At 43.9% G+C, this 72,089-nt stretch overlaps 2 protein-coding genes across 2 annotated transcripts; both read right to left on the bottom strand.

The window, feature by feature from the left end:
* Positions 1–11,227: 11,227 nt before the first annotated feature.
* Positions 11,228–32,458, bottom strand: NMD3 (NMD3 ribosome export adaptor). The gene is made up of 16 exons (XM_060242432.1): positions 32,291–32,458; positions 30,923–31,014; positions 28,919–29,053; positions 28,291–28,387; positions 26,614–26,694; positions 25,907–26,035; positions 24,842–24,932; positions 23,827–23,905; positions 22,184–22,280; positions 21,360–21,477; positions 19,042–19,187; positions 17,716–17,828; positions 14,821–14,893; positions 13,616–13,722; positions 12,514–12,584; positions 11,228–11,525 (listed from the first exon to the last, which is right to left on the bottom strand). The coding sequence occupies exons 2-16, from the start codon at positions 30,964–30,966 to the stop codon at positions 11,392–11,394; spliced, it is 1,515 nt and encodes a 504-aa protein (XP_060098415.1). The 5' UTR covers positions 30,967–31,014; positions 32,291–32,458; the 3' UTR covers positions 11,228–11,391.
* Positions 32,459–66,320: 33,862 nt separating this feature from the next.
* Positions 66,321–67,118, bottom strand: SPTSSB (serine palmitoyltransferase small subunit B). The gene has a single exon (XM_060240905.1). The coding sequence runs from the start codon at positions 67,098–67,100 to the stop codon at positions 66,858–66,860; it is 243 nt and encodes an 80-aa protein (XP_060096888.1). The 5' UTR covers positions 67,101–67,118; the 3' UTR covers positions 66,321–66,857.
* Between the last annotated feature and the right edge of the window lie 4,971 nt (positions 67,119–72,089).

Genomic DNA, 72,089 nt, shown 5'->3' on the forward strand with positions numbered 1-72,089 from the left:
CATGGATTGTTCGTGCCATCCGTCTCGACGGAGCCCGGCAGTCAGTGACACTGGCGGCCAGATGACAGGCCAAGAAGTGCCATCTTCTTTCAGGTGGGGCCAACATGCCTTCGTGGCTTGTTTGTGCTATCCATCTCAACAGCAGTCAGCGGCAGCCGAATGACAGGCCGAGAAGTGCTGCTTGCTGGTAGAGCATGCCAGTCCTTCAGGGCTGTCAGTAGCTGGTGGTGGCCATTTTGGAGTCTGCATCTACTCCATTCCCTCCACATCAGCTGGCCCTGGCAATGGCTGACAGTGACAGAGGTGCCTGTTCAGCATACCAGACGGAGCAGGGTCCTCAAAGAGCCGCCTTCCTCCTGGCAGTTTCCACAGAGATGGCCTCCTGACCTCCGAGGAGAAGGACCCTTCACGGTAAGTACCAATGGCCAGTCTATGGATTTGCATGCATATACATGTGCTTTTCAGTTCTCAGAACCTGGCAACTGCAGCCAGCCACCACACCACATTTTGGGAAATGCCGTGCATGCCACACACCCTACATTTTGCCAGTTTTCCTTCTGGCAAAAAGAAACTAACAGAAAATTAAGGAAGGAAGGGAGGGATGATGATCATCTCTTCTTCAAGTTTTATGACTAAGTGTTTAGACTTTAATGACCTAATACATTTTACACAACAAACGGATTTTCAAAAACACACTGCAGATACTACATAAAAAAACAGCCAAGGCAGCAAGAAGCATAGCACTTGTTCTGCTGTGTATAAAAAGACAGGTTGCTTACCTGTAACTGTAGATCTTCGAGTGGTCATCTGTGCATTCACACTCATGGGATAGTGCGCCTGCGCCGATCCCCGAATCGGTATCTGCAAAAGCCCGGGATTTTTTCGCGCTCGGCGCCACCAGGCATGCGCAGGCGACCCACTGCGCATGCCCACCGGCGCCCGCGCGGCAATCCCGCCAGTTCCTCCCTGACCGCTGAAAGCCCCTTTCTGGAGAGAGAGAGACCGTCAGCAGCGGGGAAGGAGGGCGGGTAGTGTGAATGCACAGATGACCACTCGAAGATCTACAGTTACAGGTAAGCAACCTGTCTATCTTCTTCGTGGTCTCTGTGCTTCACACTCATGGGAGATTAGCAAGCAAAGCATACCTGGAGGCGGGAAGACGGTCAGCCTGAAGACACAGCCTGTAGCACCGCAGCTCCCAACCGAGTCCTCTGCTGAGCATGCACGTCCAGCGCGTAGTGCTTCATGAAGGCATGCGGAGAAGACCAGGTAGCCGCCTTGCAGACATCAGAAAGGGACACACCTTTCAGGAATGCCACCGACGTGGCCATCGCCCTAGTGGAGTGTCCACGCACAGGTCCAGGTAACGGCTTTTTAGCCAACAGATAACAAAGTTTGATCGTCTCAGTAAGCCACTTGGAAAGTCTTTGAGACGAAATCTTGGACCCTAACTTGGGGGCAGAGTAGGAGACAAAAAGCTGGTTATCCTTACGAAAACCCCTTGAACGGTTTAAATAAAATAGGAGGGCACGCTTAACATCCAGTGCATGTAGCCTCCGTTCCTCGTCCGAGGAAGGACTAGGGTAAAAAGTGGGTAACCAAACTTCTAAGTTAAGGTGAAACTGGGAAACCACTTTCGGGAGAAAAGTAATGTCCGGGGCCAAAGAAACTCCGGCCTCCCTAAAGGCAAGGTATGGGTAGTCACACCGCATCGCTGTGAGCTCCCCCGCACGACGTGCTGACGTGATGGCAACTAAAAATGCAGTCTTCCAGGACAAGAGCTGCAGGGAACATGTTGCCATGGGTTCAAAGGGACGGCGAGTTAACTTGTCCAAAACCAAAGTCAGGTCCCACAACTGTGGAGGGGATCTAGAGGGGGGATGAAGCCGGAACAGGCCCTTTAAAAATCTTTTGGAATGCGGGTGTGCAAAAACAGAGTAACCCTCGACCGAAACATGGAAGGCAGAAATAGCTGCCAAATAAACCTTGATGGAGGAAAAAACTAACCCCTCATCGATCAAAGACAAAAGAAACTCAAAAATTGCCGGGAGTCCAACCGAGTTGGGTGGCACAAGAGAGTCAGCCATGAAGTCACTGAACTTCTTCCACTTCCTCTCATAAGAGGCACGGGTGGAAGGTTTCCTGCTACTCTGGAGCACCTGCTGAACCCTGGTGGAAAAGTCTAGTGGTCGATGAACCACGCTGTCAGCTTCAGGTGCGGCACGTTGTGATGGAGCACGTGTCCGCCCTGGGCCGACAACAGGTCCGGTTCCGCCGGGAACTGGTAAAAGATCCCCTTCGACTGCTGGAGCAGAATCGGGAACCAGCTCTGACGGGGCCACCACGGGGTCACCAGAATGCATCGTGGTCTCTCCTGCACTAACTTGTGGACCACTCTCGTCAGCAGAGGTAAGGGTGGGAACATGTACAGGAACCAACCCTCCCACTGAAAAAGGAGTCCGTCTCCCAGGGAAGTCGGGTCCGCACCCCCCCTGGCACAGAACAAGGGGCACTTCTTGTTCCACGCTGTGGCGAAAACATCTAGCTGCGGATAGCCCCAAAGTTGGAATACTGGTTCCAGGAACTTCCACTGCAGTTCCCATTCGTGTGGGGATGCTGCACCCCTGCTGAGAGAGTCCGCCTGTACGTTGAGGACCCCAGGCAGATGCGTAGCCTTCACAAAAATGTCCCACTGGAGGCACTCCCTCCAGAGATCTAATGCCAGTGAGCATAGCCTGCGAGACACTGTCCCTCCCTGCCTGTTTATATAACACATGGCAGTGGTGTTGTCCGTCAGTAATGCCACGGTCTTCCCCGCTAACAGAGGGCGGAAGGATCGAAGGGCAAAGTGGACCGCCAGCAGTTCCAGGTAATTTATGTGGTACTGGCCGAGTTTTAGTGGCCACTTGCCCCCCACACATAAGTCCTCCAGATGAGCTCCCCACCCCCACATGGAAGCATCGGTGGCGATGGTCACGGAAGGGGTTGGTAGATGAAAGGGAGCCCCTTGGCAGATGTTGCTCTCCGACCCCCACCATTGCAGGGATTGAAGAGCCTCGGATGGGATGGTGAACCTCTTCCGAGGTGAGTCTCTGAGGGGGCGAAAATGGCGCAAGAACCATAGCTGTAGGCCCCTCATGTGCAGCCTTGCAAAGCGCAGCACGCTCGTCGTCGCAGCCATCAGTCCCAGCATCCGCTGGATCTGTTGTGCTGTGCCCCATTGTCGCCTTTGGAGAAGCTGTACCAGAGTCATGATGTCCCTTGCTCTCTGAGCGGGAAGAAACGCTCTGTGCTGATCCGTGTCCAACAGAGCCCCTATGAATTGAACTGTCTTTGACGGGGTGAGATGAGACTTCTCCACGTTGACCTGCAACCCCAGGGTGCCGAGAAGACGCAGAGTAATGGCGATGTGAGAAGTTAAACTCTCCCTCGACTTCGCTACAAGAAGCCAGTCGTCGATGTACGGAAAAACAACGACTCCCTGAAGGCGAAGATGAGCAGCCACCACACTCATCAGCTTCGTGAACACCCGAGGAGCAGTAGACAGTCCAAACGGCAGGGCCCTGAATTGGAAGTGACGAGCACCCACTGCAAATCGTAGGAAACGCCTGAACGCGGGATGGATGCTGACATGAAAGTAAGCATCCCTGAGGTCCAGGGTCGCCATCCAATCCCCCTGATTGATGAGGGGCAGGATCGTTTGCAGTGTAGCCATTCTGAACTTCTGGTATAGAATGAATTTGTTCAGACCCCGCAAGTCCATGATAGGCCGTAGACCCCCGTCCCTTTTGGGAACCAGAAAGTAGCGGGAGTAGAAACCTCCCACCCTGGTCTCCGGTGGAACAACCTCTATGGCTTGTTTCTGTAGGAGGTTGCTCACCTCCGCCAGCAGAGGTGGGGAAGGGGGAGTGGTAACTACCACGGACTGGTTTGGGGTCTGGATAAACTCTATCTTGTAGCCCTCTTGAATAATGGACAGAGCCCACCTGTCTGTGGAGATCAACTCCCAGGCAGGCAGGAAAGGGCGTAGGCGAATGGAATGGTCGACAGTGGGGGCGATGACGCGTGCTTGCGGGAAGTCAAACCCCCTGCTTCTGTGGCCGAGCCCCCTTAGATTTATTAGAAGGCTGGCCCCCATAACGGTTTCTGCCGTTGCCGGAGTAGGGTGGCCGTTCAGGTTGCTGCGAGCGAGGACGCCACTGCTCAGGGGAGAACTTCTGATAGGGCTTCTTGGTCCAAGGTTTGGACCATTGTTTTGACTTCGGAGACTTGGAGGAAGGTTGGACCCCCAAGTTTCTGGATGTCTTGACACTCTTGTCAAACTCTTGCAGCGCCGTGTCGGTCGTAGTGCTGAAGAGCCCGTCACCCTCGAAGGGTAAGTCCTCGATAAAGGTCTTGGTGTCTTGGTGCAGTGCCGTCGACCTGAGCCAGGAGTGTCGCCTGATGCAAACTGCCGATGTAATGGCTTTGGCTGAGGCTTCCACCATATGTTTCGCTGCAGCCAGTTGCTGTCTGGCTACAGCGAGACCTTCCTTTTGCAATTTCATTGCCGCCGTCTTCTTGTCCTCACTTAGTGAAGAGAGGAAGGGGGAAAGCTGTTCCCACACGGCATACTGGTACCTAGCCATGCAGGCTGCATAGTTAGATACCTTGATGCCGAGTGCCCCCGCTGAATAGACCTTGCGGCCCATCCCGTCGATTTTCCTACCCTCCTTGTCCGGTGGGGAGGAGTGCACCTTCCTTGCCTTCGAGGAGGAGGAGACCACCACAGAATTCGGACGTGGGTGGGTGAACAGAAATTCAGCACCTGCCTCCTGAACCCTGTACATATGGTCCAGGCGTTTGGAGGAAACGGGTGTCGAGGAAGGCTTCTTCCAAGATTCTTTGATGGCCTGAAGAATCACCTTGGTGACTGGAAGGGCCACCGCAGTGGACGTGTTCCTCTGCATTATATCGAACACGTTGTCATCCACTACGGGTTCCGGTTGGGTCACAGGCAGTCTGAGGGTGGAAGCGATGCGCCTCACGAGGTCGCCATAGGATTTTAGGTCTTCCGACGGCGAGATCGGAAGATCCTCCGCCGTGTTGGAACCAGGTGAGGGTTCCAGATCAGGGATCTCACTGTCCGACTCCGATGACGAGGAGTCACGCTGAGTGGAATGCTCGGAGAGCCTCGGTGTCGACGCTCGCGGTTGAAGTTGTACCGACGATAGTCTTGGAGGAGCTTCGACCGGGACTAGCTGTCGATCCGGGGGGACCGACGCCGACGCCTTTCGGGAGTGATGCGAGACCCTCGACATCGCAGAAAACTCCGAAGCTTGCTCCCAGTCTTGGTAGTCCTCCGGGTACCACCGACAGGATTCGTATCTGGAGTAGGGAGGCTGCCACCGCCGTTGCTCCCATGGTGGTATTGGGAAGCGTTGCGGGGTGTAGGATAGGTCCCGTCTGGGTCGGGGCTTGAAGGGCGGGTCTACGACCGGTGCCGAAGCGTCTACCCCCGACGTCGATCCGCTGCTCGACCGACGCCGTGAGCCTGAGGATGAAGACCGTTGGGTGAGGTCAATTTCCGGCTCCTGCTCCGACGCCGACAGGCGTTGTTGGGCTGTTGGGCTCCTGCGCGGAGAGACCCGAATCGATTTCGGCGGTTTTGCCGACGTCGATGCGCCTTCCGACGGAGAAGGAGTGCGGGGTCGCTTGCGCTTCTCCTTCGATTTCGCCTTTTTCGGAGCTCGGGTCCCCGAGTCCTCTCGGCGTTTTGTAGCGGGCGCATCCACCGAACCCTCGTGGGGACGCTTCGTGGAGCCACGCTCTTCCGGCAATTCCAAAGTCAGAATCGGAGCAGCATCGGCCGATGCAAGCTCCTGTGCCGGGGTGTCGGTCGACTTCGGTGCCGAAACCTCCATCGGTCGATGAGGTCGAAGCGCCGATTCGGTGAGCGCTGCCGATAATCGAGCTGCACGGTTCTTCCTGGTCTGTTTCGAGAACCGAAGGCAGTGCGGGCACGACTCAACTCTGTGCGCCTCCCCCAAACACAGCAGGCACAGGGAATGTCCGTCGGGAGGGGCAATCTTCCTCCCACAAGCCCGGCAGCGCTTAAAAAACCCCCAGCGACTTTCCATAAGCGGTCGCGCGGGAAAATTTTTTCCTTCTGCTCAGAAACGCCTGAGAGAAAGGGGGGTAAAAACGGAAACGGACCACCCCAAAGGGCGATCCGCCGGACAACAAAGAAAACGCTTCTTCTTCTTTTTTTTTCTTTTTTTTTTTACTAACTATCACTAACTAACACTAATAACTAGCTAACTAACTATTTACAAGACCAAACGGGCTGGAACGAGAGAAAAAATCGCTCTCACCGACCGGAGAATCAGAAAGGGAACCTCTCTAGCGCAGCGGTCAGAAAGGAACTGGCGGGATTGCCGCGCGGGCGCCGGTGGGCATGCGCAGTGGGTCGCCTGCGCATGCCTGGTGGCGCCGAGCGCGAAAAAATCCCGGGCTTTTGCAGATACCGATTCGGGGATCGGCGCAGGCGCACTATCCCATGAGTGTGAAGCACAGAGACCACGAAGAAGATCTGCAGCACTGTTCACCACCACCTTCATGCCTCAATTAATCTTCAGTATGCATAAGAGATTTAAACCAGTCCTCAGCTCTTATTGGGGAAAAAAACACACATTTATTTAACCAGATAATTGTCATTTTCCAGCTTCTGTAGCACCACATATGGACCTTCCCAGGCAGCAGTCAACTTAGATCCATGATCTGGTCTTAACATTGGCATTTTATCTTTGACAGCTAGCCTCCCCTAGGTTTGGCTTGATGGTCATAATACGTCTTTCGCTGCTCTTGTGCCCACCTGAGAAATTCCCCCGCCAACTCCCAGAACTGTTCCATGGTCTATTTCAGTCTGGCCAGGTACTCAGCGATGTTGGGAGGGCGGTCAGCAGCCTGAGGGCCTTCTCAAAAGACTTTAAGCAGGCTTAGTGGCCAAGATTTCCTCCTGGAAATTATCTCATTTGGGGAGTACCATCCTAGACTAGCTGAAGGTGTTTCTAACAGCAAAAATAAGGTATGGCACTGCCCCATTCCAGTTGCCTGGGTGTTCCATTGCATACACCGTTAACATCTTGCCCAAAGTCTGAACATACCTTTGCACAAGGTCATTAGTGTTTTGATGATGAGTCACCCCAGATGAGTAATTGATTTCTGCCAGTTCATATTTCTTCTGCATTAACTTGAAGGTAAAGTTTGTCCCTTGAGCAGAAATGATCACTTCAGGCCATCCAAAATTTGAACTAAATTTCAGCAAAACCCTGACGTAAGACACAGTGATGGAACTCAAATCAAATGTTGGTTAATGAAAGGAAGGGTCCATGATGAAGAGGATAAACTGCTTGCCTGACTTAGATTGAAGCAGGGGGCCCATGATGTCAATAGAAATCCACTGAAAAACTTGGCTGACAACTGGGAATGGTCACAAAGACACCGCGGGGTTATCCTGCAGTAACCCTACTCTCTGCCTGGCTTCACAAGTGTTACAGTAAGCCTGAATACTCGTGTCTGTCAGGCCAATAAAAGAACTGGGTGACTTTAGCCAATGTCTTCTTTATGCCCAAATGTCCAGCAAAGGGAATGTCACGGGCCACCTTTGGAACAAGCTGCCAGACTGGCTCAGTCCCTTCTGGATGGGCCTTTGGCAGGTATAGAGTATACAACAGTCCCCTGTTCCACATAAATCGGGCAATTACAACCCCATTAAGCTCAGATGACACATCATCCTGCAAACAGCATTCCTTCAAGCTTTCACAATTACATTGCACCTCCTTAAAAGCCTTCCAAGGTGGAAGATCCACTGCCACCTCTGTCTGCAGCCTTTCCAAATTAAGCTGAGTTTCCTTAAGAATGCTCCGTGGCACACAGTGGTAAAGCTGCAGTACTGCAGTCTGAGCTCTCAGCTCACGACCTGAGTTCAATCCCGGCAGAAGCTGGGTTCAGGTAGCCAGCTTGAGGTTGATTCAGCCTTCCATCCTTCTGAGGTCGGTAAAATGAGTACCCAGCTTGCTGGGGGGAAAGTGTAGATGACTGGGGAAGGCAATGGCAAACCACCCTGTAAAAAGTCTGCCATGAAAACGTCATGATGTCACCCCAGAGTCGGAAACGACTGGTGCTTGCACAGGGAACTACCTTTACCTTCCCCCCCTTACGAATAGGGGAGGGAGTTGGGCTTATCATACCTTTTGCTTGGGGGGGGGGGGGGTCGCATCTGCTGGCTGTATTCCTGAGGAAGCCTGTCTCATTAGCAGAATTCTCTTGCTTGGCTGGTTCTTCTCCTTTGCCCCTTTCCTGACTGCAGGTGACAACTCTGCAGAGGCAGAGACCCAGTGTTTTTGCATTTTTATTTATTTATGATTTATATCCCGCCCTTCCCACAAAGGTGGCTCAGGGCGGCTCACAACAGATAATAAGACATAAAATTAAATTAGCATTTAAATATATAAGCAGTTAAAACATTCAAAACATTTAAAACCTTAAAAACATCAAACCTTATAACAGTATGTATAGCAAGAATCTGGTAAAGCTACATTAGTTTCCCATATCAGTTAGGTATAAGCTAGCCGGAAGAGGGTTGTCTTACAGGCCCTGCGAAACTGAATAAGGTCCCGCAGGGCCCTCACCTCCTCTGGCAGCTGGTTCCACCATGTAGGGGCCATAACAGAGAAGGCCCTGTCCCTAGTAGATTTAAGGCGGGCTTCTTTTGGCCCAGGGATAGCGAGAAGATTTTGGGTTCCCGATCTCAGTACTCTCTGGGGAACATGTGGGGAGAGACGATCCGTCAGGTAGGCAGGTCCCAGGCCATATAGGGCTTTAAAGGCGATAACCAGCACCTTGTACCAAACTCGGTATATTATTGGAAGCAAGTGCAGAGCTTCGCCTCCGCTGGCCTCTGGAGGCCCTCCAGGGACCAGCGGCGGCCTCTCCGCGGCCCTCTGGAGGCCCTCCAGGGACCAGCGGCGGCCTCTCCGCGGGCCTCTGGAGGGCCTCCAGGGACCAGCGGCCAGGGCGAATCTCAGCGCCCAGCAACCAGGGCGAATCTCAGCATCCAGTCTCCTCTCCCTCTGACTCCCAACTCTCAAGAGCCTTCTCAGCAATTCAGTGTGCTCTAGTACTGTCACAACTTCTTTTGTGGAAACTTTGGCAGTGTGTCTTGATGTGCCCCCCTTCATGACTAAAGCAGCTCTCCATCCTTGGTGCAGAGGCCACTCCAGGCTTGCCCTCCATCTTAGATACAGGGCACTGCCTGTCAAGAGTGGTTTGAAAAACTTGATTGGCCACTCAGCTCAGGCCCTCTTGGCCACTGCCCTTCCCTTCTCTCAGTTGTTGGCTTCCAAGATTTAAGTCCCACCAGCTCAGAGCGAGACTGTGCCGCAAGCTGGTCTGCAAAGTGCCGTATCAGTTAGGCTGGATCGCTAGCCTGCACAAGGGCAGCAATGTCAGATTGTAAAGCCTGAAAAACTGCTCTGTGATTAGGGTGCCTCTCAGCTGGGCATAAGTAAGGGCTTGAGTGGCTCCAACCCACAAGCCCCAACAGCCTGGTTAATTGTGACATGAACGCTGCATGTCTCATTGGGCTTGGGAGTTGCTTTTCTATACTGCAGCCTCAGTTGATCTGACAGCCCAAACGCTTGCCTGACCAGTCTCTTCAACAGTTGATAGCCCTGAGCCCGTCAGGAACTCCCCTATTAGATCACTTAACATCCTCCTGTATTCCCATTATGGCACCTGGAAATCTGCACATGAAGCTTCAAAAAAGGGCCGAGTATAATGTCAGATCCCGCCTATCCTGGAACATGGGGACTTCAGCTTCTCCCAATCCATCTCATGATTGTGGAGCAGCAAGTCCATCTGTTGTGTCTGCAAATTCATGAAGACCATAACCATGCCCTGCAGTCTCCAGGCTCGTTCCCTCCTGTGGTGCCATTGTTTCTCACACTGGTGTGCTGCACAGAGCTCTTGCCTCCTGCAGGTCTCTTGTGTTGTCTCTTCCTCTCTCTCCTGGGTGTTGCTCCACAGCTGAGCCCTGAGGTAGCCCTAATCAGTTTTTGACCCCAGTTCCCTGTACCCCAATGGTTTCTGAGATTTTTTGGGAAAACTGAAAAAATCCCAGATGTATTAGAGAATTGCTGGGTAGATCTGAAAAATAGTGGCAAATCAGCTGTTTGTCAGGCTTCTACTGCAGTTCCTTTAAAATTTAAAAGGGGCTGCAGAAGCCAGCCTAAGGATTATCTGTGCCAGTGGAGAGTAGACTGTTCCCTGCCGGGACAGCTTAGGGTGTACAATCCCCACCCCGCCTTCTTAGATTTATTGAACCCCCAAACAATTTTCCCAAAAAGTTTCAGATACAAATACTGTACTGGTATAGGGATCCAGGATTTTTCAGGAATCCTGAATTTTTTCCAGGTCCAAGAGACTCAAACCATGAAAAACAGGGCAGGGGGGGGGAATACTGCATGCCCCTAGTGATGACCACAGGCATTGATGATTTGCCTACAAGCCACAGGGACTAAAGGGAATCTCCATGGTTAGAGGCAGTCAGCCTCTGAATCCCGGTGTCAAGAGGCAACATCTGGGGAGGGCCTGTTGCTGGGCCCCCAGAGGAACTGGCTGGCTACTATGTGAGACAGGGTGCTGGACTAGATGGGCGACAGGTCTGATCCAGCAGGGCTCTTATGTCCTTCTTGACACAGTGAGGGCAGGCTTGTACAGATCCTGTGTGGTGGTGAAGAGAATGTTGAGTCTATGAGAAAGTATTGGTAGACCCTCTTCAACTATACCCATTTGGCTGGATTTACACAAAGGTGTTCGCTATGATCCCGCAATCTTGTACATGCATAGTAACTTTCTTATTTCTTGATCTAACAAGGGAGTAGCCTTGAACACACACAGTGGCCCAAAGACTTAGAACGCAGGAGATTCCATCTCAAATTCCTGCTCAGTAAGGATGCTCTTTGGGTGACACCAGGTCACTCACTTTCTCTCAACTTAAACTGCTTTCAGGCTTATTCTGACAACACAGGCACTATACACTGCTTTGGATTCCTCAGAAATCAGGATAAAAGTGTTCAAGACACACTGGTAAAAGACTTGTATCGCTGGGGCATACCCACCACATCAAAGTGCTTCAACTCGGGGGGGGGGGGGGGGGGGGATGACAGAAATCCTTTCAGATCAATCACTTATTCCAGAAGTTTTATTAATGGTACTTTCCTGCAGAGTTCACTTTTCAAAACTAATAATTTTCACACTAAAGTCTGTATGAATTCTTGTGACAGATGTCTGAACGGATGGTTCTCTTCTTAAGGGAGAATAATGTTCACATTAACAAAACCCACGAGCTCATTCTGTTAACATATCAGCACCCTCTCCACCAGTAGCATCTTGGGATATCTGGAGATCCTCCAACATCTCTGCAAGGCTAATCCGGGGAATACCCTCGTCATCTGTGTCACTCTCCACAGGAATGACTGGATCTACAGAACCAAAAGACAATGTTGAGACCTCCAAAAATAAGATGACTTCCCCGTCTAAAGACATAATCAAGTGATGGAACAAAGTTTGAGTCCAGTGGCACATTTAAGACCAAAAATATTTTAATCAAGTTATAAATTTATGTGTGAAAGCACACCTCCTCAGGACACTCTTCAGAGGAAGTGCACATGAAAGCTTATACCTTGAATAAAACTGCTGGTCTTAAAGGAGCCACACAGCTACCCACATAAATCTATAATCAAGAGACATATTTCTATATTGCATGGAACCTTGTACATTATCAGGGTTGCCAAGTCTTACATAGCTCTGGGCAGGGGTTTTCGTGCACACTTTGCCTGTGTGGCACAATAACATCACTTCCAGGTGATGTCATCGCACCAGGCATGTTTTAGCTTGCTGGAGCTCTTCAGCGGCGGGAATTTCCCGCCCTTGGCAGGAACTTGGGAAGCCTATATATTATATTGAGAAACTTGTACACAGATTATTATATGAGCCCGCTTGCAGAATAGGGTGGGGTTTAAATCGCAAATTAAATTAAAAAATTAAATTAAAAATAAGTGTTTAAAACACATAGCCATGAAGAAGCCTCTTTTACCACTATAATACATGCGAGGTTTTATCTTTAAATGTTGTAAACTATTTGCATTTTTTTCCTCAACCATTTAATCTATTTTGGCTGTCAAGATAAGATCAATGATATATATTAAAGTACAATGTTGGTCTGATGCCTCATTTACAAAGAAGGCAAACATCACAACTGTTATGAACAGGTGCCTATCATGTTTTCTTGCACCTTCTCCCAAAACTGGTTTAGAGAATTTAGCAACAAGGGCCAGTAAACAGGTTACATGCAGACTTTCTTCACAGTCGGTATCACCAGTTGTGCATTACAGATACTACAGTGGAGATACATCGTGTATTAAAACATACAGGAAAAAAAGCCCAAGCTATTTCATATAAGAAACTTACTTTTAAAAATATTGACATTTTTTCTAATGGCCTCATCTTCTTCAAGATCTTCCAAGAAATCCTGGTACTGCCTATGAAATAATCATATTGGGAATAAAGAACATCAATTCTGCTATTTTTTCTCAGGATTAATGCAAATTTTGGTCCCTTATACACAAATATCTTTTGACCCCCACACAGCTCCTATTGAAGATTTTGGAGGACATACACAAAAAATCTAACCGGTGTTACACCCTTCCAGTCTACTTGACTTCAACGGGGATTTAGAAGGGTGTAACTGTTTAGGATTATACTGATAACTGGTTTCAAGAACTCAGGATTAGAACACGGTTAAACAGCTCTAACTAGACCAATCAAACTTTGTGGCATCTCATTCATTATCTGTATGCATCAAGCACATTAGAACAGGCCAACCTTAACTATAACCCTGAAAGACCAAACCTTGAATACATTTCACAACATACCTACTAATTTAATTGCCACCTGGCAAGTCTACCCTGCTTAGAAAGAATAATACACCTATTACGCTGCCCAATTTTCAATAAACAACGGGCGGTCACATAGAAGCACTGGGGTGACTTTACGCTAAACAAAATGCAAAGCAAAGACATGCAACAATAGACAACAGGAAAAACCTTCAAAAGTGCCAGGAGGCACCATCAGGAAAAGGCCTTGGCCTCTATGCCATTTTGTTGGCCCCCCCTGAGTAACTGGCTGACAACAGCATGAGATAGGATGCTGCACTAGATTGACCACTGGATCTGATCCAGATTGATTCTTAGGTACTGATTTGCCTTAGAAGTTCTCTTAGCACTTCAGCCCTTTTCCATCTTCTTATGTCCAGGCAAGGCAAATCCCTGCTGACAGAAAGACTCCCCACAAATCCTCATGGGAGACTATAACTCTGAGCTTAGTGGAACCAGTCTAAAAATGTTAACTTCCTCAGAACACCTACTATTAAACTACCAATGAGAATTCTGGTATTCTCCTGAACAGTGCATGAAAAATTCCAGCAGGGGCCCTCTTTCTCAGCAGCTTTATTTGCTCATTAACAATTCCAATATTTCATCTGATAAGGCAGGGAAACAAAAAAAGCATGAACCTTTCATCATCTGTATCCATGCCTTCTCTGTCTCTCGCTAGTTCCTTCAGTTTCCAGTTCCTGCGACGCTGGCGTTTTGTGCGGTCATAGCTCTTCTTGATTAACACCTAAGGATGGAAGAGAGGAGGAATGACACCAGGCTAGAAATACCAAACACCACTTGCAGAACGTGTACAATGATCTCTTACTACTTGAATCTAAATGAATACTTGTGAAGGCCTTCACTGAAGCAGTGGCAAAAGTGTACTATAAGTCACCACCAGAAGGCAGCACGTAAAGTTTTTGTGTCACTGCAAAAGAACAATCTGCTAAAAGTAATTAATACACCACACCTTGTTTTAAAAGGGACCTGCACTATTACCCTTGGGTTGCCAACTGGCTATGAATCTATCAGCAGGGGTCTTAAAAACAACAGACTGCAGCTTGTTTTAAATTGGACACAATTAATTCACGGCCAAGCAGAGATTTGAACCAGGCCCTTCATAAGAACGTAAGAGAAGCCAATGGCCCATGCAGTCCAACACTCTATGTCAAACTGGCAAAAAACCAGGTGCCACCAGGAGGTCGATCAGCAGGGCCAGAACTCCAGAAGCCCTTCCACTGTTTACCCCCAAGCACCAAGAATTCACGGTGTTATGATCCTGGGCCTAGTGAGATCTACAGGCTCCAGGGAACCTGTGTTTGAGTTGCTAGTAGGACTAGATCTCTTCTGTCCCTCTGATTAGGTAGAAGAGTTCTTGGAGGGAAAGCCAGCCCAGAGGGGCGGGACCTGAGAGGGAGGCAATAAAAGGCCCAGCTAGAAAAGGAAGTTGTTCTTTTGGAATCGGCTGCAGGAGAGAATCCCTAATCCAAGGAGGGTAAGTGAGTCTATTGAGGTTAGAAGGGAACATCTAGTTAGACGTGTTAGGGCTTTTATTTATTCACACCAACCACTACTGTTCCTTTATTCACTGTTGCACTAAATATTTTACTACCACTTGTTGTTATACAGTATTTATAATAAACTTCTTGTTGATAAACAGCCTGGGTCCTTCTCACAGTCAAAAGGTACTTGCCAATAGAGAACATACAGGGGTTGGGCGGGTGCTCATACAAATTCAGCAGAGGGAATACTGGATCCAACACCCCTGATCTGTAAGTTTATGGATTTATAAACTTGCCCAAACATTGCCTGAGTGCTTAGGAAAGAAATGTCAGACACTTACCACATCAGGAACTGTCTGGGGATTCATCCTATTTGCAAATTCGTCATTTAGGTTGCAATTAACCAAGTCAAATCTAGAACAAAAATATAAAGAACAGGGAATTTTATTGCAATCAGTCAAGTAAAATCTAAAATAAAGACATAAAGAAAAGCATTTTGTTAAACAAATCAGCATATCAACATAGAGACTTGCAGTGTTTTCTAAGAGGCAGGGGATCGGGAAAGAAATATAAGCCCAGCTGGTCCAGGAATTACAAACATAATGCAAATGTTCAGTTTAAATACACCAAAGCAACAATAGTTCTAACAAGAATGGAGTTATTCCTTCCAGAAACATCCCAAGTCCTTTCTGTTTGGGCTGCCTTTTAAGCCCTGTTCACGTACTACAGTGAACACATGTACTTCCTGCTTAGATGTGCAGACATCTGTTTGTAAAAAAGAGCCAGTGTGCAATGCCTTTACAAATGGGAACCAAGGACCCGCTGTCAGGTTGAACCAGCTAAGATTTCTTTCTTCTGAACTGTTTTGTTTCTCTAATGCTTTCATGTATACCTTGTTAAATGGGTGCAGGAGGGGGATGGAGGACAAAGACCTTGTTATACATGTCATTGTTGTAACGAGCTTGCTTATCTAGTTTTTATAGTAATGGGCCTGTTTGGCCTGGGAATGCAAATGTGACCTTGGAGGTGGGCAGCCTTGGAAGATGCCTTGCACCTTTAAGTACCAACCTCTATGGGAACCAAAGGACCCAAAGGGTGGGGACAATGTTGGCCGACACTTTTTGCTGTGTATAATTGTAACCTTTTGTCTACTGGGTCATTCCTGGCAATGGCTTTCTAGCAGATGGTTTAACTCCTGCATGGCTTTAATCAATCCTAACCATATTTACATGAGCACAGATTTCTGGAGTTGATAACTGGCAGAACCTTACACCAGCAACTGGGTAAATGTGAGGTCTAAGCCATTCACTCAACTGTACATGCATGAAAAGTAACTTTAGAGTTACTCAATACACATATAAAGAAAAATCACATGTACACCATACATGAATTGTATGTGAGTTCACATATCTTCTGAACAGGGCTAAAGTGAACTTCAGTCAGAGTAAGGAACTGTATTTACTGTGATAATCATGCATCTATTTTTATGGCCTAATTTCAAATATTCTGTCACGCATCTCAAAGCTCTCAGATCTTTAGATGCAGACCACAGGTTCATATTGGGAGAAGCCAGAAGATAGGGATAGAATTCAACAAGATCTGAATGTGTCAGAAAAGTGGACAGATGTGAACAAGCTGCAATTTAACAAGGATAAGTGCCAAGTTCTACATCTGAGTAACAAAAATGAGCAACATGTATAGTGGATGGGGGATACATTTCTGGGTAGCAGTGTATGTGAACAATATATTGGAGTGTGGGTGGACCATAAGTTAAATATGAGCAGTCGGTGTGATGCAGAGACAAAAAAGGCTAATGTGATCTTGGGATGTATCAACAGAAGCATGACATCCAAATCACAAGATGTCATAGTCCTCCTGTACACTGCATTGGTCAGGCCGCACCAGGAGTATTGTGTGCAGTTCTGGAGGCCTCACTTCAAAAAGGATATGGATGGAATGGAGTGGGTGCAGAAGACAGCATCATAGATGATCAGGGGCCTATAAGGAAAGGCTGAGGGACTTGGGAATGTTCAGTCTGGAGAAGAGAAGGTTGAGAGGGGACATGATTGCTCCCTTTTAAACATTTGAAGGGTTAGGGTTGAGAAGGACAGGAAGCTGTTCTTGTTGGCAGCAAAGGATAGGACTTGCAATAATGGGTTCAAATTAAGGGTGAGAAGGTACTGGCTGGATATTAGGGAGAACTTTTTTACAGTAAGAGTTGTTCAACAGTATAATCAGCTACCTAGGAAGGTAGTAAGCTCCCCCTCACTGGCAGCCTTTAAGCAGTGGCTGGACAAACACTTGTCAGAGATGCTTTAGATCCTGTACTGAACAGGGAGTTGGATTAGATGGCCTGTATGGCTCCTTCCAAGTCTGTGATTCTATATATATTTGGAATGGGCTTACTAGGAAGTCACCGCTTGGATCTTCTGGCCCACAAAGTCTCTTCACCTGCCACTGTGTTAGAATAAGAGGGTGATTCTTGTTTCATTTCATGTGAGGATTCTGCAAAACTCCAGACAGAAATGAATTTATTTATTACAATGCCTTGTTGCTCACACCAATCAATAAGGCACAGTAACTCTGCTAAGAGGTTGACTGGGAGGGGCTCAGCTTGAATTCCCAAGAGCTCTACCTCCTTCAATGGCTCTTGCTATTTACCTCCCCTGCATGAACTGTCAAGGGAAGGAGGGAACAGATAGAGGAAGGTAAGGCATAACTGGGCAGAAAAAGGAGGGCACAGCTTCAGGTCAGAAGGTGGGGAAGGGTATTACAAATAAAACCCTTCTCTGTGTAATTTCCCTCCCCACCTTCTGGCCAAGGAGATATGCATAGAAGGGTGAAATGCAGAAAATTAGCAGCTGTCAAAGAACGAGAATCCTATGCCCCTGTTCAGCCTGGGGTTTGAACATTAATGAATACTAATATTGATGAAAATTAAAAAAATTATTAGAATTCACCAGCCTTAGACAGTAGGGTCCCCCTCTTATTTTGGACTTAGTAGTTTTAATAGACACCTCCTTTTGCAGCCTAAGTGGCAAAGGGATCTGAAACTTGGGGGGGGCCTCATAAAGTAAGCTTGGATTCAGCCACGACATTGGAAAACCCCAAGAAAGAAGAGGAAGAGTATGCTGGAATTATAAACTGATTCACTGCATCTACCCCAGCTCAGTGGCACATTGTTCTCAATAACAAGACTTCTCAGCACAAACCCCAATACACAAAACGGTACAAACCCCAATACAAAGTCCCCAGGATTTAAAAGGTGCCCCAGATGAGTGCGACAGAAATACTGCTGATCTGTATTCAGCTCTGATGTCTTCTGTACCCAGGCTTCAGCAAGTGTATGCTTAGGGAAGACAAAAGAAAAAAGACAGTGTTGGTTTTTAAAAGGTGACAGATAACTTATGATCTTTTGTTTTTAGTTTTAATCTTGCTTTTCTTGCAAACTGCTCAATTTTTTACAAGTTATGGTTAGAGGCTCTTTTGAAACATTCTTTTTTTGGTCAGCTCAGTGATTCTTCCAGTAACACAGGACAGTGTTCCATAATGTGGTTCAGTGTGCTTGAATCAGTAATGTCTGGTCTGCTACTGCCCATTTAGCAAGGCTCAGGATCATGCTGCCAAGTTGTGACTAGCCAACGATTGGTACATGAGGTCGCTGACTCTATGCAAATCTACATAATTTATACAGGCACAGAGTTCTTGGCTCAGAATATGGGGTTAATCTGCTGCAGGTTTTTAACCTCTAACCTAGACTGTTTCCCTTAGCCAAATCTGGCAGTGCTTTTAAGTGAAGACTGCATACCAGCAAGGATGGGATTTTGAATAGAATGGGGGTGGGGGTGGGGGAGAAACATGGACTTGGGAAAGAGAGAGAAATGTCAGAAGCTGCATCCATATGCTCATATTTTTATAAATAAGTAATTTGAACATGCCTACCCTGGACCCTAACTTTTAATGCAAGAACAAGCATTTAAAAAGAAATGGTTCACTTTGTCAGGCGCTTACTCAGAATTCTCAATGAATTCAGTAGGGCTTAGTATGTGTGCTTTGTTGCAGCCTTAAGCAGTTCCAATCAAGATAACTGGGTTTCTTTTGAATGTGGCCTTTCCTTTTGTTGATCTGCAACCCCCTACATTGGTTTGGGTGGCCAAACTGCAGCTTGAGAGCCACCTGTGGCTCTTTTACACATATTGTGTGGCTCTCAAAGCCCCCACCACCCCATTGGCTGGCTTATAGAAGGCATTTCTCTCTTTAAATCACTTCTCCAAGCCAAGTCAGCGGCTTGGAGAATGAATTTAAAGTTGCTTTTTTCCCCTCCCCCTCCTATTTGCCTGCTTGCCTTCCCTCCCTTCCGTGGCTCTCAAGCATCTGACATTCATGTCTTGCATCTCTCATAAGCATCATCTGATGTTTATTCTATGTGGTTCTTACATTAAGTTTGGCCACCCCTGCTCTACAGTATATTCACATGACATGATATAGAACAGAACAACTTGCAAGGCGGGAAGGAAGATTTGCCCAAACTTCTAAAAGGAAAACAAAGAAGTAGCTCTTACTTTGCTGGATTTCATCCCTGCACCAGCACTCTGCTTTTTGTCATGGACTCTGCTGATATCCATTACAATAAATTCCTCTAACTGTTTTGGCTGGAACAAGCTGTTGAAAGGATGATGCCAGTAGGTGCTCCCATCAATTTCAGCAACTGAGAAAGAGCAAAGAAAGCACTATGTATTGAGTGCAAGACATCTGCAAGGCAATTTCTAACTTAGCTAACTTGATGATAAAATAGGGATGCTGCCTTATTAATACTCCAATCTGGAAAAACTCCATAAAGCCTGAACTGGAAACTGCAAGATGCCTGTAGTTTTCTTTGATGCTTCATCTTTCTGGCACAGAACGAACTGTGTTGCAATTAAAGACAGTTTCTGATTATTGATAGGATGAAGCTGCATTATGTCAAGTCAGACCACTGCTCCATTTAGCTCAGCCAAGCTTGCTCTGACTAGCAGTGGCTCTCCAGGGTATCATATGGCCCTCTGCTACCTGAGTTCTTTCTGCATGAAAAGTATGTGCCCTACCACTGAGCCATGGCCCCCTTCCAAATGTGCTTCTTGAAAACCAGAGGAGCACACCACTGCAGTAAAATGAAAATGGGCTCTTTTTATCTTTTATGTGACTGGGGTAACATTTATACACAGCACACTTGCCTTCCCGTTTCCCAGGACCATGCAAAAATCAACTTGGAATTAACACTGCAGCTTTCCTAGATATTCTGTCTTACAATCACCACATTGCTATAGCGTCCCCACTTCATATTCTGACACATCAACTAGAAGAATTCTCTGCAAAGTTCAAAAATGTCCAGGCTTTCCCTGTAACCAGTGATTATTCCTATATCAGTATGACATATGCAACATGACTGTACTGATTGTGAAGTCAAATTTGACAGTGTCAGAAACGGAAGTGGTGCTTCCAGAAATGCTGCCTGTTCTGCAGGCAGGGCACACTAGACAAGCAGAGCTGTGGAGTTTCAGTGCACAGATAAGAACAGCTTTCAGGGAGAAGAATTTAGATCGTTATTTTTTAGGCTTTGGAGAATGTTTTAGGCTGCACCTGAACTGCAACCAACATTAAAAATTAACATCAGTGAGTCTCAGCAACATATACTCAAGAGTTTTTAAAATAATACAAATTTGAAACCGGTGATTTTTTTAAAGAACAAAAACAAAAAATATGCAAACTTTTACTAAACACAGCCAGCTTATTGCAGTATGCAGTGTCAGGCTAGGATCTGTGAGACCCAGGATCAAATCCTTGCTCTGCCACTGAAGTTTTCTGGGTTACCTTGGACCAGTTACACACTCTTAACCTAACATACCACACAACGTTATTGGGAAGATCAAATGGAGAAGAGAATACTGTAAAGCACTATGGCTCCTCCCTGTGAGGGAAAGGAGGATATACATGGATGAAGTAAATCAATCAAACAAAATACTAAAACTAACTTATTTTTTTAAAGGGCATTTAGAGGCAAAAACATGCACACATACTGTCATGATCCTAGGCGTAGTCCAACCTACAGGCTCCATGGAAGCCTGTGTTAGATTAGTTAACCAGGCCCACATTTTCTAGGATTCCTTCTGTCCCTCTAATTGGGTGGGCAGAAGTATAGGAGAGAAAACTTGCCCAATGAAGAACAGAGGGGTGGGGCCTGGGAGGAAACAATGAAAGGACTAGCTAGAAACAAAGGGTTCTCTTTCAAGAGGCTGCAGTCAGGAGAGCTCTCTCTGGAAAAGCTGGGCTGGAGAGAAGGCTGCAGCTAGAAGGGTTTCCTCATCCAAAGAATGGTGATTCAGTTGGAATTAGAGGAAGGGAACGTATAGTTAATTGTGTTAGGGCCTTTCTTTTCTTTGCACCACCTTTACTGGGTTTTTTTCACTTTCACTGTTGCACTAATAATTTATAAATACCTTGTTGTTTTGAACACTTAAAATGCACTTGTTATATTGCCTGGGTCCTCATATCTCTTTGGTCACAGAAGACAGGTTAAGAAAGAAGATGGGTTGGGTGGGTGCTCTGGGGCCTCCCAGATTGACCTGCACCAGAGTTGTGGCAGTCAGTAGAAGGCCCGCCCTGATACCGTTTGTGACATATACATGTCGCTAAAACAGTGCTTGCTCTCCACTATTAGGAAGTACATTCATGTTGCAAACATTAACCATTAGATGTTTTTAAAAGTCCTGCACTGTTCACTATGTTTCAAAATTTGTGCTGTAACATTTTACCTAAATGGAACATTTAAATCAATGTAAAAGGAATATTTAATATTATTCAGTGAAAAGATTAAGGGGGAAAAATCCAGAAAAGAACTTACTCTGTAGCGTATTAGGATCAATGACGTGAATGGTGCTGGTTACCCGGATGCAAACACAGATTTGGTTCATATTCCCAAGACTTTGAGCCAGTTTTGGAGAAAGACATACAACGTTGTCCTGCACAATAAGTACATTTTAGAAAATGCTTCTATAAATTCCTGTTCGCAAAATTTGTTGTTTTTTTTGGGGAGGGGGGGAAGAAATTTTGAGGGCTAAGAAACAATGGCCCATTATTGACATGCACAGCAGCTCTTTATGATTTCCTTGCCTCTCATGCGAACAGCCATGTTGGATCAGGCCAATGGCCCATCCAGTCCAACACTCTGTCACACAGTGGCCAACAAAGATTTTTAAAAATACTTCTCTGGCTTGAAAGATTTAAAAAGCATTACAAAGAAGATGCGGAAAGAAAGACCATTTTATGTTTAACAGAGTCCTGATTAAATAAGATTGAACTTGCACTTTCTGCTATTCGAATGATATATACTGGAAATGTCTCAAGGTTTTCAGACTGGAATTCCAAAGGAATCTGGCCTTTTTTTTTTCTTTTCTCCTTAAAATTCCATGCTGTGGTTGAATATTGTGATTTGGGGCCATAAAAAAGGGAAATCAGTTTCCATTTGGAAAAATTCTTATGCTTTAAGCACCATCATTGTATACTACTGCGAATCAGCAATGAATATGCATGTCTGAACAAGCTCTCTGAAACCACATTTATTTATGCTTCTAAAAGCTTTGAAAGTAGAACTAGTAACATATAAGCCAACAATTCATTTAGGAGGCAGTCCTCAAACTCTTGTTTTAAAACAAAGTCATGACATACCTTGCATATGGGAACAATCTCCACTGAGAAAGTGCTTTTGTAGTTGTAAGTATTGCTATGTATGTCATGTGAGATCAAACGCTGGGATGATTTAGACCTAGAAATAAAAAAACAAAAACAAATCCATTCAAGGGAATCCATATTAATAAACTCAACTGGATATTCAACCATAAAAAGCAAAGCTTTGTAAGGACAGGGGCCCAACCCCTAGAACCTTCAGATGTCACACCATGAACTGGATGGAAAGAATTTAAAACACACAATGACGGAAAAGTAGGAAACTGAAAACATTTGGCCTGTTCCCTAAAGACATGGAAGGGATGACTAGAAAGGGAGGGGTGAAAACCAAAAAGAGTTAACATCCTGGGGCAGAAAAGCTGTCCTTCCACCACCAGCTGATGTCAGGCATTGCAGCTGTTTACTGCGCCTGCCTTCTCCATGCTAAAGAAAAATGCCTTGATTTAGGAGGAGTTGCTGTTGTATCAGTACTTCTTCAAGTACACGTCTCAAGTGCTTTCCTACTCTTCTACTGATCTCTGTTATCTAGCTTTATTCTGATAGCAATTTCCTGGGTCTAAGAAAAATAATTCTCTTCGTTCCTCGGGTGGGGGGGGGGGGGAAAGAAGTGCATTTCAATACAGAGATTTCTGAGAAATGGGTGGCTTTGGGGGTACTAACTACACACCTCCAAGTAAGCAATTTAATACAAATGACCTTATTTCTGTATCATCAAGGAAAGAGATGGACAGATGGTTGTAATGGCCCATTATTGTAATGGCCCAATGGTCACCTCGAGGCAGGACTACTGCAATGCCCTCTACATGGGGCTGCCCTTGTACCGAACGCGGAAACTACAGCTAGAGCAGAATGCAGCGGCCAGGCTGTTAGTGGGATTACCACAGTGGGAACACATACAGCCTAGGCTGTGGGAGCTGCACTGGCTGCCAATTGTGTACCGAGTTCGTTACAAGGTGCTGGTTATTACTTTTAAAGCCCTATATGGCCGAGGACCTGCCTACCTTAGGGACCGCCTCGCTCCATATGTTCCCCAGAGAGCACTGAGATCCAGTTACCAAAACCTACTACGAATCCCTGGACCAAGGGAGGCCAGACTGAAGATAACAAGGGAGCAGGCCTTCTCCCCAATGGTGGAATCAACTACCAGAGGAGGTGCAAGCCCTGTGAGACCTAAATCAGTTTCGCAGGGCTTGCAAAACCACCCTCTGTCAACTCACGTTTAAGATGGAACCTGGAAATGACGCCTAGCCATCTTATACATATACTGAACTGTGGCACTTTAATTTGTAGCTGTTAATAATTTTAATTGTTTATTTAATATAATTGAATGTATTTAACTATTTTAATTGTCTTTTATTGTAATGATTGGATTTTAGAGTAATTATGGTGTAAACCATGTCATGTGAGCTGCCCTGAGCCCGCTTTGGCGGGGGAGGGCGGGATATAAGAATAAATTTATTATTGTTATTATTATTAATGCACCAGAAACTGTACTGAATTGAAACAGGGAACAAATTCATAAGGGTCTGAAGGTCAGCTATGCTGTTTCTATCCCATGCTTTAAATGGGACTTCAATACCATAAGGAAAGAGGTAAGCAAAACATTGTGTCCTTTATATTCTTACCTACAAGGAACTGTACACTGAAGAAAATCCACCATCTTCTGAGCATGCTGTTTTGAAGCATAGTAGAAATCCAGGCCGTCTGAAAACATACAGAATTAAAATGTATGAAACTTCCTGGATATGCATCAGAGGTCCCCAATCATGAATTCTGGGAACTTTGAGAACTTGAATCCTGAGAACTACTAAACAGCTATGTCTATGTCAGAGAGGGGAGAATCACAAAATGTCTGCCACAGGATACTTGGGACAATCACAACATGTTGAGAGGTTGTAAGCCACACATCCTCCTACAACAAAGGCAACACTTTCTTCATGGACAAGCCCCGCAGATGGCTTTTGGGATTTTTCTGAAGTGCTTCTCAGACCAATGAGGTTGAGGAAAGGTGGCTCGTTTGCTTTGAAAAAGAGATGCATTGTCAAAGAAGCTAACGAGCAATGGGAAACTCATTTTTTTCATATAAACGCCAAGATAATTTCCTTTTTGTTAGCAACTTATTCTGTTCAGTGATTTTTTCCTTCTCCTTTTGTTTACAATTCTTACAAAAGTAAATATTTTCCCTTACATGAACAGCGCAACCCCATAACGTTTTTTAAAAATGTGTTTTTCTTTGGCTGTAGTGTATTACGCAGGAATGCTTGATGCTGCACTTTTGTTGAGACTCACATTTAAATTATCAATATTTTAAATGTGGATGTTTCCATGCCAAATTAACACATGGCTACCACATATAAAACCCTTCATAGTTTTGCCGTCTCTTGTTTATGGGACTACCCATCTCTTTATGCTCCATCACATCAATGCCAGGGCTTCTGCAGGTGCCAGCCTGCAAGTGGGCAAAATCAACACCTGCCTGTGCAGGTGTTTGCTCCGTTGTAGCTCCCACCTTGTGGAATGGCCTGCCTGAAGAGGTCAGGAAAGCTCCCACTCTCCTGGCCTTCTGCAAATTATGCAAAACTAAACTATTCAAATAATACCTAGAACATTCCATAAAAATCAGTAACAAGTCTCACTTACCATGGATCTCTTTGATCCGAAGTGTGTTCTGATGAAGCTTGTGTTTCAAAATCAACTGCTCCAAGTAGTAGAAAGTCTTTTTATGCACAGTCTAAAATTCAGGACAAAAAAAACCCCACTTGTAGCTCAAAGTGATTTTTATGCTTCCATAGAGGTCTTCAAGACATCTGGAACTACAGCTGATCCATACTGCAGCCAACACTGACCCAAACTCAAAAGCTGCCCAAGGTCCCTTAAGCATGTATATTAGGGCACCCTCTAAGCGGTGGAGTCTTCTGAGCAAAAATTCTACTTTGTGAGCTACTGGCATTAAAACTGTGAGTGAGCAATTTGGCTGCTGTATAGATTAGTATGCTCTGGGGCCATCTTTCCTGAGCTAAGACAAAAATGTGTGAGCTGGAAGCTAATAAACTGAGCTTGATCACATTAACTCAGCTTAGAGGGAACACTGACATATATGCACTTCTACAAATACAATATCAAGCTGGTCTAGGGAGAAGCAAGTTCCACTGAGCTCAGTGGTACTTATTCTCTACTTTATATGCTTGGGATTACAGATTTGACTGAAATATAGGGAAGAAACAGCAATTTATAAGAATTCTGAGAAAAATCTTTAAACACATCCTGAAGTTAGCTAATTTAAAATGAGAACAATAAACCATTACAGCATCCAATATACATTTTCTATTTTTCAATTGAAATTCCAATGCAATTTTAATATCTTTTAAGTCAAACTCTAAAACAGCCTTTGTGAAGTGGAGTTTTGAACCACCCATACCTAACACAACTTGTCTTTTAACAGTAAATTTTTATAAGTACTTGGCTTATACTGTTGTCACAACACAACAAATATCCTGCTTCAATGGGTCAATCTGGAAATAACAAAGATACTCTCCATGTACAAAATGGCACATTACATTATAACTTGTATATGAAATGTTGAATTTATTCTAATTATATTTAAATATTGTTTTGTACACGGAGAGTATTTTTGTTATTTCCTAGTTGTATACCTCCATGGTCCCACAATTTTCTGATGTCGATGGGTCAATCTTGCAGCTATACCTTCTGTCTGACTTGAACCACTGCTTTCCAAAAGTCCTTAGCTTCAACTCGATGGCAGTCATCACACATTTGTGAATGAACAACGTACTCTATCACAAAGACTTGTTGAAGAATTGCACCGTTCATTACCTAGAGAAGGAAAAAGTGCAACAGTAAGTTTTCCCTACTAAACGGCTTCCAGGGAGTAGCTTTCTCTGGTTTCTCTTCTCACCACCACCACCCCAAAACTGTTTGCATACTACATGATACACATTATCTGAAGGACCATTTACTCCCTATAAATTCACTTAGACTTTTATTTCAGAGTCCGTGGTCCATAGGCTGGTAATAGGGTCTGTTTAGTAGTGATATTCTGTGTTTCTCCAGGGACATTCAGTTTGTGTCTCCTGAAAGATAACCATTTACTTTGCCAGCTTTTAGCCTGAAAACAATTCTCCTTTTGGATGGATATATTTTTGACTCATCTTCTGCTTTTATCATTCGCTTAATGCTGATTCTGTTGTGTTTTAAATGTTTTCATATTTGCCTTTCTTGGGCAAACTTAACACAGTCTGATAACAACATACTCCTGTGTTCTGCTCTGTTTACATTTCAGGTGTCACTGGACTTCTGTTTTATTTTTCTGCAACAAATTTACATGGCTATGCCTAAAATTATTTTTTTGCTAAAAATACAGGTTTACAAAAACTGCTTTCAAGCTTACTCACCTCTTTTTGTACAGTCAACTTTACTTTAAGTCTTCTGGAGTGTGGTTCAGTCCATACAAATCCTGCTTCAATTAACCGTACCTAGAAATAGCAAGTGTGATCATTCATCTTTCTCAGACAAGACCAGCAAAATAAAATTCTGTTGCTATTGCCTTGAGCATCCACCATGCTCAAATAACATCAACATAAAGTAAGAAAATGTAAGGATACTCACATGTCATTCACTTCATTTCAAAGGGCAGCCATGTTGTTCTGCAGCAGAACAGCTAGAATCGAGTTCAGTAGCACCACAGAGACCAACAAGATCTTAGGGGTATAAGCTCCGAAGAGGCAAAGATTTCAACAAAGGGAGCTTTGACTGTCAAAAGCTTATACCCCCCAAAATCTTGTTGTTACTCAAAGTCTTACTGAACTTGAATCCATCTGTACTCATTTTTTTTGGGGGGGGGGGGGGGAGAGGCACAGAGGACGTTCAGAGAAGTAGTTGCATGCACCCTGCTTCTGTCAACCATTCCTGGTATTCCAAGGTTTACCCTGACTGGGAACATTAACTTTTTTCCTTCCTAAAGCACTGTCAGAAGCTTCATTCTAAAGTAACACCCATGCAGTGTAGTGGTCCCCTATGAAAAATCTTCTAAGCCCAACTGAAAAGTACTACTGCATGAATCTTCACACTTAACACTGCCCTGTATCAGTCTGAACTTCTAAATGAAATGTGTGTCTGGCAAATACATACAGGACAGTCTTGTTTATTGATCTGAATAGTGCTCCAGCTCTATCATAGATACAGAGACAGAGCTACAACATATTTCAAAATGTATTTAATTCTATCAAGCTGGCCTTACAGATTTCAAAGTAACTAGAACCTCTCTGAGCATACCATAAGCTAAAAGAAAACTCCAGAGTCATGGTATTCAGACTCCTGAAAATGCACTAGTACTTTTGTGCTATTTCTCTTTTGCAATAATTGGTAAGACATTATTGTTAACTGTAAAAAAAAGTTAGTGCATGATATGAGCACACTTCTGGGAAAGTTTTTCTTTCTTCCTCGGTTTTACAAAAGGACCTGAAAGAAGGGCACTTGGGACAAGCTGTTGCTTTTATTCTTGTGAACTTTTAGAAAGGGCCTATGCCTAATCAAGAAAATACACACACACACATACACAAGGAGGCTCCCTCAGTTGCAAGCCATTACGAGCTTACCAGCTCACTATGCAAAATGGACCATAGGCTTTTGCCCTCAAATTCTATGGGTGGTGTAAGTTTGTGTTTTCAAAACATCACGCTTGCAATTGCTTGCTAAATGGATTTCTAACAGCCTCCGTATAACTTGGCCTGGCCTGGATGGCCCAAGCTAGCCTGATCTTGTAAGCTAAGCAGAGTTGGCCCTGCTTAGTACTTGGGATGGGAGGCCACGAAGGAAGACCAGGGGTGTGATGTAGAGGCAGGCTTTGTCAATCCACCTCTGTTAGTCTCTTGTCTTGAAAACTTTTTGAGGAGTCACCATAAGCCTGATGCAACCTGAAGGCACTTTCCACTACCACCATATAATCCTATCATGAAAACTGGCTTCTGTTACTTCTCATCACATACAGAGTCAAACATTTCACATAAAACTTATTATATACATAGTAGACTTCATCCTTTTAAACAAGGATTCGGAACTTCAACACTAACCTTGCTGAGGGAAGCTTTAATTTTCTTAAGACACAATGACAGAAGTTCTCTTGATTCCAAGGTGCATGGCACCCAAGTTCCTGGAGGCTGAAGATACCTGAAATAAGGAATTAAATAACATTTGAAGCTGCCATCAAAATACATCACTACCGAGGAACCAACACATGGGATGGCCATATCTACGTCTTGGTACTTTTAACTCAACATCACATCAGAGGCTAGAAGTCATTAATGAAAAAGACAAGACAATGTGTACAGCTACAGACGAACTTCTGCATATCATGCAAACTAACAACAGCGACCCCTTGTAAAATAAATCAGCTCTTAAGGAACGCCCCAACCTCAGTTAATACTGAGGCATTCCTAGTTTATGCTTATTATATCCTGACTAAATTTTCTGCTAACAGAAGGAATTACCATCTGTAAAATGGAACTTTCCTGTCACCTCGTGTGCAATGAGAGAGAAGCTTGGCCTCCAATTAATCATGTCCTTGCAGAACTCAAATTAAGATGATGAGTGGCAAAAAGGAAAAAATGTGATGCAACCAGTTCCCCCTCTTCAATATTAATGCTTCATATAAAAATATTAAAAAGAGAGTAGTTCTTAATGTGTTGAAAAAAAGGGTACCTTTCGCACTGCTTGCAGAAGTGAACAATGACTTGCTTAGGGATCCCTTCAGTGATGTCCACCTGGGTCCTTAAACATGCCACGCACATGTTAGCTGGGTTTGGTGGGATTGCAGTGCCACACTGGCAGCACAGGCTGGAATGCAGAAAACAAAGATATAATTAAAGTAAATCACATTTTCCCTACAGCCAATAAAACAACAATGCAGAACGAAGGTTATTTCCATCCACAAAACAAGAGGAACACTGCAGGTTAGCTTGGCTTCAGACAAACTTAACAAACACGGGTTTCTAGTGCTCCTTCTATAAAAATGCATAATGCCAGAGTTGTTCTACAATGGTGCCATTAAACCAATCAAATGAGCTAACAGTTGATGATCTTCAGCACTTTAATAGCTCTGAAGTTACACTTCTGAGATGGGGACTTGCCAGGGAAGGGGGGGGGGGACTGCAGCTCTGCCTCAGAGGAGCCCTGAGCACTTGGCTGTTGACTTTGTCAGCACTGATAGAGTTCCGCCATCCTCCATCAGGAAGCAAGAAGAAAGGCAGAACCAACACATTCCTGATAGTATTCAAGCCCAATTTCTCAGCAGGGCACACCAGGGAAGGGAGGGGATACTTGCTGCCCCTGCCTTGGACTAATCCTAAGTCCCTGGCTCCTGACTTTGTCAGCTCTGCGACCCCTGCTAGGATGAGAGGAGGGTGGAACCAGTGCTTCTTCCCTACAGTCTTTATCACCTCTGTGTAATGGTTATTTGGTGAATGATTTATTACCTCCTTGGTAGTTTCCATATATAGTCTGCTGAATTCACTGAATGTCTATAATAGATTAGTATAGATATAACATACCCCTGGGTAGGAACTGCTTCACTTATAGCCTATCCACCTCACTGAGTTATTACCGGATTGTGTGTGATTTGTACTAGTAAGAACTTGTTCACTTGTTAGAACAGTGGCTTAATTATAGTGCTTTTTTCAGGCCTATTTTCCCTTCTCTCTTCTAGGCTTTGTTTAAATTTGGTTAATTGAAATATGTTTAACAAAAAAGAGGCAAAAGTTAAGGCTTATTTAAGGTCAGCTAACCACAACAAGGAAACTCGAAAGGAAGAGGGAGGGGTTGAGTTCTCCCAGCCCTCATGGTTAGAATCTACGAACATTTTTTTGAAAGAAGTTAAAAGCTTAGAATAACATATAAGCCACAGAAATAGTGAGTGGGAAAAATTCTTGGAATCCAAACTAGAAGAAAAGGACAGGAAGACAGAAGAAAGACTTAATGTAATTATGAATGTGAAGGAATCAGAAGCCAAAATAAAGTGATTGTATGCAGTGAACAAAGGAATTAGGAGAAAAATAAGCCCAGCTGGAGGACAGAATTAAATCTGTTGATCAGAGCTTGGAGAAAGAGGAAGTAGTAAGACTGGGTTGCTGAAAGTCAAAATCATAATTTAAAATTCCAAGGCCTACTGAAAAATATTGAAATGAAAGACCTTGTAGGCCTTTTGAAAGACAACTAAAAGGGGGTTTGGGAATAGATCATAGTGCGGCAGTAGGAATAGAGATGGCATTGATAATAGCCACAGGAATATAAAAAAAACTTGGGAAATGACAGGATGTGCCATCTGCCTTCCTTATGCTGAGAACTAAGGATGCAATTCTGCATAATATATGGAATGGAAAACCTCTTGTCATAGAGTCACAAAATACCGATTCTAAATGTTCATCCTGACACTCCGTCCAAAAGCCATCAATTTCAGTTTTTAACTAGTACATTAAGATCATTCATTATTTGACACAGTTGGGGTATTCACTTTTAATGTTTTTACAGGAATAGTTGGTCAGAAATTCATACCATAGAGGAAGCTATAATGGCTTTATAGCCACTGACAGACTTATCATCCCATGGGTTTGTCCATATGAACTCTCAAGAGCACTCAATAAGAATGCTTAGAGGTGGCAGGGTGGTGAACCAGATGAGAGTTTGGAACTCACAGACAGTGACACTCACATGTTTCCCTGGCTGAAATTTGCAGGCTCCTTCATGTATTCCATCTCCTTCCCTAGTCGTGGCTCCTGAGACACAGATGCACATGCAGACACCTAGGCAACAAAATACATACAGTACAGTACAACTGAAACCAAGAGATAAAGACTGCATTTTAATAAAAATGTTGGAAAATAACAGTCTATACACAGAGTTGCCTCACACAGAGTCAGATCACTAGTCGTTCAAGAACTGTTGTCTGCTATGACTGAAAATGGCCACAAAGAAGCAGAGGTCTTGTACATCACCTACTGCCTGATCTCTTTAACAGGTAATGCCAGGGATTAAACGTGCAAATCAGACACTCCAGCATCAAATGAGGTTCTCTACTCACATGGAAAGGGAGTAAATTGTCAGTTCTACACTGTAGTGTGGGTTTGTGTGGGAGGTGCAAGTATAGAGTCAAAATTCAATTAAACAAAAAGAATTAAAGCTCAGCAAGACAAACTAATGTGAATTTACTTACACACTAACATCCCTTTGCAGAAATAGAAATGGAGATCACTGCTAGGGAGTAAAAGGTATGCAATGGCATACTGGGGTTAACAGGCGATAAATAACATGGAAATGGCTGGGGCTAAAGAGTTCAGGATTCACTAAGGGGCACAGTGTGGAAAGCACATTCAAATATGACAGTTCTGAAGCTTCACTGTAGGGACCAGAAGAACTGAGGAAACTGTTTACTGGGGCCCTGTGCAGACTGCATAACAGGAGCTCCTTTGCATATTTGCCCACACACCCCTGATGTAGCCAATCCTTCAAGAGCTTACAAAAAAGAGCCTTGTAATCTCTTGAAGGATTGGCTACACCAGGAAGGTGTGACCTAATATGCAAAGGAGCTCCTGCTAGAATTCCACCCCTGATGGGAACTATACCCGACTCCCTCGTCTGATGAAGTGTGCTTAGAGAGCACACGAAAGCTTACATTCGAAATAAAACTTGGTTGGTCTTAAAGGTGCACTTGACTCCTGCTTTGTTCAACTGCTTCAGACCAACACGGCTGCCCACCGGGAACTATCTTGGTCATCTCTGAAGCACCCCCATTAAAAGCCACTCTGTGAGTTTAGGCTCGTGGCTGTGCAGAGGCCTTCTCCACCCAGGCGTATCATATCCACACGTTCCATGACCGACACGTGAAACCACGCTTCAAGGCCAGGCCCTCAGACGCTGAAGGGGTGAGGGAAGAGGAGGCGTGGCGAGTGTTCCAACCGCTATGAGACCGGACGCGGCAGTTAGGCCGGCGAGCAGGGAGGGAAGGACGAGAGGAGCCACGGCGCGAGCCCCTTGAACATCAACCGCCCACCCCTCATCGCGCGCTAGTTCCAAACTCACCTATTGGCTGCCTCGGTTCGCTCTCGCGCTGCCTTCTTTCATCCCTTGACTGCTCCAGAACAGATCGACTCCGCGTGGCTCAACCTCACCTCCTGGCCACGAAGAAGGAAGCCGCAGCTCTCGCGAGACTCCAGTCTCACGTTCCTTCGCCAAAGATCGCGAGAGAATGAAGAATTAATACATAGAGATAAGATAAGAGAGTCGGCCGTTCTACAAGGCGATAGCTTTCGGCTTTCATTTAAAGGCCGTTTCTCTGCGGGGTAAAAGCATCCTGCACGCTTCTATAAAAGGAAAATTATCCTCCCCCATTCCGTGTGGAAGCTTCTCAGTCTTCAGATCTTAAAGGTGTTTTGACGTATTTGCGTCCCTTGCACCTCAGGATCAATTGGGAACCGGAATTGTTCCTAAACTTCCATTACGTTTGGTTAGGGCTTGTCACGAGGGAGCATCCGTATCGAGGTTAGAGGCGAATAATAGCGTTCGGAGATGCTAGGAGCTGAAAATATTTTTTTTTGTGCATGCTCAGAGGCGCCTTTTTTTTTTTTTTTATTATGACTTCATAATTTTCTGGAATCGAGACTTCAGACTCTAATGCAGTGCTCTGAACAAAGCAAGAGTCAAGTTTCACCTTTAAGACCGACCAAGTTTTATTCAGAATGTAAGCTTTCGGGCGCTAGAAGCACACTCCATCAGACAATAGTATGCAATGGCAAGCAGCCCTAAATATAGAAAAGGTGGGCAGTGTGTTAGTATGCAGAGTCATGGAAATGTTTTTTTTTTTTTTTTTTAGCAGATTAAGAGTCACAAGTTGGGGTCTGTGTTTGTTAGTTTATGTTAACTGGGCTGAAACAACAACAGTAAAGTTGGAATAGCAGATTTATGTCCATGTGCGCTGAGTGCGTGTTTCTCAATAATGTGCAGGGCCCATTGCTTTCAATACGAAATGAGCAACTACAAGCAGCCGTTATAATTTAGGGCTATAGGTAGTATTGCCTGTTAGTCGGGCTTCTCTGTGTCTAAGAAGAGGTAGTGTCGTACAGTGCTTATGATGCTGGATTGGGCCCAAGGAGAGATCTGTTGTTCCAGCCACACCCCCAATCCATCCCTGGCCATCAAGGCTTCAGACTCCTTTTAAACAGTCTGTCTTTGCTCCCTTGCTGCCCCATTACTTTCATTGCATCCCTCCTGAAAAGGTGTGTCAGCCTTTCCTAAATCTGATTACGTATAACAGAATGCATTCCTATGTGTGTTCTCTTTTTAGGTCCACCTTTTTAAAATAAAATTTTTAAAACCCCGTAAGCTCATTGGGGCAGAGACCTGTCTTGTATTTTGTCTCAGTCAAACAAAGAAGCCCTGGTCAGCAACTAACATTGCTGAAGAACTGGTTTAAGATTGGGATGAGTGTAAGTGGTTCATGATGGTCATCAAATAAGAGAATGCTAAATGACAAAGGAACTGAATATTGGTTTATTTTAAAAGACAGGGGGAAGAATGAATAGGTTTAAACTAGAGTTGCCTGGTCTCTCAGAGCAGCTGGCTGGGGATGGGAGTAATGCTTACCAACTGCCTTTTACTGACAGCCAAACCAGGAATACTGTGGTTCCCTAGCAACACCCATTGAGGGAATCCATTACTTAAAGCTGCATGTACCCCTTTTAAACTTTTTGGGGGTTTTAAGCCACCCAGTGTATTTTTTTCACATTTTTCTGCAAACCTGGGACCCTTTTCAGGTTTGTAGAAAGATCTGTCTTGCCCGTTCACAGCTCCAGCCACTGAATTTAAGTATCCAAACATTTGGCCAACTTCACTATAAGAATATAAAATAATCTGTGTGCTATGTTATTGCCAAAGAAAGTTAAAGAAAATAAAATGTGTTTCAACATTTACCTATTGACTATTTTATTTATTTACTTCATTTATGCCCCATCTTTCTCTCCAATAGGGACCCAAGAAGCCTTACAGCATCCTCTTCTCCATTTTATCCTTACAACAACCTTGTGTAAAACGTCAGGCCAAAATGTGCAGGGCTAGGGTCACCCAGCAAGCTTCCATGACAGATCACTGGTAAAGATGGACTCTCATCAGCTCTGAGCATACATCTCTGATGAATGCAGATCAAAATTTGAGTGTCACAAAAATGTTCAAAAGCATGACATTTAGGCCAAGCGATACCACTAAACTACATATTCTCTGCTCTTTGTTGATCTGCTTATTCACTTCATTGGATGACTATTCTAGCTTTAATCCTTCAGGGATGTGTTTCCTGTCTTGAGGATATGAAACAAATGTAGTCGTGTCCTTGAGTTTGGAATTGTATAACGTGCTCTGTCGTCCAAGCTAGAAATGTAATGTTCAGCTTATAACTAGGCTTGCCAATCCCCAGGTCCCAGCAGGGGTTTCCCCGCTTTTGCAGGCTTTTCCCCATCCCCAGTCAGCTGGCCAGCGGCAGGGAAACCCTGCCCCAACAGCCCCCATAAGCCTTCAAACCTTGAAGGCTTAAGACACTGAGAACAGAAAGGTGCCTGTGCCTTTAAATCTTAGACCAAGCTGGGGGCAGGGTGAGCCTGCAGAACAACATGCCTGGGGGAAGGGAAGGAGCCCAGAAACTGCATTGGTTTTATAATCATCTCAGTGGCCATTTGCACAGGAAAGGATAAACTAGAACCTTTAGTTTCCTTGTGTTATTCTTTAGAACTTGAAACTTCAGCAACTTGTGAGTAAATTGCCCTAGTGAGACCACACACGTCTGAGATTGCACACTGCTTATTTTGGCTTCTCTGTGTGTGTGTGTGTGTGAGAGAGAGAGAGAGGACAGAGGAGGTGCAGCTCGTTGAGGTGAGGAAATGAAGACTATTCAGGGGAACTGCACTGCTGTTTTTTTACTTATTTTAGGGAATGCAAAAGTCTGGCTCCACCCCCAAAGTCCCCAGATATTTCTTGAATTGAACTTGGCAACCCTACATATAACAGGAAACATGGACACAAACAATTTACTCCAAAAGCTTTTGTTAGAACAAGAGCTCAGAAGGATCATGTCTGATACCCACGCCTTGCCTGATTTAATTTTTTCTAATTCAGCTCTCAACATCTTCACTTGAAACTGGTGGCCATGGAGCAAAATTATCACAACTAGCCAAAAGCACCTCATTTGGAGCTGATGAGTCAAAAATCTAGTAAGATACTATTCTCCCAAACTTGAGCAGAGTTACAAAAAGGTAATACTTTCCTGGAATTAAATGATGGTGACACTAACTGCCAATCCTTTGGATTGTTACTTTCCAGGGAGAGCTTCAAGCCTTTCTTACAGCTTCACAATTTTTATTTTGAATTATGACCCTATATTTGAGTTTAAGTTGAAATAGAGTCATAAGAAATCTTGGAGAGCCAGTTTGGTGTAGTGGTTAAGTGTGCGGACTCTTATCTGGGAGAACAGGGTTTGATTCCCCACTCCTCCACTTGCACCTGCTAGCATGGCCTTGGGTCAGCCATAGACCTGGCAGAGGTTGTCCTTGAAAGGGCAGCTGCTGTGAGAGTCCTCTCCAGCCCCACGCACCTCACAGGGTGTCTGTTGTGGGGGAGGAAGGTAAAGGAGATTGTGAGCCGCTCTGAGACTCTTCAGAGTGGAGGGCAGGATATAAATCCAATATCTTCTTCATCTTCTTCTAATCTTGGATCATTCTTCCTATAATCCTTAAGGGATTTTTTTGTTATACCTTTTTAAACTGACTACATTCTTTATCAAACCAATTTTAAAAAAAATATTTAATTTTATACGACCTTGCCACAAAGGGAGATTTCAACAACTTTAACAGTTGTACTAATAAGTCTGGGAGACAATCAGAATCTTTCAAGTCTTGATGGAATAAGAATTTGCTTTTTGCCAGGCAATAAAGTCTAATCTGTATTAATCAGGAGTGAAAGTGGTAGGTGATCACTACTTATAAAATCTTCAGCTTCCTAACATCAGAGACCCAATATAAAATCTTCAAGTTTCCTAACATCAGAGACCAACATAATTAACCAACTCCTTTAGTTGTTAAGCATGTAAAATCTCCCAAATCATTGATCCATTTACTCCCATTTAAAATAACCAAATGCGTCTCAAAATCAAATCAAAGAGTATTCAACCATCCAAATTGATTTTTATATCTTTGGAGTGCCTATTATGAAAAAGTATATCCCATTGATTCTATATCACAATTGGTTAACCCTCAACATTTTAACCATTCTTCACCATTAGGACCAATTTGAGCATTAAAATCCCCAGCCACAAGAAAATCACTATCTATATAATTATTACTATGTTCCTCCAATAACCCCTTCAGTTTCTCCTATATATTTCTTCTACACTGTCCATGTGCCAAGGGAAGTAATGACACAACTATCAGAGATCATTCTCTTAGCACCAAACGGATTGCCAAAGCATAAGGAGAAGAATATAGTTTCTCTAGTACCCCAATGAATTGAAATTAGAAATTAAACAGTCCAATCCTGCCCAAGAATTACCATTCTTCTTCCCCTTTGGGGCAGCAGCCTCTGAAGAAATCTCTGGCCAGAGTTATCCAAACAGAAGCCCTCAGGCTATCTAAATAACACGCACACAGGAAAACCTGCGTATAGTGGATAAATAAATAAAAGTAAACCCTGCCAAACAGTAAAACTCTGTAAAATACTCCCTAAATACACCAAGGCTCCATCTAGTGGTTCTTCCTTCTAAATAATCTAAAGAAGGTAATTAGTCATTTCCATGATACATCCTCAATCAAAAGTTCCTGGCAAGAGATAAAACACATAAAACTAATAAAATAAAATACATAAGCTAATATGCCAGAGACAGTTGAGTGCAATGAGACACATCCTACTATCCAATTACCAGTCTGTGTTAGTCTATCTGTAGCAATAGAAAAGAATGAGAATCTAGTGACACTTTAAAGACTAACAGAATTTGTACCAGGGTATGAGTTTTTGTGAGTCACTGCGCACTCAGAAGTTCTGGCCATGTTTCACCTTGCCCAAATATTTGCTAGTGTTAAATTTTCTCAGTGCATCAGCCGGTGCATCACCTATTAAATGGAATGATTACCATTGCTACTAGAAAGATTTAAGTTATGTTACTTGATGTAAGGATTATGGTTTGTGCAATACCTTCGTGATTGCTTGACTATTTGAGATATAAAGCAGAGAAAAACAGAAGTTTTGTGGTTTCCATATTAACAAAACAAGTATTTGTGGTTTCCATGTAACAAAACAAAACGTTTTAAAACTGGGAAACTGCCAAGGCTTTGTTTATTTAATAATATATATCTAATTCTCAAGTGTGTCCCCCTATTTGCAGATATCTAAATCTACAGATGGGGACATACTTACCCCAAACAGGCTGCTTTGCAAACTCAAGTAACCTCCTAGGTTTGCAGAAAAATCTGAAAAGTTAAAAAAAACCAGGGGGTTTAAATCTCCCCCATGTTAAAAGCATTTTCTATGCACCAAGTCCCCATGGTGGAGGCTTCTGCTGTGATAGCAGTGGAGCCTGGGAGCCTCTGGCAGGCCTGGCCTACCTGGCACTGGAGCAGACAAGCTGCTGAAAGTGGGGTGGAGGTGGGAAAAGTACTCACCCAGAGCTGCTCTGGATGAACCAGCATGGGAGGCTGCCTGGCCTGCAATTCCAGGCGGGCCATTGAAAGCAACAGGAGGGGAGGCAGACAGAGAGAGATTATGGGGTGGGGAAGTACAAGGAGAGAGAAAGTTCTGGGGTGGGAGGGCAGAAAGAGATTGAGGGGTTAGAGTGGCAGAAACAGAGAGTGATGCGGAGCCGAATGAGAGTGTTGAGGTGAGAGGGGGAGAGAGCGAGAGAGTGCTTCTATTTCTCTGAAAGAGGGAAGCAATATGTTCCAGCTGTGTTAAAAGTTTTTAATTTGAAAAGTGGTCCTCAATTACTCTATGGAGCCCCTATCTGGATTGATTCAATAAATAAAGCAATCAAACAAGTACACTCAGGCTTTCTACAGAAGATTTTGGGTGTTCCATCTTGTGTACTGTATGTGGCCTTATGCCTGGAATGTGGCCGAAATTTTATGACCACAAGGGCGTGGTCTATGACCTTTAAATTTTGGCTTGGATTGCTTTATAGATTTGAGCCCTCTAGCTACTGTGCCCAATTTTTGACAGAATCTAATTAGGCCTTATAACAAAGAAAATAGAGATTTTACCTAAAATTGGGGCTGACCATAATCCAATAATGTGGATTACAAAATTGTCTAAGAAGTTAAGAAGATGGAGATTGAATGAAGATTTACTACAGAATAAAGAAATAGTGACATCTCTAGAAAATGAAACTGAAGCTTTCTTCCAAATAGACGATAAAGAGGCTATAGAATTTCAGACATTCTGGGATGCTTATAAAGCAGTAATGAGAGGAATATTGATTACATTGAATAACAAAGATAAGAGGGCAAAAGAAAAACATATGTTGGACATTCAAAAGGAAATAAAGAAAAAAGAAGGGGAACTGAGAAAAAGGCCAGGGAAAAAGAAAATTATAAGGGAGATTACAATATTACAAACGCAAATGAGACATTTGTTAAATAAAGAACTGGAATGGAATCTGAAAAGATTGCACCAGAAATCTTTCGAGGGAGCAAACAAACCCGGAAAATATTTGGCCTGGCAACTGAAGAAAAAGAGAGAAAGTAAAATTATTAATAAAATTGTGGTGGATGGAAGAGAGGTGGTAGATCACGAAGGAATAAAAAAAGAATTCTTTAAGTATTATGCCAAGTTATTTAAAGGTGTTAAAATAAGGAAAGGAAAAATGGATGAGTACTTACAAAAGATAAAAATAGCACCCTTAGCAGAAAATATGCGAAAAGTTTTGAACAATCCAATTGAAAAAATAGAAATTGAAGCAGCAATTAATGCAATAAAAAATGGAAAAGCACCTGGGCCAGATGGATATACAGCTAAATTTTTTAAAACCCTCAAAGAGGAGTTAATCCCGAAACTTCAGAAATTGATGATATGATAAGAACAAAAGGGAAAATACCAAATACATGGAAGGAAGCTGTTATTTCGTTGATTCCAAAGGAAGATAGAGATGTTACGAACGTAAAAAATTATAGACCAATTTCATTATTAAATAATGACTATAAAATATATACAAGAATCTTGGCAGAACGGTTTAAGCAATATTTGATAAATTTTATAAAGGAAGATCAAGCTGGGTTTCTTCCCAAAAGGCAAATAAGAGACAATATCAGAACTGTTGTAAATATTGTAGGATATTATGAAAGACATCCAGAAAAGGAAGTAGCATTATTCTTTGTGGACGCAGAGAAAGCATTTGACAATTGGGATTTTTGCAGTTGTGGAGAAAATGGAGCTGGGAGAAAGCTTTATAAGAATGATAAAAGCAATATATACTGAACAACGTGCAAGGCTATTTATAAATACTGATCTTACAGAAGACATGATAATTAGTAAAGGTACACGACAAGGTTGTCCATTTTCCCCACTGTTGTTTATAATGACTCTTGAAATATTACTGATGCAAATTCAAGAACATAAAGAAATAGAAGGATTAAAAGTAAAAGGATTTACTTACAAATACAGAGCATTTGCAGTTGATATATTGTTTATAAATGAAAACCCCATACAAGTCACACCTTTGTTGTTAGCCAAAATACAAGAATATGGGGAGTTTGTGGGACTTTGTATTAATAAAGAAAAATCAAAACTTCTATGTAAAAATATGCAAATAAATAAGCAACAAGAATTGCAGAGACTAACGGGCTGTGAAGTTACCTCCAAGGTAAAATATTTGGTGTGGAGATAACAATGAAGAATATTGATTTGTTCAAAAATAATTATGAGAAGCTATGGCATAAAATGGATGAAGATATGTTAAAGTGGAATAAACTTAATTTGTCACTGTTGGGTAGAATAGCCGCAATTAAAATGAATGTTCTACCAAGAATAATGTATTTAGGGTTTGTAGAATCTTTTGGGCTCAAGTGCCGTGTTCTACTGGAGAAAGTTTTTCTTCCAGACGTTTCGTTCTCGGCTGTGGAGAACATCCTCAGTGGCATTGCAGCCGGAGCAGGCGCTCTGACCTTCTTGGCTGCTGTGCATTGAGTGAGGCCAGGGCTGCTGGAGAGCTGCTATTTCTAGGCTGGAGGGGGTGTGGTGAAAGGGCAATAGGTTTGTGGATGTGCAGCAATGGCACTTTCAAATTCTAAACCAGAATTGAAGATGTGATGTCATGTTGCATAATAGCTTCCTCCCCCATTTGCCCCTCTGCCACTCCACTGAGTGCTGCTGATGGAAAGTGTTCCTTCTTGACTGCTGTTGTAGGTCAGCTGCAACATCAAATGCAGCACTAAATTTTATGCCTGCATTATGTGCCATCGATGTTTAAGAACATAAGAGAAGCCATGTTGGATCAGGCTAATGGCCCATCCAGTCCATCACTGTGTCACACAGTGACCAAAAAAAACCCAGGTGCTATCAGAAGGTCCATCTGTGAGGCCAGGACACTAGAAGCCCTCCCACCTTTGCCCTCCCAAGCACCAAGAATGCTGTAGTAACGCATATCTCCAAAATGCAGTGAATAATTTACCAGGGAACTACATGGCCAATGGTAGCACTATCAGGCCTTGAATTCAGCAGGAGCTCACAGGAGAGCAGCTTCTGAACCTTTCTGAGAGTTCCCCCTCTTCCTCCCCACCTACCTACCTTCTCCACTGGAAAGTAGGTGCAGCTGCATAACAGTCCCTGGATGAGCTCCACCACCTATTTTTCCACAAATTGACCCCTGAGCACTATAATGTGTCTTTCTGTGAATGGGTTGTTTTTTTGTGTCTTTCTGTGAGTTGCATTTGCTGTGGGGAGCAAACCATGGGTGTCTTGCTGCCAGACTTGGTTTTATGTACAAATTAAGTAAAGTACAATTTATGGTTCTCAGGTTATAAGGAGCATCTAAATACAGTGGTTTAAAAACTAAATTGTCAATTTTATAGTGCTAGAAGTCCTCTTAAATTTGACATGGCTTTAGGTGTCAGGGAGAATGATCCATTCCACTTTGGGAAAACCCTAGAGATTTGGAGGCAGTGTCTGGGGAGGGTACAGTTTAGCGAGGGAAGGGAACTCATATGATACCATCAAAAAACTGCCATATCCTGCACGGGAACTGATATCTGTAGTCTGGAAATAAGATGTAATGCTGAGAGAACTCCAAACCCCACCTTGATGTTGGTAAGCCTATCCTCAGCGTATCTGAATCCAGCCTTCATAGTTGCCTGAACTATGAGTTTGCGCTTGGTGCTAAAGACTGCCAGTAGATGGCAGAAGCAGCATGCCAAACAAAACGAAGCAGATTAGCGCAGCTGACAATCAAGAAGGAGCAAAGGAATGCTAACTTTATTGGCTGTACAGATTTTCTAAGAGTTTGTTGTTGTTAGGGCTGGCACTCTAGGCAAGGCACCCCCCCCCCCCTGCACTGATAACATCACCAAGGCACATGGAGGCACCCAATTTGGTGCCCCCAGAAAGCCAGCGCCCTAGGCAATCACCTAGTTTGCCTAGTGGCACGGTCACCCCTGGTTGTTGTTGTTGTTCAGATATTTTGTAGCTTGCCCCATGATTACAAAAATCAGCAGCAGTCCAAAAGCTCAGCTTGCTTATGAAGCAGACCAAAGTCAGTTTGGGAGGACATTTCAAAAAGAGGGACAGGGATCTTGGTATTTTCTGGGTAATTTTAGCCAGTTTTCATTGCATTACTGATTTTATATATTTTACTACTCTTTTGAACCGTTCTGCATTTTTGTAATCCTGCTTTATTGCATGCATTATACAGTCTTCTAGTGCCTTCTCTAATTTTTAAGACCAAAAACGTTTTATTCAAGGTATAAACTAGGGTAGTTAAGTCCTCTTCATCCCCCGGTGGGGGACATTAGCGTGCGCGTTGTGCGCACGAGGACGAAATGACATCATCAAAATGGTGGCACCTGTGCAGGGCCGCTCTAGGTGTTTCCAGGAAAACTCTATGGGTTGTACCATAGAGTTTTACCTCCCAAATGGCTACAGCATCTGGGGAAAACTCCTAGAGCAGCCCCACATGACGTCATCGCACCAGCAATGCAGGGGGAGGCCAATGTGGGCCGGCAGGTTGAGAACCTCCCGGGTGGGAGATTCCCCGCCTGTACCGGGGGCTTGGGACCCCTAGTATGAACTCTTGTGTGCACACACTTTTCCAGATATATTGAAATGGAAGTTAGCAGTTCATACATACAGGCAGAGGGTGAGCAACAAATTATCATACCACATAATGAAGATGTTTAACCAGGGCTTTTTCTGAGCAGGAATGCGCAGGAATGTAGTTCCGGCTGGCTTGGCCAGGGCTCTGGCAAAGAGAAGGCACTAGACAGCCATACACTCCCAGCCCACGTGCTCTGTTCTCTCTGCCGCCTCCAGCCTCCAATGGCTTGCAAAGATGCAGAGCTGCCCACGAGCTCCTCCCTCCTGGGAGAAGCTGGGCTTGCTGCTGCCTGCTTTGCTGCACGTGGCTTTCTCTCTCTGGTCGTGTTTGGAGGCGGGGGGAACAAGGTCTCTCATTGGGCTGTGTGAGAACACACATCCATGAAATGCAGCTGATGGCACTGTACTGTTTGCTGTCAATATGAGGAAAGTAACCTAAGTAAGGCATTTGTTCTCAGGGTCTCTGTTTTGTACATGATGAAGTTGTAATAATTAAATGGCATCTATGCCTTGTGATTGGTAGTGCTGTTAGGAAGACTTAATGGTATTCCATAGTCTAATAGACACTGTGGATGCGGTACTAACCAAATTGACTCTGTAGATCATATTCTTTTGAATTACCCTTGTATTCAGATTTGAGAGCTGAACTGATTTTTCCTTTTCTAAGCAGGACTCTGTCTCTTTAGAAGCGAAGTCTTCTTGGTTACTATGAGAGGAAGATGACCATGTGGCTAAAGTTTTGGCAACTTCAGTAAAATCACATTGTAATTCTGATAGCAAAATCTTAGGCTTCCCTTTAAGTGTGCGATGGCTCACTGTTTATGACTTCTTTCACAGAAATGGTAATTAAGAAGAAGAGAAGCATTTTGGTCTGTAAGTCGTAAAGGAGGCTTTTTAGATTTCTATTCAACCATCCTTCTTGGCTAAATCTTCTTGCAACTAAGGTTTCCCTCTTTTTGCAGTGACATAGCCTAACTAACTGGAAGATATTCAGATAGGAAGGCAAAGAGCTTCTCTGTAGAATTAAAGTTAGACATAGCCTAACTAACTGGAAGATATTCAGATAGGAAGGCAAAGAGCTGTCTGTAGAATTAAAGTCTTACATCGATCACTTCAGGCTCAAAAAGAAGACCCCCAGTGGGCAAACTCACATCATCATATGACCCAGACTACCATAGCATTAATGCCAGCATGAAATTAATTCTTGCACATTTTTAAAATACTTTTTAATGAAACCCAGCAGGCATTGTGAAAAAATGAATTTTTTCTTTGGAGGTTTGAAAGGAGCAAAAGTTTTAAAAAAAATGTCCGTCCCCCCACCTCGCTCTGGGCAGAAAATCGGCAAGAAGTGGGGAAGGCAGTTCAGCCCACCTTCATAGATAGTCAAGCTGCGCCGCACCCCCAAGTAGGGGACAGAGATTTGGAAGAATTAAATACTAGAGAGACTTAAGGAAAGAACATTCTGGAGACTTCTGGAAAAACTTCTCTGGCTGAGCCTGACCTAGCCAGTGGTGGGGAACCGAGAGGAGATAAAACTCCTGGAAGTGAGGAGGAGAGTCTCCTTGGTGTTGAGTCCATCAGAGCAGACCAAACTCTTAACTGAGGTCTGAAGAGAGTAGCCATTTACCATGTGCTGGCCTGAAGAGTTGGAAGAAACTTCAAGGTAATGGTGATTCCATGGAGATCTTTAACTTTCTAAGCTAAGGAGCCTGTCCTATATTTTAACATCTGATTGGGCATGTATAGAGAGGGGGACAGAGGAGTTACTTTTTACCCATTTCTTTAGAATCCCTTTCTCAATCTGGTGCTGTGCTTGTGAACATTTTCTTTTTAATAAATACTTTATAATTATATTTAAAAGGAGCATGAAAAAACAATAGGAAAACTGTACAACAACGGCAATAATAAAAGGAGCACCAGGGTTCCTCCAGGCCACACAAGGCAGTAAACTGTCCAGGCGTTGGGCAGGAGGAGACACAGAGGCAAGGCCTCAGAACTAGGAAGTTGGTAGTCCTGACCCTCTCAGTGGGTAATTCCTATGGAGGTCTGGTGGTGGCAGTGGGTTACCAGAGAGAGAAAAGCCTCTGCAGGTGTTGGGAAACCCTAGGAAGGCAGGGTAGAACAGGGCCTGAAGGTCAGAGCAGGCCCATTCTGCCACAGGCACATCAAATATATTTCTGCTTTGTTAATCTTAACATCTTGAGGATAGTTGATAATGGAAACTCACAGCACAATGCGAGCTATTTTGTCCTGATCTGTTTATATTCCTTTATACATTGTAAGATATAAGTGTTTCAAATAAATATTCCTACAGCCAGCTTTTTTCTCTCTTTTTTGTATTTGCTCTGTATTTCCATCTCTTGTAAGGTTTCCCAGTCTTTGCTGAACCTGTGAGCACTTTTGGTGGCCACCGTACCAGTATGTCTACCAATTGTATCAGGGTGATGGTGGATAGAACCAGTTACAAAATGGTTGTCCCAAAGGCCAGATAACATTGGGAGGTTCCAAAAATTGTTACAATAGAGGAATGTGTTTCTGAACTGAGTGTTCTCTACAGACACAAAGGAGATGGCTTCGGGTGAATTCTGCACTATTCTGAAGTCTCTCCTGTGCCAATGAAGTGGGAAAAAACTAGGGGTGGCTTGTTGCTTTGAGGAAGAAGCAAGTGGGCACCAGGAAACACATTGGTGGGTGTCATAGTGCTCACAGACACTATATGAGAGATCTCTGACCTGTTGTACATCTGTGCTTTCTTTCTCATGGAACTGGGTGATGTACATGGAATGAAACACATTCACTGACAATAGGTCTTGGACTAGATATTGGCCTTGTCAAGAAAAATGGAGTGTACACAATTAGAGGCAGTAGACTTTTGAATTGTTGATGCTGGGTGTGTGTTTAGAGACGACTGAAACTGGTATTGTGCAACACCATGACATCACTTGCAGTTAGGCAACTGGAAGAGATGCCATGGTGCCCTGTGATGCTATTTCCCTCCAGTTTTGTTCTCACTGCTCTGTCAGGTGGCAAAAGGAACCCAGAGTCCCTGGCATGGCTAGGAAAAGAATGAGGTATGGCCAACGTAGTCTGCGCCTGAGCTTGCCAGTGCGTACCATGGACCTCTTCATTTTGCCTAACAGAGCTATTCTTATATCTGGAAATTTGCCACCAAGAATACAGAAAAATGCCAAACACAGGATGGTGTATAAGCCACAGACTTCCAATTCACTCTTGATGCCTCAGTGAAAGCAACAATGTACCATAGACATTGGTCTTAGCATATTGTGTCATTACCATTCTAAGCATTTGTCCTGTGGCAAGTACCGTACATTGCTTTTTAGTCTCCATCTCTCAATTCTTTTGTTGCGTTGGGAAAAAGAAGTCTTTCAAATAATAGGCTTTCACCATACTGGATCAGAAGAAGAGTAAAACCCATCATTTGCACCAAGCAAGGGTCTATTGTGAAGTCAAGGGAGGCAAATGATTTGATTCAATACTGTGCTTCCATTACAGATGTATTTTTAACCACAGCTCTTCTGAACCTCTGATTTTCACCGTGCACTCAGCACATTGATGCTGCTTCCTCTTGTCACTTTAAATATGAACAAAGCTATTTCTTGCCATCAGGGAATTTTTTTAAAAGCATGCAAAGATGAGAAACCCTGGGGAAAGGGGGGGGGGGGAATTATTTGTTTGCAGTTTCTGCAGTGGACTGAAAACTTAATAAAATGGAGCTTATAGAAGCTGTGGTACCTGCAGCTGGAAAAATTGTTTACTGCCACTCCTCTAGAACAGGGTTTCCCAACATGTGCCCCTGGGCACCGTGGCACCTGCCGGTAGTGCCTGCCAAGCTTTCCAGAAAGTGGGTGGGGCCATTGTACGGCAGGACTTGTTATTGTAAAATGAAATGATTTTCCATTGGAGGGCCAGGAGGAGCACTGGTAAGCACGTGGGCTTTCCTTAATCAGCATGTGGTTCTGTTCTCCCTTCAGGCTTTCCTTCCTTTCAGGAGGTATGAGGAGGAAGGTATCTGTTTCAATGATAACTGTACTTCGGCCAGAGGCCTGCTGTGGCCAGGAATGGGTGATTCATAACTTTAAACAACAACAGTATTCCATTCAGCTCCACCTGTGGAAGCCATTTTCAGTTTGGTTCCATTTTCAGTTTGGTTCCGCCTCATGTAGAAGCTGTTTTGGGGGTGGCACTTCTTTCAAAATTCCAGATGTGCCGCCAGGCTGAAAAAGGTTGGGGACCCTTGTTCTAGATTCTGTACTACCAAAACAGGGACCAGTTCCAGAATTTGGAGAGCCATCAAGCAAGAACTACCATAAGAACATAAGAGAAGCCATGTTGGATCAGGCCAACAGTGGCAAAAAATTTTATATACACACATACACTGTGGCTAATAGCCACTGATGGACCTGTGCTCCATATTTTTATCTAAACCCCTCTTGAAGGTGGCTATACTTGTGGCCGCCACCACCTCCTGTGGCAGTGAATTCCACATGTTAATCACCCTTTGGGTGAAGAAGTACTTCCTTTTATCCGTTTTAACCTGTCTGCTCAGCAATTTCATCGAATGCCCATGAGTTCTTGTATAATATCCTTTTTGAGGTGCGGCGACCAGAACTGCACACAGTACTCCAAATGAGACCGCACCATCGATTTATACAGGGGCATTATGATACTGGCTGATTTGTTTTCAATTCCCTTCCTAATAATTCCCAGCATGGCGTTGGCCTTTTTTATTGCAAACGCACACTGTCTTGACATTTTCAGTGAGTTATCTACCACGACCCCAAGATCTCTCTCTTGGTCAGTCTCTGCCAGTTCACAACCCATCAACTTGTATTTGTAGCTGGGATTCTTGGCCCCAATGTGCATTACTTTGCACTTGGCCACATTGAACCGCATCTGCCACGTTGACGCCCACTCACCCAGCCTCAACAGATCCCTTTGGAGTTCCTCACAATCCTGTCTGGTTCTCACCACCCTGAACAATTTAGTGTCATCCGCAAACTTGGCCACTTCACTGCTCACTCCCAACTCTAAATCATTTATGAACAAGTTAAAGAGCATGGGACCCAGTACCGAGCCCTGCGGCACCCCACTGCTTACCGTCCTCCACTGCGAAGACTGCCCATTTATACTGACTCTCTGCTTCCTATTACTAAGCCAGTTTTTGATCCACAAGAGGACCTGTCCTTTTACTCCATGACTCTCAAGTTTTCTAAGGAGCCTTTGATGAGGAACTTTATTAAAAGCTTTCTGGAAGTCAAGGTAAACAACATCTATCGGGTCTCCTTTGTCCACATGTTTGTTCACCCCCTCAAAGAAATGTAACAGGTTAGTGAGGCAAGATCTTCCCTTGCAGAACCCATGCTGAGTCTTCCTCAATAACCCGTGTTCATCAATGTGCCTACTCATTCTGTCCTTGATAATGGTTTCTACCAACTTTCCCGGTATTGAAGTCAGACTGACTGGCCTGTAATTTCCCGGATCTCCTCTGGAACCCTTTTTAAAGATGGGGGTGACATTTGCTACCTTCCAGTCCTCAGGAACGGAGGCAGATTTCAATGAAAGATTACAGATTTTTGTTAGAAGATCCACAAGTTCAACTTTGAGTTCTTTCAGAACTCTCGGATGTATGCCATCCGGACCCGGTGACTTATTAGTTTTTAATTTGTCTATCAGTTGTAGGACCTCCTCTTTTGTCACCTCAATCTGACTCAGGTCTTTCAACACCCCTTCCAAAATTAGTGGTTCTGGGGTGGGCAAAAAGTTCTCGTCTTCCACAGTGAAGACGGAGGCAAAAAATTCATTTAGCTTCTCAGCCATTTCCCTATCCTCCTTCAGTAATCCTTTTACCCCATGGTCATCCAAGGGCCCCACTGCCTCCCTGGCTGGTTTCCTACTTCTAATATATTTGAAGAAAGTTTTATTGTTGGTCTTTATGTTTTTTTCAATATGCTCCTCATAGTCCCTTTTTGCCTGCCTGATCACAGTCTTGCATTTGATTTGCCACAGCCTGTGTTCCCTTTTACTAATCTCACTTGGACTGGTTTTCCACCACTTAAAGGAGTCCTTCTTACCTTTTACAGCTTCCATTACTTTGTTTGTTAACCACGCAGGCCTTTTCTTATACCTGTTTGTGCCTTTCCTAACTTGTGGTATGTATTTTATCTGAGCTTCTAGGATTATAGTTTTAAATAGCATCCAAGCTTCCCCAAGGGTTTTGACTGTATGTACCTTTCCTTTCAGTTTCCTCCTCACATGCCTCCTCATCTCAATGTATTTACCCCTTTTAAAGTTAAACGTGGTTGTGGCGGTCTTTTGGGGCAACTCCCTATTTATACAAACGGTGAAATCAATAACATTATGGTCACTGCTCCCAAGCGGCGCAATCACTTTTACATCTCTCACCAAGTCTTGGGCATTACTTAGGACCAAATCCAGGATCGCCCCACCCCTGGTAGGTTCTGAGACCATCTGCTCCATAGCACAGTCATTGAGAGCATCAAGAAACTCAATCTCTTTCTCTCGACCAGAACACATATTGACCCAATCAATCTGCGGGTAGTTAAAATCACCTATTACGACACAGTTTTTACGTTTAGCCGCTGTCTTTAAGCCTTCCATCATATTATAATCGTCTTCTCTCTTTTGATTTGGTGGGCGATAACAAACTCCCATAGTTAAATTTCCTTTTGGGCCCTCTATTTCAACCCAAAGCATTTCTAAAAGTGAATCTAATTCTCTGACCTCAGTCTTACTGGACCGTATATCCTCTCTGACATACAGAGCCACCCCACCTCCAACCCTTCCCTTCCTATCCTTCCGATATAGCTTATATCCAGGAATCACCGTGTCCCACTGATTCTCCTCATTCCAACAAGTTTCTGAAATTCCCACAATGTCTATGTTTTCTCCCAACACTAAACATTCCAATTCACCAATTTTACTTCGAACACTTCTAGCATTTGCATACAAACATCTATAATTTCCCAGGCGAGCTAGGCCCGCCACCTTCCTCCTGCCACCTCGAGACTCTGGCAGACAGTCCATATTGTTTGTCGCCTTCACAGTGGACAACTCTGGTCTGTTACCCGGTAGAAAAATAGCAGCTAACCCTTCATCTCTTTGAGACGAGTCCTCCCGAACCAGAGACATTTCATCTCCTGTCGGCTTTCCCCCAAGATTTAGTTTAAAAACTGCTCTGCCACCTTTTTGATTTTAAGCGCCAGCAGCCTGGTTCCATCCGGGGACAAATGGAGACCGTCTCTTTTGTACAGCTCCCGCTTGTTCCAGAAAGCATCCCAGTGCCTAACAAACTTAAACCCTTCCTCCTTACACCATCGTCTCATCCACACATTGAGACTTCTAATTTGTGCCTGTCTCTCCTGCCCTGCACGTGGAACAGGTAGCACTTCCGAGAAGGCTACCTTGGAGGTCCTGGCCTTAAGTCTCCCGCCTAGCAGCCTAAATTTTTCCTCCAGGACCTCACGACTGCATTTCCCCACATCGTTGGTGCCAACATGCACCACGACCACAGGATGTCTCCTTGCCAGAAATGTCTACTAGCATGTCTCCTTGCCAGAAAGGAATGATGGGTTCAGGTTGCTTTGGTTCACTCTGCTCACTGGATAGCAGTGTAGGAACCAAAGGCTGCTTCCCACCTAATAGGGAGTTTGGTACAAATTTCAAATGGTGGCACAGACATATTTATTTGGGTTTTTTTGTAATTTATTTTATTATTGAAAAAAACCCCAAAGTGACAAACAAACATTACAGAACAATACACACAAACTCCTACATGACACACCACAACGTTTACATAAAGACATTTATTTATTGAAGAGTCTGTAACTTACTTAGGCTGTGGGCAGCCCAAAAATGAATAATGGACACAACAAACTCCATTAAAAGAAAGAAACCCCAACTACATTAGTACCAAAACTACATCAGTATAATATATCAACATTGTCAATCAAACATGACAGCTCAGCTTGAAACACCTACTGTAAAATACCTCCTCACCACAATTACAGATTAAAAACCTGTTTAGAAAAGAAAATTTTGCAACTCCTATGGAAAATAGACAAAGATGTTGCCTCATCTCTTCAGAGGATGGCTTCACAATAAGTCACAGGAACCTAAAATGCTATATTCTCACAATTATCTTTATTGTTTATGTACTTCCAGATGGCTAACTTCATGTTTGATTATTTTATAAACCATTTTGCATTGTTCTGGGTTAGGGTTTTTTGGGTGGGGGGGTTAATCTCATTTTTAATCTTTAGGCAATGCTTTTCTTATTATTTATTTGACTTGATAAAAAGGGGCTGTTGAAACTGAGTAGGTGAGTGCATATACAGAGACGTGATCATTTGGATATTTGGACCCAAGACTATAAAATGATTTAAAGGTTAATACTAGCATCAGGAATTGAATCTGCAAGCATATGAGTAGCCAGTGCAGCTGTTGAAATATCAGGTGGATATGATCTCAGTGTCCACGCCCAGAAAGAAGCATTACTGCATTAATGGAAGCTTTCAGCTTATCTTCAAAGGCAGCCCCATGTACAGTATATTAAAGCAGTCAGCCCTGGTGTCACAAGATTAGATATGTCTAAGCGAAACAAGAGGTAGATAAGACCATAAGAACATAAGAGAAGCCATGTTGGATCAGGCCAATGGCCCATCCAGTCCAACACTCTGTGTCACACAGTGGCCAAAAAAAAAAAAAAAAAACCTGCCATCAGGAGGCCCACCAGTGGGGCTAGAAGCCCTCCCACTGTTCCACCCCAAGCACCAAGAATACAAAGTATCACTGCCCCAGACAGAGTTCCAACAATACTCTGTGGCTAATAGCCACTGATGGACCTCTGCTCCATATGCTTATCCAATCCCCTCTTGAAGCTGTCTATGCTTGTAGCAGCCACCACTTCCTGTGGCAGTGGATTCCATGCGTTAATCATCCTTTGAGTGAAGAAGTACTTCCTTTTATCCATTCTAACCCAACTGCTCGGCAATTTCATTGAGTGTCCACGAATTCTTGTATTGTGAGAAAGGGAGAAAAGTACTTCTTTCTCTGCCTTCTCTATCCCATGCATAATCTTGTAAACCTCTATCATGTCACCCCACAATTGACGTTTCTACAAGCTAAAGAGCCCCAAGCGTTTTAACCTTTCTTCATAGGGAAAGTGTTCCAACCCTTTGATCATTCTAGTTGGCCTTTTCTGCACTTTTTCCAATGCTATAATATCTTTTTTGAGGTGCGGTGACCAGAATTGTATACAGTACTCCAAATGAGGCTGCATCATTGATTTATATAGGGGCATAATGATACTGGCTGATTTGTTTTCAATTCCCTTCCTAATAATTTCCAGCAGGGCGTTGGCCTTTTTTTTTTTTTGCCATCGTACATTGTCTCGACATTTTCAGTGAGTTATCTTCCACAACCCCAAAATCTCTCTCTTAGTCAGTCTCTGCCAGTTCACACCCCATCAACTTATATTTATAGCTAGGATTTTTGCCCCCAAAGTGCATTACTTTGCACTCAGTTAAGTTATTGTGGCAACTGCTGGAAGTGGAGGAGTGTACGTTGTATTCTGCCTCAGACTTCAGAGACAGCATCACAGATATAGATAGAAAAGTTAGAAATTCCTAGCATCACCACCTTTGCCTTGCCTGGATTCAGTTTCAGCTCCATCCACTTAACCATGGCCTCCAGACATTGGTTCAAGATAAAGCCAGTCTCAATTGCTTAAAGAAACATAGTACTGGTGTTGTCAGTGATCTTCTTACCCAGGAATGATTTTAATAGCTGCATATAAATGTAAAACAAGGCCAAGCCTTGTGGTATCCCATAAAGTAAATCCCCAGGTAATGATTAAGCATTTTTAATGGTCACTCTTTATTGAAGGTGGTGGTAGGCAGTGTGGTCAAGTCACAGCTGACTCATGATGACTCTGTACTGTTTTCAAGGCAAAAGTCAGAGGTGGTTTGTGCCTCTGCATGGGGACCCTGGACTTCCTTGTTGGTCACCCAGGGCTGACCCTGCTTAGCTTCCAAGATCTGATCATTTTGGGCTAGCCTGCGCCATATTGGTCAGAATTAAATACTGGTTGTGTAGATATGCATGTCAAGAAATATCCAGCATATATTTTTTCCGTTGATAATGGAGAAGTTGGGAGCTTTGCACAACCCCGGATGATTTCTTAACCTACCCTGGTTTTGTGTAACAACATCATGGGGATCATGTCTGAACAAGAACTGTGTTATAAAAACTAGCGTTGCATTAATCTTGTTCATCCGGGAACACTGGAGTTCTAGATAATGCCCAATATTTATTCACCACTTTGTAATATACGCTTATAATTCCAGGCTGTGGTTGTCCTTTGGTCAGCTTGCTTTTATGAAGCTGTTATAAGTGTTTAAATGACAAGTTTTAAAGCACAAACACACACAATTTGACCTTCTTTCTCCATTCATTAGGTTGCCCGAGGAAATCTAAATCATGATCTTTGCAGGAAAGGAAGAGTTGGTGTGCCTCAGGGAGGGGTTAAGTGCCTGAGAATGTGTGTTTAAACAGGTGGAAATGCAGGGTGAAGGTGAACACTCAAGTTTATCAGGCTTGAGGGTCATAAACCAAATACAACAATGTAACTTTTGCATTTGACAAATATTTAGTCACAGGTTCTTGCCTAAAGTTCCAATGAGATAACTGCCATAACATTTTTAGTATGTTTGGAGAGCCAACGTGGTATAGAGGATAGAATGTCCGGTTAGAATCTGAGAGAGCCATGCTTGAATCCCCATTCTGCCATGGAAGCTTCTGGCTGACCTTAGGCCAGTCAAAGCTGCCTTGTATTGAATAAGACCATGGGTCCACCAAAGTCAGCACTGCATATTCACAGCTCTTCAGGATCTATGATAGAGGTCCTTCAACTGGAGATGCTTTCTGCATGCCAGGCAGATGTGCCACCACTGAGTTACAGTCCCTCACAGCATATTTCCTGGCCATAGGGTTGCCTGCTCTGGGTTGGGCTTTGTTTGCTTGTTCATGTGTGTATGTGAACACAAGGCACCAGTGGGTTTTGAATGTGATTTCTTGTCACAAAATTACTCAGTGCCTGTTGACTAGCAGTTGGATGTCTCAACCAGCTTGACTGAGAAACTTTGCATTTGCAGTGATACGAGAGCTCTGTGTGGTTATTTGAATTGCAAAGGCTTGTTTACATATAGAAGTGATAACTTGATATCTGAGAAAATGGTGAACAAACAGATGGTAAACAGATGGCCGAAAGCAACTGACGTTTGCTGGTTCGGCGCATGCTATTACAATACAACATTGTTCAGCTCAGCCTCAGCAGAATGTAGAGCAGATTTATTTCAGGTATGTGTTCTGAAGTGCAATTCCAGTGGGTTTATAATTAGTATTCTCAATTGGGTCCTCACCATGGTTGCTATCACCTGGCCCTAGGATGCTGAAGCTCATCTTTATCTTGGTCCACCCAAGTCAGATCTAGAAAGTCAAAACCCTGATTTCAGCTCTTTATAAGTTGGGAGCTGACTCACACAGGGACCCAAGGCAGGCTGATGGGCATCTTCTCTACCAGACAGATCAGCATCTCATACATCTTTGGCATGATGTCCCAGTGGGAAGTCTCTCAAATAGTAGGCTCAATTGTACACTATTTATTTATTTGAAACATTTGTTTGCCACCTTACAACCAATTTAGGTCCTCAAGGTGGCAAATAATCAAAACATTGTTTAAGGCACAGATGAATATATACACACAATATTTAAAATAATAAATAAAATTATTAATGCACAAATGAGGAGGGCCAATTACAACTACTGGGAAAATGTCAAACAATGACATTTCTAATGCTCACTCTTTACTGAAGGTGGTGGTAGGCAGTGTGGTCAAGTCACAAAACAAAAAATCTTCACCCATTGGCTGAAGGCAATTATGGACAGATTGATCTCTCTGAGGAAGATATTCCAGACTTTTGGGACCATGAGTTGATATAGAAGGCTCATTTTAGGCTGTTACCCGATAGCCTCAGATGCTGGGGGCACCTAAATCAGGGTCTCTTAAGGTGACTAGAATGGTAAGGCAGGTTCATATGAGAGTAGGCAGTCTTAAAAGTATGCTGACTGCAAACTATGTAGAGTTTTAACGGTTGATACTAGCACCTTGAATTGGGTCCAGAAGGAAATTTGGAGATGGTGTAGGTGGAACAAGACTGGAGTGATATGGTTCCCCTACAGTCCATTCTAGTAAACATTTTGGCAGCAGCATTCTGCAGATAAAAACATAAGAGAAGCCATGTTTGATCAGGCCGACGGCCAATCCAATCCAACACTCTGACTGATTTCGCAATCACCTTATGCTGCTCTCACGTTCGTCTTCTCAGCACGGCTTCCTTCCGATTTCACACTATCTGCCCCGGGGCTGCAGCAAGCGTTGGTGTTTTCATGCAGCAAACAGAAACCGCTAAAAAAGTTTCTGTTTGCTGCACGAAAATGCCAACGCTTGCTGCAGTCTTGGGGCAGATAGTGTGAAATCAGAAGGAAGCTGCGCTGTGAAGACAAATGTGAGAGCGGCGTAATGTGAGTGTGAAATCGGTCTCTGTGTCACACACTGATCAAACCCAGGAGCCATTAGGAGGCCCACCAGTGGGGGCCGAACTCCAGAAGGTCTCCTATTGTTGACTCCCAAGGCCCAAGAATACAGAGCATCACTGCCCAGTCATAGTGTTCCATCTATACCTTGTGGCTAATAACCACTCATGGACCTCTGCTTCATATGTTTATCCAGTCCCCTCTTGAAGCTGTCTGTGCTTGTAGCCACTGCCACCACTTCCTGCAACAGTGAATTCCACATATTAATTACCCTTTGGGTGAAGAAGTACTTCCTTTTATCTGTTCTAAGCTACTGCTCATTAATTTCATTCAGTTGGGGTTGCCAGGTCCAACTCAGAAAATATCTGGGGACTTTTCCCCTTAATACTCCATCTAGCGCACTTTCTTTAATATCTCTCAAACTCTTTTGGTTTCCCAGAAAAAGAAGAAGAAAATATTGGATTTATATCCTGCCCTCCACTCCGAATTTAAGAGTGGCTCACAATCTCCTTTATCTTCCACCCCCAAAACAGACACCCTATGAGGTGGGTGGGGCTGGAGCGTGCTCTCACAGCAGCTTCCCTTTCAAGGTGATCGCACCACTTGGGAGCAGTGATCATACTGTTATTGATTTCACCATTTGTATAAATAGTTGCCCCAAAAGACAAGCACAACCACATTTAACTTTAGAAGGGGTAAATTCTCTAAGATGAGAAGGCATGTGAAGAGGAAACTGAAAGGAAAGGTAAATACAGTCAAAACCCTTGGGGAAGCTTGGAGGCTATTTAAAACTACAATCCTAGAAGCTCAGATAAAATATATACCACAAGTTAGGAAAGGCACAAACAGGTATAAGAAAAGGCCTGCGTGGTTAACAAAGTAATGGAAGCTGTAAAAGGTAAAAAGGACTCCTTTAAGGGGTGGAAAGCCAGTCCAAGTGAGATTAATAAAAGGAAAAACAGGCTGTGGCAAATCAAATGCAAGACTGTGATCAGGCAGGCAAAAAGGGACTATGAGGAGCATATTGCAAAAAACATAAAGACCAACAATAAAAATTTCTTCAAATATATTAGAAGCAGGAAACCAGCCAAGGAGGCAGTGGGGCCCTTGGATGACCAAGGGGTAAAAGAATTAATGAAGGAGGATAGGGAAATGGCTGAGAAGCTGAATGCATTTTTTGCCTCCATCTTCACTGTGGAAGATGAGAAGTGTTTGCCTGCTCCAGAACCACTTATTTTGGAAGGGGCGTTGAAAGACCTGAGTCAGATTGAGGTGGCAAGAGAGGAGGTCCTACAACTGATAGATGAATTAAAAACTAATAAGTCACCAGGTCTGGATGGCATACATCCAAGAGTTCTGAAAGAACTCAAAGTTGAACTTGTGGATCTTCTGACAAAAATATGTAATCTTTCATTGAAATCTGCCTCTGTTCCTGAGGACTGGAAGGTAGCAAATGTCACCCCCATCTTTAAAAAGGGTTCCAGAGGAGATCCGGGAAATTACAGGCCAGTCAGTCTGACTTCAATACCGGGAAAGTTGGTAGAAACCATTATCAAGGATAGAATGAGTAGGCACATTGATGAACACGGGTTATTGAGGAAGACTCAGCATGGGTTCTGTAAGAGAAGATCTTGCCTGACTAACCTGTTACATTTCTTTGAGGGGGTGAATAAACGTGGACAAAGGAGACCCAATAGATGTTGTTTACCTTGACTTCCAGAAAGCTTTTGATAAAGTTCCTCATCAAAGGCTCCTTAGTACATAAGAACATAAGAACATAAGAGAAGCCATGTTGGATCAGGCCAACGGCCCATCAAGTCCAACACTCTGTGTCACACAGTGGCAAAAAATGTTATATACACACATACACTGTGGCTAATAGCCACTGATGGACCTGTGCTCCATACACTGTGGCTAATAGCCACTGATGGACCTGTGCTCCATATTTTTATCTAAACCCCTCTTGAAGGTGGCTATACTTGTGGCCGCCACCACCTCCTGTGGCAGTGAATTCCACATGTTAATCACCCTTTGGGTGAAGAAGTACTTCCTTTTATCCGTCTTAACCTGTCTGCTCAGCAATTTCATCGAATGCCCACGAGTTCTTGTATTGTGAGAAAGGGAGAAAAGTACTTCTTTCTCTACTTTCTCCATTCCATGCATTATCTTGTAAACCTCTATCATGTCACCCCGCAGTCGACGTTTCTCCAAGCTAAAGAGTCCCAAGCGTTTCAACCTTTCTTCATAGGGAAAGTGCTCCAGCCCTTTAATCATTCTAGTTGCCCTTCTCTGCACCTTCTCTAAAGCTATAATATCCTTTTTGAGGTGCGGCGACCAGAACTGCTACAGTACTCCAAATGAGACCGCACCATCGATTTATACAGGGGCATTATGATACTGGCTGATTTGTTTTCAATTCCCTTCCTAATAATTCCCAGCATGGCATTGGCCTTTTTTATTGCAAACGCACACTGTCTTGACACTTTCAGTGAGTTATCTATCATGACCCCAAGATCTCTCTCTTGATCAGTCTCTGCCAGTTCACACCCCATCAACTTGTATTTGTAGCTGGGATTCTTAGCCCCAATGTGCATTACTTTGCACTTGGCCACATTGAACCGCATCTGCCACGTTGACGCCCACTCACCCAGCCTCAACAGATCCCTTTGGAGTTCCTCACAATCCTCTCTGGTTCTCACCACCCTGAACAATTTAGTGTCATCCGCAAACTTGGCCACTTCACTGCTCACTCCGAACTCTAAATCATTTATGAACAAGTTAAAAAGCATGGGACCCAGTACCGAGCCCTGCGGCACCCCACTGCTTACCGTCCTCCACTGCGAAGACTGCCCATTTATACTCACTCTCTGCTTCCTATTACTCAGCCAGTTTTTGATCCACAAGAGGACCTGTCCTTTTACTCCATGATTCTCAAGCTTTCTAAGGAGCCTTTGATGAGGAACTTTATCAAAAGCTTTCTGGAAGTCAAGGTAAACAACATCTATTGGGTCTCCTTTGTCCACATGTTTGTTCACCCCCTCAAAGAAATGCAACAGGTTAGTGAGGCAAGATCTTCCCTTGCAGAACCCATGCTGAGTCTTCCTCAATAACCCGTGTTCATCAATGTGCCTACTCATTCTGTCCTTGATAATGGTTTCTACCAACTTTCCCGGTATTGAAGTCAGACTGACTGGCCTGTAGTTTCCCGGATCTCCTCTGGAACCTTTTTTAAAGATGGGGGTGACGTTTGCTACCTTCCAGTCCTCAGGAATGGAGGCAGATTTCAATGAAAGATTACAGATTTTTGTTAGAAGATCCACAAGTTCAACTTTGAGTTCCTTCAGAACTCTCAGATGTATGCCATCCGGACCCGGTGACTTATTAGTTTTTAATTTGTCTATCAGTTGTAGGACCTCCTCATTTGTCACCTCAATCTGACTCAGGTCTTTCAACACCCCTTCCAAAATTAGTGGTTCTGGGGCGGGCAAAAAGTTCTCGTCTTCTACAGTGAAGACGGAGGCAAAAAATTCATTTAGCTTTTCAGCCATTTCCCTATCCTCCTTCAGTAATCCTTTTACCCCATGGTCATCCAAGGGCCCCACTGCCTCCCTGGCTGGTTTCCTACTTCTAATATATTTGAAGAAAGTTTTATTGTTGGTCTTTATGTTTTTTGCAATATGCTCCTCATAGTCCCTTTTTGCCTGCCTGATCACAGTCTTGCATTTGATTTGCCACAGCCTGTGTTCCCTTTTACTAATCTCACTTGGACTGGTTTTCCACCGCTTAAAGGAGTCCTTCTTACCTTTTACAGCTTCCATTACTTCGTTTGTTAACCACGCAGGCCTTTTCTTATGCCTGTTTGTGCCTTTCCTAACTTGTGGTATGTATTTTATCTGAGCTTCTAGGATTATAGTTTTAAATAGCGTCCAAGCTTTCTCAAGGGTTTTGACCGTATGTACCTTTCCTTTCAGTTTCTTCCTCACATGCCTCCTCATCTCAGTGTATTTACCCCTTTTAAAGTTAAACGTGGTTGTGGTGGTCTTTTTGGACAACTCCCTATTTATACAAACGGTGAAATCAATAACATTATGGTCACTGCTCCCAAGCGGCGCAATCACTTTTACATCTCTCACCAAGTCTTGGGCATTACTTAGGACCAAATCCAGGATCGCCCCACCCCTGGTAGGTTCTGAGACCATCTGCTCCATAGCACAGTCATTGAGAGCATCAAGAAACTCAATCTCTTTCTCTCGACCAGAACACATATTGACCCAATCAATCTGCGGGTAGTTAAAATCACCTATTACAACACAGTTTTTACGTTTAGCCGCTATCTTTAAGCCTTCCATCATATTATAATCGTCCTCTCTCTTTTGATTTGGTGGGCGATAACAAACTCCCATAGTTAAATTTCCTTTTGGGCCCTCTATTTCAACCCAAAGCATTTCTAAAAGTGAATCTAATTCTCTGATCTCAGCCTTACTGGACCGTATATCCTCTCTGACATACAGAGCCACCCCACCTCCAACCCTTCCCTCCCTATCCTTCCGATATAGCTTATATCCAGGAATCACCGTGTCCCACTGATTCTCCTCATTCCACCAAGTTTCTGAAATTCCCACAATGTCTATGTTTTCTCCCAGCACTAAACATTCCAATTCACCAATTTTACTTTGAACACTTCTAGCATTTGCATACAAACATCTATAATTTCCCAGGCGAGCTAGGCCCACCACCTTCCTCCTGCCGCCTCGAGACACTGGCAGACAGTCCATATTGTTTGTCACCTTCACAGTGGACAACTCCGGTCCGTTACCCGGTAGAAAAATAGCAGCTAACCCTTCATCTCTTTGAGACGAGTCCTCCCGAACCAGAGACATTTCATCTCCTGTCGGCTTTCCCCCAAGATTTAGTTTAAAAACTGCTCTGCCACCTTTTTGATTTTAAGCGCCAGCAGCCTGGTTCCATCCGGGGACAAGTGGAGACCGTCTCTTTTGTACAGCTCCCGCTTGTTCCAGAAAGCATCCCAGTGCCTAACAAACTTAAACCCTTCCTCCTTACACCATCGTCTCATCCACACATTGAGACTTCTAATTTGTGCCTGTCTCTCCTGCCCTGCACGTGGAACAGGTAGCACTTCCGAGAAGGCTACCTTGGAGGTCCTGGCCTTAAGTCTCCTGCCTAGCAGCCTAAATTTTTCCTCCAGGACCTCACGACTGCATTTCCCCACATCGTTGGTGCCAACATGCACCACGACCACAGGCTCCTCCCCAGCACTGTCTATCAGTCTATCTACTACACGCGTAATGTCCGCTACCTTCGCACCAGGCAGGCTCTAGAGAGCTCTAGAGAGCCAGTTTCTAGAGCCAGGCTCTAGAGTAAGCTCTAGAGAGCCAGTTTGGTGTAGTGGTTAAGTGTGCGGACTCTTATCTGGGAGAACCGGGTTTGATTCCCCACTCCTCCACTTGCACCTGCTAGTATGGCCTTGGGTCAGCCATAGCTCTGGCAGAGGTTGTCCTTGAAAGGGCAGCTGCTGTGAGAGCCCTCTCCAGCCCCACCCACCTCACAGGGTGTTTGTTGTGGGGGAGGAAGGTAAAGGAGATTGTGAGCCGCTCTGAGACTCTTCGGAGTGGAGGGCGGAATATAAATCCAATATCTTCTTCTTCTTCTAGAGTCATTGAGTAAAAGGACAGGTCCTCTTGTGGATCAAAAACTGGCTAATTAATAGGAAGCAGAGAGTGAGTATAAATGGGCAGTCTTCGCAGTGGAGGACGGTAAGCAGTGGGGTGCCGCAGGGCTCAGTATTTGGTCCCATGCTCTTTAACTTGTTCATAAATGATTTGGAGTTGGGAGTAAGCAGTGAAGTGGCCAAGTTTGCAGATGACACTAAATTGTTCAGGGTGGTGAGAACCAGAAAGGATTGTGAGGCACTCCAAAGGGATCTGTTGAGGCTGGGTGAGTGGGCGTCAACATGGCAGATGAGGTTCAATGTGGCCAAGTGCAAAGTAATGCACATTGGGGCCAAAAATCCCAGCTACAAATACAAGTTGATGGGGTGTGAACTGGCAGAGACTGACCAAGAGAGAGAGATCTTGGGACATGTTAGATAACTCACTGAAAATGTCAAGACAGTGTGTGATTGCAATAAAAAAGGCCAATGCCATGCTGGAAATTATTAGGAAGGGAATTGAAAACAAATCAGCCAGTATCATAATGCCCCTGTATAAATCGATGGTGCGGTCTCATTTGGAATATTGTGTACAATTCTGGTCACCGCACCTCAAAAAGGATATTATAACATTGGAAAAAGTCCAGAAAAGGGTAGCTAGAATGATTAAAGGGTTGGAACACTTTCCCTATGAAGAAAGGTTAAAACGCTTGGGGCTCTTTAACTTGGAGAAAGGTTGACTGCAGGGTGACATGATAGAGGTTTACAAGATTATGCATGAGATGCACAAAGTAGAGAAAGAAGTCCTTTCCTCCCTTTCTCACAATACAAGAACTCGTGGGCATTCGATGAAATTGCTAAGCAGTCGGGTTAAAACGGATAAAAGGAAGTACTTCTTCACCCAAAGGTGATTAACATGTGGAATTCACTGCCACAGGAGATGGTGGCAGCTACAAGCATAGCCAGCTTCAAGAGGGGGTTAGATAAAAATATGGAACAGAGGTCCATCAGTGGCTATTAGCCACAGTGTATATATATATGTATATATAATTTTTTTTTGGGCCACTGTGTGACACAGAGTGTTGGACTGGATGGGCCATTGGCTTGATCCAACATGGCTTCCCTTATATTCTTATGACAACCTCTGCCAGAGCTATGGCTGACCCAAGGCCATTCCAGCAGATGCAAGTGGAGGAGTGGGGAATCAAACCCGGTTCTCCCAGATAAGAGTCGGCACACTTAACTACTACACCAAACTGGCTCTCCCTTCTCAGGTTGGTACACCCTTCTTGGTACCCAAACCCCTTCTTTTTAAAGACCAGTTTTTGACTGACTGACTAGGTATTTACAGGCAGTTTTTATTCACATTAGTTCTGGGATCTCTGCACTTACCAGAGCTATTTTCCCTGTTCAATTGGGTAGAGAATCTTTTTCTCTCCCTAGAAGATTGCCTGAGTGGGAGTCTATATGCGCTTCTCAACGCTCCTAGCCACTTTCCTCCAGTTATCCTGTCTGTGTTAAACTGCTCTCAGCTAAGGCTGGAATCAGACTCAGTCGAGGCAGAATTCTGACTTTCTCCATTCAAGGCCCAAATCTGACTGACTCTTCTAAGCATCAGGCTCTCAAGGCTGTGTCTGGTCAGCAGATGTATCCAGTCATTGCTCAGAGCAGCCTGTTACTCAAGGCTCTCTAGCTCTGTGAAAATTAATTGTTCACATACCTTTACTCTGTTGTTTGTACAGTACTTCAAGGCTATTTAAAAGGTGCAGTTCTTTATACGTCCTAGCCTTTGAGTTTATTACATATGGGGAGGTTCTCACAAGCCTCTCCTATGCAATGGGTGAAGCATGTGAGTGCAAATTACCTTCCTGTTTACTTTAACATTGAAAGCTGAACATCTTAAACCATTATATACATTAACAACATTTAAGAAGGCTTAATCTGTTTTTAACAACCTCCACTCTAAGATGGTTCTGGAGTGTGCATCTGCAATATTCTCCTTCCCTTTTTATGTGAACTATACCAAAATTGTAATCCTGTAATTGCAGGCTCCATCTTATCAGTTTATTGTTTGTACTCTGCCTGGTTTAACCAACAAAAAGGTGAATGGTAAGTGCCAGTGAAAAGGATGGGATATTGCAGGGGTGGCCAATGGTAGCTCTCCAGATATTTTTTTGCCTACAACTCCCATCAGCCCCAGCCATTGGTCATGCTGGCTGGGGCTGATGGGAGTTGTAGGCAAAAACATCTGGAGAGCTACTGTTGGCCACCCCTGGGATATTGATTTTCTTCCTCTCCAGACTGACTTAACATGGCCCGAATCCCAACATTAGCTGCATCGGTGTTTTGAACAGGAACGCACAGGAACACAGCTCTGGCTGGCTTGGTGTCATAGGGTGTGGCCTAATATGCAAATGAGTTCCTGCTGGGCTTCTACAAAAAAAGCCCTGTGTGAAATAATGGTGACATAGGGTGTGTGGCCTAATATGCAAATGAGTTTCTCCTTGGCTTTTTCTATAGAAAAATATAAAGAGCATTATCAGTACATTGGTGATATCATTAGACATGGACAATGTACAACAGATCCTTCCATGGGAATTGTTTTGCTCCCTCTTTCTCTCTGCATGTGGACCAAGGAACCACAGACCCTAGAAGATAACACACAGACTTGTTTTAAGTAATTACAATTTATTTTGGTTTCTGCAGAACAGCATACATGTTCAGATCTTCTAAACCTTCAAGACATGTTTTAGCTCATAACAGAAACTACAGCACTTGGTTTAAAATAACAATAATTTTAAAAAAACACAGAATCTTGTGCAATCTGCATAGAAACAGAGGTCTTTATATTGCATGTAACTGTGCAAACACTGTTTGAGAGCTATTTGCATTTGACACTTTACAACTGCCTTTACTGGTGGTTGTGTGAGCTGTGAGAAGTATATCGACTGTGCGCACAAGCATTTGTGCTCTTTGGCATTCACATTTCATTGAGATAAAGGTTTGCATTGGAACTTCCTTTTTTTAAAAGCAATCATGTGCATCAGTTAGCAAGAAGTTGCTTTTGATATTTTTAAACAAAGCCCTAGCAGTGAATCCTCCATATAAATGCATTTAGAGCCTCTGCAATTATTTGGATATTACTTCTACAGTCTTATAACAGAACCATGCTTATAGCTTTATTTGCCCCCACCCGGTGCAGATTATTAGTATTTTTGGCATTAAGCAAGGTTAACACCACTCTGCAAAACCCACTGTAAACATTATTGTTCTGAATATTCCCTAAAAAATTCAGAAGGTTTTTTTTGGGGGGGGGGAACCTCTTATTATTGCAATTGCTTCCCACTCTCCCCCCCAACCCATCCACACTTCCAGCTCCTCCATAAAAAAAACCACACCATCATAAATGAACATGTCTAACACCATATATTTTCCGTTCCTGCCCCTAAACATATACTTAAACTCATCCCTTTAAATCCAGAGTATTCAAGAAGATATGTCCAGGATAGTAATTTTACAATAAAGAATGGGGGGGGGGGATCACAAGAATAAAGCAAAATCTCAGAAATGAACAGGATAATGACCCATGTTACCTTATTTCGGCAAAGAAATAGGACATAGCCCGACAGTTTATATCAGTTGGCTTCTATGAATGTTAAGCTGCGACTTATTCTGTTAAAAATATGTTTAGGATATACTGGATAACACAGTAAAAGCTAAGTAATAGGGTTGCCAAGTCTGATTCAGGAAATATTTGGGGTCTTTGGGGTTAAAGCCCGGAGACTTTGGTGGTGGAGCCAGGTTGTGACAAGCATGACTGAACTCCAATGGGAGTTTTGGGCATCACATTTAAAGAGACCACACTACTTTAAAATGCCTGCCTTCCATTGGAAATATTAAAGGATGGGGGAACCTTCATTTGGGACTCATAGAATTGGACCTCCAGTCAATTTTTTTAAACGGGGGGGGGGCAGGGGGTAGTTGAGGAGACGCACCAGATACTATGCTCTCTACCTCAAAAAACAGCCCCCTGAGCCCCAGATACCCACAGATTGAGTCTGCATTATACCCTATGGGAACCGGTCTCCATAGAGTATAATGGAGTGCCCAGCACACATTTCCCCCCTCCCACTTTCTGATATCCCTGAAGTTGGGGGAGGGCCTCCAAACCAGGGGATCCCTTGCTCCCAACTGGGAATTGGCAACCCTACTAAGTAAAGTGTCTAATTATTTGTGCTGTACTTTATGTTTCTCTTAAAAGACACTCTGTCCAGTTGATCTTTTGGGGAGGAAATATTTGCTCATATCAATTTTGTATCTGAATGTTTGCTGATTTTTGAAAATGATTAAAACTATTTGTCTGTCTCCTGGAGACTAGCTGATTGTCAGTGAAACTGTCCTTTGTGCCTTCACTGTTGTTAGAAGGCTTAAGTTAAAATGCTAGAAGGATAAATGTCCACCTAGGCTTCCCAATCCCCAGTTCCCAGAGGGGGATCCCCTGGTTTTACAGGCTTCCCCCCGCCCCCAGCCAGCTGGCCGACGGGGGAAACCTCTCCTCCACAGCCACCATGTACCTCTAGATCTCTGGCAGGACCTGCAAACAGGTCTGGTTTTAAAATGTGTGTGTTCCTTTAAATTGGAGCAGGAAGCACTTCATGGGGAAGGGTTAGCAACAGCAGACCTTGTCAGCAGCCCCTCTGTTTTGCTTTCATTTCAGACAAGTGAGTGTGTGTGTAAAAGAGAGCAGCGTAGCCCCTGTACTTTACAGACCTTGTTGTGGAGGCACCAGAGACAGTTAAGCATGTGTGTGAGTGAGAGAGAGAAAGCAGGGGCAGGGGAGGGAACTCTATTATTCCCTATGGAGACTTATTCTCATAGGAAATAATGGAGAATCGATCTGCGGGAATCTGAGGTTCTGGAGGGGTGTTTTTTGAGGTAGAGGCACCAAATTTGCAGAATAGCATCCAGTACCTCTCCCCAAAATACCCCCCAAGTTTCAAAAAGATTGGACGGGGGGGGGGGTCCAATTCTATGAGCCCCAAAAGAAGGTGCCCCTATCCTTCATTATTTCCTATGGAGAGAAGGGATTTAAAAGATGTGTGGTCCTTTTAAATGTGATGGCCAGAACTCCCTTGAAGTTCAATTATGCTTGTCACACCCTTGCTCCTGGCTCTGCCCCCAATGTCTCCTGGCTCCACCCCCAAAGTCCCCAGATATTTCTTGAATTGGACTTGGCAACCCTATGTCCACCTTTGGTAATTTTGTGGATTGAGGACCTTACAATTTTTTCAGTATTCCAATGTATGGCACATACACCATAATTGTGCTTGGATATATTTTAAGATATTTGGAAATCTTTTATAGATGTTTATCTATAGGCTTGTCACTATGTTATTTTTTTTAAAAAAAATTCCTTCTGTTTGGTGTAAAATAAAATAAAACAGTTAAACCATTTTTATAATAAAAGTTTAACCGTTAAACTGTAGAAATGGTGACCGGGTTCTGTTTATGCCTTCATAAATACATTCAAAGAACTGGACGCTGCTAAAAATGAACAGGCTCGTTAACAGTGCCAAGCAGAGTTTCACCCTTCACAGCCCATTGTCTTCAACAGTGTAATATTACTTACGTGTGCCCTGCAAAAGAAGGTTGCAAAATAATGGAGCAAGAAGCATGCAACCCTAAGGATAAAAAAAATGGGATAAGGGAAAGAGATTTTTCAAGGCATTAGATTGAAGACCTGCCATATGTGGAATGCAATCCCTATGGATTTACTAAAGCAACCCAGTCCAGAAAGGCTGTGTTATTTTTTCAGGATAGAAAATGTAGCTGCATTTCAAGGAGAACTAGCCATAGGCTGGCCAACAATAGCTCCTATTGGTTAAGTGGAAGTGGCATCTGTGGACATACAACACACGTGAGTCTTTCAGAATGGCTTCCCACACATAGAGGAGACAAAGATGAGGAAGACTACATTTTTTTTAAAGGAGGCAAAAGTTGCTTTTGGTGCCAGCAGGTTCAGTTCATAAGTGAAACAGTACTTTCGGGTTGGCTTCCAAACATCTGTGAGAAGAACTCAAAAGCCAGGCGGACGTGGATGGGGATGAAGACGTAAGCAGTATACACCACCATGGCGACCACCGTGATTGTGATTGTGTGGAACATAGATTGCTCCCAGGGCTCAAGGACATAAATGCAGGATATCAGGAGATACTGGAAATACAGCCAATAGATGTAATCCTTCACTCGCTTGAGGTCCATCACTGGTCAGAGTAGCTTTGGGAAATCTTAATTGTAACAGAAGAAAGATAATCAGTGCAGGACAGAGAAAACTTAATGAGAAATAAAGAGAAGTCTTATCACTCCTTATGACTAACAGGTTTTTATGCTATAAGACTCCTGCTTTATATGTACTGCAACCGATTACATGTCTTCTCCTCTTGAAGAGAACATTACCTCTCTTCACAATGCAAATATATTCAAAGAACTGGACGCTGCTAAAAATGAACAGGCTCGTTAACAGTGCCTGTTTTTTAAGGGAGGGAACCCCCCAAAACAACATAATAGAGAAAGGCCGGTAAGAGGTGATTCACAGAATACAACAGAAGATCTTTGACCGCTCCACATCTCTGCCTTTTTGCCCAGTTTGTCAAATGGAGTTGTTACAAACCTCTTAATCCTTGACCATATGGGTATTTTTAAATTTTAAACTCACCTTTCTCCAGCAGAGGACTAAAACCAGTGACGCTGAGAAACCATAATTACAAACCAATAAAAAGAACAGTATCCAAAGGCCACAACCACAATAATCCATTAATTGTTGAAAACCCCTTCTAAATTTCAAGAACCATCCTGCAGCATTCCAAGAAGAGCTGGGTACCCTAAAGGAGTTTGAAGCAAAGTCACATATCTAAGGGGACAGCCAGACAAAGTACTTTAAAGTGAGATGTGTTCCATACGCCACAAGAGTGAAACTGAAATGGGCAGGCTAGAGAAAGAAGGCATAATTTCACCTGTGCATGATGGGGAGTAGCCTGGAACACTTACTGATAAGGAGTTAAGGAATCATCAGGACTTAAAGCATCCAATTATGGAGCTCGATCCGACAGACAGGCCCTTCAACAACGTAATTATGATTATCATCTGCCAAGAAGAGAGTCTTGGGGTCAAAAGTTTTAGTACTACCTGCAATCTGGGTAGGACCCAAGAAGAAGAAAAGTCCATTATCTTTTTGATTACACAATGCCTGGGTGTCTAGGTGACATCAGGATGATATTCAAAGTGCATCCAGATCTGGGTGGAGGTGTTTTAGCTAGTGGAGGAGATAAATGAATGCTGAAAATCCCTGTACTGTTACTGAAATGGCAGAATTCACCTGTCCACAAAGGCCATTATCCAGTGAGACAAAGAAGAACTAGTTGCTTAAAGTCTATGTTTGGATTTTAATTTAAGAAGATAGGATTGTAGCAACAAGAATATTAAAGAATTAATTTAAAGCCTCCTGCTCTAGGCTGGAGGTAGACTCCATCCTTGGACTTATTCCTTTCCGTTTCTGTATCATTCTGAGATACATTTGAACAAAAGACTGTCAGATAACAAACAGCAGGTATTCTTCTTTATCCCCCCCCCCCTTTTTTGGTCTTTTGCTTTAAACATAGTTGTTACAGAGCAGTTGACAACAATAGAATTTTTTTTAACTTGATCTGAAAATGAAATACATCCTATTCCTTTGTATGTGCCTTTATTCCAATTTAGCTAAGAGTGTTCTGTCAGGAAACAAAACAATTGGGTTGAAACAGAACAGTTGATTTGTTCTCACGTCTGGCAACCCTGTACAAAACTGAATTCCCTTAAAGAATGTTGTGAGGATAAAATGGTGCTCGCCGCAAGGATAACTGGTTTTTACATCCCTCTTACAGGAGTCCCGAAGCGGCTTACAATTGCCTTCCTTCCCTCTCCCCACAATAGGCACCTTGTGAAGTAGGTGAGGCTGAATGACTTCTGAGAGAACTGGCTGGCCCAAAGTCATCCAGAAGGCTTCAAGCAAAGGAGTGGGGAATTAATAGGGTTGCCAAGTCCAATTCAAGAAATATCTGGGGACTTTGGGGGCGGAGCCAGGAGACTTTGGGGGTGGAGCCAGGAGACATTGGGGAAGGAGCCAGGAACAAGGGTGTGACAAGCATAATTGAACTCCAAGAGAGTTCTGGCCATCACATTTAAAGGGACAGCACACGTGCTTACATTTCAATATTGATCTTTATCTTAGTCACTGGTTTCCTTACCAGCCCACTCCTCAGAACTTCACTCACACCTCTAACCAAGCTAAGAGAGCAAAGGCTACTCAGCTCTTGTTGAGCCCCACCGGCCCCCATCATTAGGGAAGCGGACAGGGCTGAGGGCACCGGTCTGCCCTGAGATCCCTCCTACTCCCCGAGAAGAGCAGACTACTATTAAAACCCCCAGCCTCCCCTCAGAGCCCCGCAGCCAGGCCCAGCGCCAGCGGCACCGCTTAACTTTCCGGTGGGGCGGCGTGATGGAGAGCCAGCGCGACCACTTACCTCTCTGGTGGGGCGGCGTGGTGGAGAGCAGGAGCCCCGCAGCCAGGCCCAGCGCCAGCGGCACCGCGGGCAGCCCCGAGGCCACGGCCAGCAGCTGTCCAAAGCCCCCCGCCGGCCCCAGCAGCCACCAGTCAAGGCCATGCGCCGCTGCAGGCCCGAGGGGAAGGGAGGGGAGGGGAGGCTGCCCCGGCGTGGCGGAGAGCCAGCGTGCCCACTTACCTCTCCGGTGGGGCGGCGTGGCAGAGAGCAGGAGCCCCGCAGCCCGGCCCAGCGCCGTTTCCCCCCTCCCCCCACTTCCGTTTTTTTGGGGAGCGGGGGAAGAGGCTGGAAATCCTGGAGTCCCCCACCAGGGCGGGAGGGTTGGGAAGCCTAGGAATTAAACTAGATTCTCCAGATTAGAGTTGGCTGCTCTTAACCACTACACCACACTGGCCTGGTGATGAGAGAGAAGCTAGGGGTGAGGCTAGAGGCATCCTTACTGCCTTGTGAGCACTGTCCCTCCCCTCTGCTGCTGCCAGGGCTACTATCTTCCCCAGTGCCATTTTCAACCCTCCTAAGCTGGGGGAAGGAGGGTTGCCAGCCTCCAGGTAGGTCCTAGAGATCTCCCACTTTTACAACTGATCTCCAGATGGCAGATAACAGTTCCCTTGGAGAAAATAGCTGCTTTGAAGGGTGGATTCTATGGCATTGTACCATGCTGAGCCCTCTCCCCTCCCCAAATTCTGCCCTCTCTTGGATTCACTCCCAAAGTCTCTAGGTATTTCCCATCACAGACCTGGCAACCCTAGGGGGAAACCCACCCGAGTCTCCACCAATCAGGACCCCCAATGCTTTTTTTAAAAAAAGAACCCCTCCAGCCTTAAAATGGCAGGTTGTCCCCGTGCTGGACTCAAGGGCACGGTCACATGTAGTCGCGCCTGCACAAAAAGGAATATTATGAAGACAAAGCAGCCTAAGAATATGATGAGTCCTTAAGTTATCAGTTACTTCAGATATTCCTTATTTATTGCAAGCTGCTTTGAGTTTCTATGAAAAGAAGTAAGGGGGGGGGGAGGGGAATCTTCCAAATAAATAAATGTATTGTACCAAGTAACACGATATTAAAGCAATCTCAGCCAAACTAATCAGGCTCCGGGCTGTCTGGGGCAGTTAGCCAAATCTGAAAGGCAGGAAAAGTTACACTTATATAGTCAGAAGTTCACAGAAGGGAGACAAACCCTTGAATGTCCGTGTTGCACTCCACTGCACACTTAAGTTCAGTTTCTATTATTTTAGTTGTGTCTGTCACTGAAAGCAGGGCTGCACTCTGAGTGACTCAGTATTTTATCTGCTAAGGTGGATTGCGCAAGCTGAAACTTATCAGGATATTGCATTAAACAGGGAGAGTCATGTTAATCAAGGGGACGGTAAAATAAGTGGAGACTGCTAGCCTCACCCAAGACTGAGAGAAACCTCCAATTGGAACAGAGTTGCCTGGAAGTACCTGCTATTCCAAATGAAAACTGTTTAGAGAAAGGATCTCTGTAGGTGGAGGAGGATTTTTTTTTTTTTGGCTCAGATCCACTAGTTGAGAGGGACTGTGGCTCAGTGGTAGAGTATCTGCTGAGTATGTAGAAGGGTCCCAGGTTCAATCCCTGGCCTCCCCAGAAGTTTTTTTTTAAAAAGGATTGGCTAGTAGATGATATGAAAGAAACTCTGAAGAGCTGCTGCCAGTCTTAGACAATATTGACCTTTCTGGACCAAAGGTCTGATTCAGTATAAGGCAGCTTCATGTGTGCTGAAATTCTGGGTTGGCTCTGTTTTGGTGGGGATGGAAGAAGTTCTCTCTCACCATTAAAAAAGCCTGGGAAATGTATGCAGTGAGCCAAGTCTGATTTCCCTTGGGCTTTTGTCCATGCAGGTCCCATGTTCCGCAGGAAAACTTTTTTTTGTGTGTGTGTGTTCCTTGTTTTCACCAGTGGAAAAGCTAGTGAACATTTCAATGGGACTTCTATACAGGTAACTGAATGCTACACAGGAGCAACCTTGGAGGGCTTGGGCACAGCAGTCCTTGGTTTTGGACTCAGGTCCCAGGTTCACTCCCCAGCATCTCCTATTAAAAGGACCAGACAATAGGTCTTCTGCTTGAGAGTCTAGAGCAGGGGTGTCAAACTCATTTGTTATGAGGGCCTGATCTGACACAAATGAGACTTTGTCGGGTTGGGCCATGTCAGGCCGGGCCATATGTGTTCCTATTCAAGATTAATATACAAGTCCAAATATAAATAAATAAATAAATTAGGTAGCAGAGATATAAACTTTATAAAGGACACAGACAAACGTAAAGATTTTTTAAAAATAAAGCATGCTTAAAGCATTAACACTCATTGGGCTTAAAGGTGCTTTCTTTATACTTCTTTCATAGGATCCAGGAGCCTGGGCAAAATAAGCTCTGGCTCTTTCCTTCCTTCCCCAGGGGACCAGGAGGGGGAGGAGCCTCAGCCAATAGAAGGAAGAGAGGCTTGGCTCAGTAGCTCTGCTGTACAATTGAGAGAAGTAAAGAAATCAACTGTGCATGCCAATATTCAAATTATTGAAAAAAATATTAATAATAGAATTCCATATAATATACAATAGAATTCACACCATACAATCAACAAAATTTACAATTAATAAACATCCAGCACTCAACATAAATCACCATGTATATAAA

Source organism: Heteronotia binoei, chromosome 6 (assembly GCF_032191835.1).
Source record: "Heteronotia binoei isolate CCM8104 ecotype False Entrance Well chromosome 6, APGP_CSIRO_Hbin_v1, whole genome shotgun sequence".
NCBI lineage: Eukaryota > Metazoa > Chordata > Lepidosauria > Squamata > Gekkonidae > Heteronotia > Heteronotia binoei.

Coding starts and splice junctions, on each gene's coding strand:
- NMD3 (XM_060242432.1), bottom strand. CDS start 30,966: ATGGAATACATGAAGGAGCCTGCAAATTTCAGCCAGGGAAACAT. Junction 17,829..19,041: donor CAGGGATGAAATCCAGCAAA/GTAAGAGCTACT, acceptor GTCTTCCCTAAG/CATACACTTGCTGAAGCCTG. Junction 13,723..14,820: donor CCCAGACAGTTCCTGATGTG/GTAAGTGTCTGA, acceptor TTCCATCCTTAG/GTGTTAATCAAGAAGAGCTA.
- SPTSSB (XM_060240905.1), bottom strand. CDS start 67,100: ATGGACCTCAAGCGAGTGAAGGATTACATCTATTGGCTGTATTTCCAG.